Source organism: Mauremys reevesii, linkage group 2 (genome assembly GCF_016161935.1).
Source record: "Mauremys reevesii isolate NIE-2019 linkage group 2, ASM1616193v1, whole genome shotgun sequence".
Classification (NCBI taxonomy): Eukaryota; Metazoa; Chordata; order Testudines; family Geoemydidae; genus Mauremys; species Mauremys reevesii.
The window spans coordinates 139,631,275-139,703,363 of record NC_052624.1 but is presented as its reverse complement, the minus strand read 5'-3'; the positions used below and the strand labels follow the sequence as shown (position 1 = coordinate 139,703,363).

Here is a 72,089-nt window from a genome sequence, read left to right as displayed (position 1 = left end):
AGTTTTCTGACAGGCTTTTTACTAGTTCTGAAGAAAGCTTTGAACTTCTGAAATTGAGCTCTGAAAAGTGGAAATTGGAAAAAATCAACTTTAATAAAAGTTTAAAAGACAACTTCTACACTTGGAAGAACAGTTTTTCCATTCAAGTTTCTTAATGTGAGGAAGCTTATTTCTTATCTAAAGTGCTAAAAATATGGCTAAGAGTTTAAGTATTTCAGTTCAAATTCTATTAAAAACTCTTCCTTTAATGTGTAGTTACCATATATGAAAAAAGATGTGTTCCACTCCAAATCCATTCATTTTGAAATGGTAGACTTGACAGTTTCACAGAAGTCAGAAAAGTCTATGGCACTGTATGTAGCACTGGAAAAAAATAGAATTCCCTAATTTCTGGTAATATAACTTCCATCTCTGGAAAAATCCAATCTCTGGGAAAAGTGAAAGAGATGATCCTGTTGTACAGAAGTTGTTTAATAGTTTTCTAGAAAAAAGGGGAAAAACACAGAAATATGATATTTAAAAAGGTTAAACTCTGCTGGCACAACTCCACTAATATCAGATTTGGCACAAAATTCCCAAAAGGCTAATAAAATAATCCTGAAGTGTATTTCTAGAGAACACTGGTTTCTTTATTTAACAGAGAATAATGAATACTGCTTTGAACAGAGGAATAGGACACAGGAAACTCTGATTACTAGACCTATTTCTAATATTTTCTCTGTGGACTTAACTGGCTTGCCTCAGTTTTCCTGTCTTAAAAATGTGAATAATATGTAGGGGTGGAGGAATTCAGAGTTCACATTTTCATGAACCCATTTTTCAGGTATTTGGGATTTCCCAAGATGATCTGTTACCTGTATACTTATTTCTATTATTAAAAAAAATGATTTCTGTGAAATGCCCATGAACAAAAAAAATGAACAAACCTGCTTGCTCGATTTGTGCTTATTCAGGCTTGATTACTGCCTTGGACCTCTTTCTATTAAAAATAAAGCGAAACAAACAAAACCCCAAATGTATACAGGGCCTACTGAAGACCTCAGGTATTAATGCCGCCTAAGTAATTGTATTATAACCTTTTCCACACAAACAAAATACCTGTTATGTAAACAACTTGGCAGCTCAGTCTCAAACAATACTTTAAGATTTTTTTTGTTAATATGATGTATGCTGTGCTTAATCAGTGGTACTGAAATGTAAAATAAAATTGTCAATGGTTGTTACTCTGATTTCAGAGATAATTTAATATTGTTACTTTTTGTCAAAAAGCCCATATATTAGATTTGTAAAAGGCATAGTAAAGATATAGAAGGAAAAAAGTCAAATTATCTATCTAGTTGCGTAGAAACTTAGAAAAATGTGAAAACAAGTTAGACATACAATGTATACAAAAAAAGCCTGCTTGAGATCTTTCACTTGCTCATCCACATGACCTCAGAAACATAACTTTTTTATGTTTCACTCAGAAGAAGCTGATAGGATGCATGTAGGTGAATCCCAGTTGTCTACAGCATCTTAAACCGGACATATCCAACACCCACTGAAATCAATGGAAAGACAATCAGTGGGTCCTGGACTGGACTCAGAGTGCTTCAGGATTCCCTTAACAGAGGTGGGCAAAATTTCAGTCAAACAGTAAATTTGTCAAAAAGGGAGAACAAGACTATTTGTTAACCTGGGTCAAAGAGAAAAGAAACTAAAACAAACTTTTCATTGCTTTTCAAAAGGATTTGTTTAAAAAAATATTAAGTGTAAAAAGACCCCTGAAAATGTAATGAAACACACAAGTTATTTTGTTTGAGCCATTTTTTTCTTCATTTCAGCAAGAAAAAAAATCAGATTTGGTTTGAAACTGACCAATTTTTGTCTTCAGTTTTTTTTGGGTAAGCCACAAAAAATAGAATATATTCACTCAGTTCTACCTCTGGGTTCCAAGACAACCTAGGATTCCCACAAAATCATAGCTACTTTAGTAGTCTCAAGACTGTGCTCAGCAGAGCTCTGGGAACCTATATGCATGGCCGCTTGCTGCTTATGCTGAGCAAAGACCTGCCCCATGTCTCTGCACCTTCCTGCTCTCGCCATTTGAAGAACTGGGTGAGGGAAGGGGAAGGTCAAATAAGGTCACCTTGACCCTATTCAGCAACTTCCTCTTCCATTAAGGGGCAGCACAAGATGAGGGGAGAAAGATGGAAACAGAGAATGACAAAGTGACAGAAATAGAAATAAATAGAAAGAAACAATGGAGCAGGGATTGGCAACCTTTGGCACGTGGCCTGCCAGGGTAAGCCCCCTGGTGGGCCTGGCCACTTTGTTTACCTGCTGCATCCACAGGCTTGGCCAATCGCAGCTCCCACTGGCTGCGGTTCGCCACTCCAGGCCAATGGGGGCTGCAGGAAGCAGGGGCCAGCACATCCCTCTGCCAGGGGGCTTACCCTGGCAGACCACTTGCCAAAGGTTGCCGATCCCTGCAATGGAGTGTGTAAGAAAAAGGGGAATAATTATGAGCAAAAGCAACTGAGCCATACAAAGCTGAACATTAAAAAGGATTTGATGATTGGGAAAGTGTTATACATGTATACACAAACACACATATGTATGTTCTCACACAGTCACATTCAAACTGTGTGTTTGGGGTGAGAGTATGTTGTCCTTGCTTTTGGTCAGTCCAACCTTTTTGAGGGTACTATTATTCCCAGAAATAATATTTTTAAAACTTTGGATTGCACTAGATTGTTTTAAATCTGTCACCTTGGGTTCAGATTTAAAACAAAAACAGGGGGAGAATACTCCTGAAACCTCATCCTCAGGACTTCTCTCCCCCATAAGAAACTAGTTATCATTTTGTAAGCCCATCATAAGTGACTCTGGTAAAAAAAATCCAGCAAAACTGTTTTAAAACAAACCACAAACAAAATTCACACAGATAATTGGGTTTGACTAAATTAAACATTGTGTGAAAAGTGTGAAAAGTGTCTGCTTTCTGTGGAAAAGTTTTTCATTGAATGCCTGAAAAGTTTTTCATTGAATGCCTGAAAATCAAAGAATTCTCCTCCATGGGCCAGTCTCCCCAGTCAGACTAATCTCCCATGACACATTGGGTCCTCTCACCAAGAAAGAAACTGTAGTCTGACCAGTGAGCCTCGCCTAGTGAGGAGAATGGGTGCATGATGCATACCAATGACCATTCCCATGAATTGCTAGAGCAGCATCAACATTTCAGTTAGCCAAAATTTCAGATTTTTACTTTTCAAATTTTCCTGGCAGGGAAAATAATTCTGACCAGCTCTAGTCATAAGCTATTATTCAGAACAATGTCATCTTCTAGCAACTGGAGATCAGAAAGATGAAAGGTGAATATGGTGTGGGGGAGGGGTAGGGAGGATACATTGTATTGGTTTTAGTGTGCAGGTGCTGGGTGCTGTTGGTGTCCTGTGATGTACAAGAGGTCATACTAGATGATATGGTGGTTCCCTATGGCTTTAAATTCTATGACTAAGCAAGAGCACATCGCAGAGGAAAATAATATTAATGGGGCTCCAGGCTCAAGAAGTTTGAGGATAGTTAGTTAATTCTCATGGGGTGAAGTTAACTCCTACACAGAGAACCAGCCCAGGGTCTATACACCATTAAAGCTCTTGAAGTAGAACTTCAGTTGGATTTAAGTGATGTATCATCCTCATGTTGATGCGCCAATCAGAAAATTTCTTCACCCATACAAAGAGCTTTACATGCAAGTGTATTGTAGTTCATGGCTGAATCCTGCAGCATGGGCCCTTTAGTGTGATAATTAATTCCTCCTTCCCCTCTCTCCCCCGGTCTCCAACAGGAATCCCACTTATAATGTAGAGTTCTTCAAATATGCTTAACAAGCACATTTATGGCCCGGACTTGTTCCCATTGAACTTAATGGCCAATCTCCAATAGAAGTTGGATTGGACTATTGGTAGCTAGAATATATTTTCAGGGAAGAAATATTTATAGCAGATAATCATTATCCCCAGGCTGATCATTTCAAAAGTGTTTATTGGAAAAGAGTTTGGGCTAATGAAGGAGAAATGCATCAACAGATATGTACACTGCTCCCTGGTATTTTCTATCCATAAAATTTAGCTTTCCTATATCTATATCTGGGGATTATATGTCTTGCCTGCATCAGAGCACAATGGAAACATACTTACCTATGCCTCAAGGGAAAAAAAAACAGGCTAGCTACAAATGGTGGTTTAAAGGATTACAAAGTGATACCAGCTACAGGCTATTTAATAGTTATAAAACAATTTCCTGACTAACTTTGACTGCCTTTGTTCAAAAATGGAGCTTTTTATCCCTTTAGAAATCACTGCATTATTTAGCAGTATAAAAACATGGAATAGAAACTGCTTAATTTTTGCAGAAAGTTTGTTTCTCTATAAGAGAGTGTGGCTTGCATAATCAATGAGGAAGCACACTTATAGCATTTGAATTTAATCTAAAAATATTTTTCTAATGTTAAATTAGATACACAAACATGCAAATGAAATTCATGCAGTGACTGAAGACACTGATGCGTTAATGACTCAATTAGGGCTGCACTGCCTGGCTTTTAGAAAATACAAACCATAGGGAATATTGGCCTATTTGAGCCTAAAGTGAGCTTGCTTGCACCTCTCTGGAATTTTACACTTGGAAGCTTTTTATTTTATCTGACCCTCTGTTGAGGCAATGCAGTTATGTAAAGCTCAGGGTGGAAGCTGGAAGAAGTTCAAATGCCATTTTCTACATTAATAAAATAAGACTGTTCTCACAGGGTGAAACTCGAAAGGCTCCAGGAGACAGCCTGAATAAACATTGGAATATTCAGACACTTTTCTGAACTTTGAGACTTTTTCCACTGATTCCACCTACCTACCCAGGCCTCTTTGGCTTTCTTTCGCAGGTCACTCCACTTTCTCCTTCCCTTCTCCAAACAATCACCACTACTCTCTATCCCCAGGTACACATAATACAGATAATGTGCCTCATCAGTAATGAAAAAAACCGAAAACATTGTGCAAAAAAACAAACAAAAACAAACAAACAAAAAAACCCCAAGTACTTAGTGGCTGGAAGAGGAAATGTAGTCTAGCAGTTACCTGTTCCAAAATGGACACTAAGGTTGCAACTGCTTGCATTTGCCAAATTTAAAGGGCCAGCTCGGAAAAGTATGCTGGGGGAAAGGCTTGATCTCAATGGGAGTTAAGTGTCCAAATACATTTCAGGGTCTAGGCCAAAGTTCTGATGAAAGGGAAAGCCTGCATTAGGAGAGCTAGTAGAGAGCAGGAAATCATTAAAGCAGACAGTCCTTGGGAAGAGGCTTTTTTTTGATATTGTGCATATCACAAATCCAGTTTCTAATTTCCCAACCCACTTCAAGGCTTGTAATCTGGCACTTGTGTGCCTATTTCCTGCCTACCTGTTGTTCTTTCTTCCTATGATTTGTATAATCTCTGTGTCACCAACATTTAATAAAGTCTCAGTAGGCTTTCCAATGGAATGGGCAGGCAGCAAGCTTTACAATCTTCATGTTCTCTCAAAATCATAGAAATGGCTAGAAAGGACCTTGTTATGTCATCAAGTAAACCCCCACCATTGATGGTTTGGATAGAAGTTCTATCAACTGTTATGTCAGAACTGGTTTACCTAAACCTAGTTCAAAGACACACAATAATTAGTGAGCAATATCAGTGTAAAAATCAAGGGTATGACACTGCACGCACATGCTGCTGAACATATTGCTTACTAGCATGACCTGTGCAATAGAATTCACTGTGTCTCATTCTTGGTAGTAGTATGTTTGTAGGATCGGTGCCTCAACTGGAGTTTTTAAATTAGCTCAAATAAAAAAAAATTCTCATCCCGTCCATTCAGATTTATTAGAAAAAGTTAATAAAATAGTAGGTCATGTTTCAATCCACAAGTGAAATAATACTGCAAAATTCTCTCCGATGAATGATCCATATTCTGATTTCCACTGATATGATACCATGTTTAAGAACAGAACCATGTACAAAAAAGGTCACTCATCAATCCTGGATATAGTATTCTTATGCAACACTTTGTAAAATATAGTTATAGGTTTTCGCCAATTTATTTCTTCCCACCCCCCTTATACTTTGTTTTATGGTGTGTTGTTACTTGGAATTATGTACTGTTGCCCAAGGCATTAGAAGTAATGTATTGCCATTGCTTCCACCTCGTCATCTGATATTGTCATTCTTATTTTCTTTACATGATAATAACCAGAGGCCCTTATTTGTGATTTCCTATTCTTCATGGTGAATTTTCTTCTTGCTTTATTATTAAAAGGCCTTGAAAGCTACTTTCTCTCATTTTTTCCCTATTACATGTAGATTTTTTCCCCCATTTAGGTATGGTGACCATACATCCCTGTTTGGCTGCGACAGTCCCTTTTTTAAGCCCTGTCCCGGATGTCCCAACTTTTTTGGCAGAAGTGGCCATTTGTCTCATTTGCTCTTGCCAATTTGATCAGTTGGCAAGAGCAAATGGGACAAATGCCCACATTTGTCAAAAAAAAGTAGGATTGTGGAGGAATGTGCACGGGGGGCTCGGGCAGGGGGCACGCAGGGCTCGAGAGAGTAGTGATGCCAGCCCCAGCCTCACATGAAGGACAGGGTGGAATCCTTATGGCAGCCCTGCAGGAGTAGGGGCCTCAGGTGAACTGCCTGGGCCAGCCCCATGCAGGATGGGGGGGGAAGGGCTCAGGCTAGGTCTATGCAGGGGGGAGAGGGCAGGAAAACGGGGCTTGGGCTAGCCCCATGCAGTATCCCGTTTTCCCTTTCGGAAATATGGTCAACCTACATTTAGGGTCACAATTACACAGATAGGTGATTACATTGACCCAACACAATCTAGGTTTGAGCCAATTAAAAAAATCAATGGGGCCAGTGGAATGTCTTCCACTTTCTCGTATGGCTTATATGATTATCTTTCCCTCAGTATTACACCCAACTTTACTATCTTTTAAATGCTTGATGGCTGAGGAATTTCACAAATTTAGCAATGAAGTCTCTCTCTATTAATATCTGATCTCTGTGATTAAACATAATTAAGAATAGTTTTTACTTCAGATTCTTTGGCACCTTAGCAACCTCCTCCCCCCTCCTTTAAAATAAATAATAATAAAAAAACTATTGACAGGTCTCCTCATTTGGTCATTTTTCACTCTGATGTGCCAATTGTTTTTAAACAGCTTTGATCAGAACCAAGCTCTAAACTGGGTAAACAGCATGTGTGGAGGTCCACACTATCACTGCCTTTGCTATAGGCAGTATTATGGAGAAATAAGTCTTCTTTCTCCATCGATATCAAGTCAGCCCTGCATCATCAACAATAAATTCACGCCACATCCCCTACAATTCAGTTACTGTAATCAAACACTATACTGCATTTTACAAGTGTTGAATTACCTGACAGCCACCTGCTCTTCCATTTTTGTTCCCCAGTATAACTAGGTCTCTTCTTTCTTCCCCCTTCCCAACCAATAACTCACTCCTGCTCTTCAAAGTTCCTAATGCTTTCTATTTTTCCTTTAGCTTATGACTAATTCTGTCTGTAAAACATTTTGGGTGAAATCCATCCCAGCATGAAAGAGTTGTCTCCTCTTCCATTTGCCCCACATTATGCACATCTGAACATAGGGATTCTCCCACTCCCTCCTCTTTTCCTTTTTCTTTCTCTGAGGTGGATATAGTAGGCTAGGCTTGTTTAAGTATGTCTTGTGCAAGGAGACATGAACACTCCTTATGCCACCCCATCCATCCATTCTGGAGCTTCCACTTGGCTATGCTAGAAGGGGTTTCTAACTCCTCAGCCCACCCAACTTTTACTAATTAATGCCAGGACTGCAGCTGGACACATTTGCACTGTCCACAGTCTATCAGTCCACTAGAAATAGTTAGTTGTTCCATTGCTACCAAGCCTGGCAATGCCCTCCATCTGTCTCCCCGAGGCAGTTCTGTGACCCCCTCCACAACCCCAGACAATGCTTTACTTCTAGCAGTCCTTATGCACAAATTCTATCGCTTGTGCCTGCAGGTTTCAGACCTCTCCAAGAGCTAGGCTGCTCCTGCACATCTGCTCCCATCCCACCACAAATTCTATGACTATTCTTTTGATCTTTAACCTTGAACTTTGGGTGTGAGTTCCTAGCATCTAAAAGGTCAAGGAGAGAGAGCAATGGCCAGGTTCCATGTTGTCCACATCCCCTCAGTGCCAATTTGTCCAGGAGAGAGGCACTACCTGAGCAGAATGTTGGCTATAGCACAGAGTAAGTAACTAGTTAGGTCACTAATGAATCTTCCTCTAAAAGAAGATCTTCTGAGGGGAGTAGACTTGCCAGATCTTAGTCATACCTCTGCCAGTGTAGGGGACAATCTGGCAAGAACTGACTATCAATTGTATTGCTTATACCTTCCCCTTACTCCCTTTGCCTCAATTTAGGCAAATTTCTCCATTGGGTTAAAAAGCCTCTAGGGAATAGTGTTTTATATGCCACCTTTCCTTCCCATACCAAAAAGTAGAATTGAGTCAGGCTCTCACATCTTGCCTATTCATGCGGTGTGTAAAAAAACAACAAAAAATTCTGCAAGATGTCTGTGCCATGTTCAGTTTGAATGCTATATGTTTGCTGATAGCTCTATTGTGTTCTGTCTCTGCAGATCCTAGCAATGGGGAGGTGCTATATACTATCTTTTTCAGTTACTGAATGAGGTTTTATATTCCTTTTTCCTGTGGTCCCTTTGCTTTAAACCCCTCTATTACCACTTGCAGACTCTGGAAGTCTGTTTTCCTTACTATTGGATTTTGTTCCTCTTCATTGTATTTTGCTCTTTATACAGTCTGGTACAAGTGAAGTGTCTATTCCTGGAATGTTAAGCCCTTCACACCCAAGTGAGTACATGCAAAACACAGCATTTATAGCAGGCACTCCCAGGGATAAATGCTAAAATTAAGCTTTCAAGCTAACTAATCTTACCTCGCCTAAAGTTACTATCCTACACCTATATTTAGGCACCTACATATGCAGCCTCAGTTTCAGAAATGCTAAGCACTCAACAGTTCACAAAACACTAGTCCTTATGTCAAAATAGAAAAAAAAAGAAGTCTACAGTTTTTTAAGTAATAGAAACAAACTGTGATGGGATTGACCATGCTTTGGGAATGTCTTCAGTTCTCAAAAGACTAGGTGGGTGTTCATAATTTAACCATGAATATATATCTAGGAGAGAGTTCATGCAAAAACAAACAAACAAACAAACAAGATAAAGAATTAAACTAACTACCTTTAATAGGATATGAGATTCCAAACCTTTGGTGGATTTGCTACCTACACTTGCGAACAAGAGGAGGCAATTTGTTGAAGTTAATTTTTAATTCAAAGTAATTTGATTTCTGGAGTTGCTATTGGGATATATTTTTATAACTAATCCCCAACACTTTCAATGGACTATCCAGTTTGCTTATAGAGTGCACAGAACCTTCAACTTCCTTAAATTTTCTTGAGAACTTGTGTGTGTGCATGTGCATCTGTTTGTCTTGTTGTTTTGGTCTAACACCACTCTTTTATTTCTAAGATATTGTTTGGTGCCTTTTGCTTCTGTGGGACAATATCTACTTTTCTACTGGATCAGGTGCTCTCACTTTATTTATTTTTTTAAAGTGGTATATAAAATCCCCATAAAGGTACAACCCAACAACTTATTACCTCCTTATATACAGGTATCTGCTCTAAACTGTTCTTAGTTTAAAATCATGCTTTTCGTAAGAGAAAAACTTTCAGTTGGAAATACAATGCTTTTCTTTACAGAATCAATAATATTTCAAATATATTTTTTGTAATTATAAACAAGGTTTTTGTTTGTTTGTTTGTTTTTTAAAATGATATTGCTATCCCTTCAGATTTAAACCACTTTCACTCCAGTTTTACACTGGTATAATCCTGTTCCTTTCAATGGAGCAACTCAGTGGTGAATAAAACCCTTTGTGTTGTAAAGTACAGCAATGGAGGTACCTCACTTTACTTTCATTTACTTCCTATTACTTATAATATAGGAGGAGAAAGAAAGAAAGAAAGAAAGAAAGAAAGAAGTGAGATGAGAGAATGTTCTTTTTATTGACTGGGTCCCAAGAAGGGCCTCCCAAAAATGAAGCTGTGCACAGGGCCCCTATAACCCTAAATCTGCCACTGTAGTAATTAATATTCACAGTGTACTCATCTGGTATGATAAAACTGAGAAAAGTTTCATACAATTTGATGATAATTTCTGTTTATTAAGTGGGAGTATAACTGTTTGTAATGTACATTCTCTTTTATACCAATATAGTACTTCTTCAAAGAGAAGTGTCTGATTAGTTTTCCAACTGAAACAATATACTTTGTTTACCTTATTTACAGTATGTGACTGACTTCGAAATAAATGTAACAAACTTACAGCAATTTAACACACATTAGTCAACAAAATTTTAGTCTGTTCATTGAGTGAGATTGGTTGGAAACAGTAACTGAGTGGAGAGGAATGTATAAGACTTCACTGTAGTATTCAGTGCTGAAGGTGATTGCAAAATATCTTCTTTATTCTATATCTGATTCCAATTGACTCTGCAAAACATCAAAAAGGGCTTTTTAGTTCCTCACTTAGACTCTCTGGGAAGCTTAGCTCTAAAAGGCACAGTCCTCAACATCACACCATAGTCATTTTGGTTTGCGCTGTGATCCTGTCAGATTTCATAAATGAAGTAGTATCCAGTGAAGCCTGTATATGGATTAGATAATTTAGGTAATGCTGCAGGAAGTGTTGCTAGGTGATTCAGCAGGTGGCATTGTTCTCCCTCAGTATGTTTAAACCGCAATTTAAAAACCCTGTCTGGCCCATGCCAACTGACTTGGGCTCAGACTAAGGAGCTGTTTAATTTCAGTGTAGATGTCCAGACACGGGCTGGAGTCCAGGCTCTAGGGCCCTGTGAGGTGGAAAAGTCCCAGAACTCAGGCTGCAGCCCAAACCCACATTTCTACATGGCAATTAAATAGTCCCTTAGCCTAAGCCCTGAGAGCTCAACTCGGCTGGCATGGGCCAGCAGTGGGTTAATTGCAGTGTAGACATACCCACTGAATCTATTCTTATCAGTGCACTAGTGTGGTGCTGTTGGCAGTGCAGTGTTTCAGATAAAACATACAATCAAAAGCAGATATGGCTCTATAAACATGAGATTTTCCTATTTGAGTAGCCCCATTGATCTAAACTTATAGCAGTTACTTGTGCACATTATTGGTTCCAGGATTGGGCCCAAACTCCTGACCACTTATCATTAAGTATCCTTAACACCTTTCCTAAGATAATGTTAACCAAGAAATCCCAGACACATTCTAACAGACAGTTGCATTCTGAATACATATTGAAACACTGGATTGTAATGCAGTTACTATTTTAGCATGCCTTGTTTTTTAAGTATTAAAATTACAATTGTATCCAAAAGTCATGGTAACTTCATAGGCAGCAGATTAATAGTTCAATTGGTGCATAATCAGAATCCAAGATTAAGTGACCTTCTATAGAGTATCAGAATACTATTTGTCAAGTTATTTATATTTCATAGTTTAGAAAAGTCATAAAATAGGCACCAATACTGGTGAGTAAAATTCAATAAAATAATTTGTGATGATTCAATAGTTACTGCAGACCTACAGAAATTTTGAGGATAAAAAAATACAGATCACATACCTAGCCTTGTTAAGGAATAAGAACAAGCAATTTTTGTATTCAATGATGTTGGAGTAAGATTAAATATTTACTCAAATGTACTTAGATGAAAATCAAACAAAATAAAGATAACCAAGAGGAAGGCAGATCTGAATGTAGCTACAGACTTGGAACCCTACTGTGTTAATTTGCCAGTTCTGTGTTAGCATTGTACCTTTGGAAGTTTAGAGAAGGTATAATTGGTTACTGAGTATATTCTGCGGCCCTATTACAGTGCCAATGCTCGAAGAGAAGATAATCATGGATAAATTGTTTATTTTTAAGGCACAAACACCTGCTTAAAAGTCAGTTACTGGATCATCCCATAAATCAGTGCATATAGATAGGCAAGATGGCTCATTTCAAGAATTACCTGCAACCCTGTATGCAGTAAACAGAGAAAATGCAAGACTTCCCTCAGTTTTGAAGGGTATGTTTGACTCCATAACATCCAGGTTCAGTGAAAGATTGTTACTTGGGAAATACAGTTAGCCTATTGGCTAGGGTTGAGTACGCATTTCAGGTATAGGAAAATTAGTTTTTATTATGATGAATCACAAAACCTTAGAAAGACAGTTGTAATCTCCCCCCCCCCCCCCGCCCAATCAGCCTCAAACACTTAAGTCCTGCAATGCTGTTGAGGAATGGGAACCTGAGGCTGATGGAATTTGTCATGCATTCTCTCTCTAGCTTAATGAAATGAATATAAGCATTTGTACTGAGGTATAGAGTTTTAGTAATTCTCCTAGTCTTAGCTTTACTTGATTACACCATCGCACCATATTGAACATACTCCATTGCAGACCTAGTGAAGGGCCTTGATCAGGGAAACTGAGGCTGTTCCAGAAACTTGTAAGCCCTGTGGTGAAATCCTGCTCCACTGAAATCAAAGGCAGTTGTGTCATTGGATTTCAGTGGAATCAGGATTTCACCCACAACGTTAAAGCCAGAATTTTCTTGGGATTCCCTCCAACCCCTTTCTGACTCGGTTTACCCAGATCACCTTTTCCAGTCCTGGGAGGACACTTCATCCAGTTGTCTGGGATCCAAAACACTAAGATCACCTCCAGATTTCATCACTCAAGTTCCTTTATTTGGCATACAACAAAGCTACACTGAATTGATCAGACACAGCATAGCAGGTGGGTATTATTAGGTGTGTGGTACACCTTAAGTTACACAGAACCTCTTCTTTTATATATATTTACATATTGCATTGCATCACACGTTTCAAGATTGGTTAGGTTACTTTGCAGGAACCAATCCCTGGGCATCACGGTCTGTCCATGTTTGACCTTGTTTTTACCTCATCTCTGCATTTCTACCTTATCTTGTCCATTAGTAAATGATTCCCTGGGTATTCTCCCGCTGATCTTAGCTGGCTCAGACAACCTGAGGTTTTTTTTTAAAAGCCTACTGATCTATTTACTTATCTTGTTTAGCACAAACATCCAGGGCTCAGCTACAAATCTGAATGTAAAATGTCTCTCAACAAGTGCAATGAATCAAATGTGAAATTCAATATCACTATTATACTGATATTCTAGAGTACAAATGGAGCTGATTGAAGTTCCTAAAAATTTCAATTTTTCAAGAAAAAAAAACTTCAAAATTTGCCACTTACCCTCCTGAAAATTTGATTACAATTATTCAGAAAAATTTCTTTCACCCAGCTATAGAAATGGTTGCAATCTTTTCTTTATAGAAAATAGTACATTTTTTAAAAAATTACTAAAATATATCTTTAAAAAACTCTAAGTACATACAATATAGAAAAGCAACAGTGCTGAGCTATCTGGTTGCTACGCAGACTGACTGCACAACTCAGACTGGGTTTGGGGGAAGTGAGTGAGAATAAAGATGTACAAGCTCCCACTTCCACACACACACGTGAAAGAAAGAAAATGAACAAAATACCCCCTCCCACACACACACACACCAAATTATCAAGCAAGCCTGAATTTTCTTAATCTAGTTGATCAGGTTGAGGGTTAGATTCTGCTTGGCCCTTATGGAGGTGAGGGGAGTTGGGGAAATGAACAGGAGCCTGGTAACCCAAAGGGAAATTTACAGCACCCTGGCCTCTCTCCTTTCCCACACCCATACAAGTGGCTCTTCAGCACAGACAGGATTAAACAGCACCCTACAAGAGGAGAGTTGTAAGCAGGCTCATCATTCACACTGGAGACTTCAGACATTCTGGGATTTAAGACAAAATGACTACTGGCCTCTCCTACCCAAAGCAATGCAGCACAAAATGGGTGACATGGAGCTATTTTGCCACAATCTAGTCCTGGTATTTAAGGGAAGGGGCCATTCTTTGCTACACCATTATATATCGGTAGTATCTCAGGTCACTGCCTCTGCTGGTTTTATTGTGGTCTAGTAACTACTGTCTTTGTCTCTTCTGTTTTGTCTTTAGGCATCAAACAAACAGTTTACTTTTAAAATGATTTAGAAGTCAGAGCATGTTCCATTTGTGAGCATTATCACTAGCTGAGCTATTCTAGTTGCCTTTAGACACACAAATATACACAACATAATACTGAATTGTGCAGGATAGTGGAAAAACCAATTCTTCACACTAAAATAGCTGTAAGACTGTTTAGAAAGTTCTTAGTGTTTAACTTCTGTAACTTTCACACAAATTAAATGTGCAGAACCCTAGAGGTTTTGGCCACACTGCTCACAGCAGTGATCCTCCCAGCCTGGAGTGACTAACTCAGGCTTGCAGGCTCATGCTAGGGCTCTAAAATATCTGTGTTGACCAGTGTTTCGCAAACTGTGTTCTGTGGAGCATTGGTGTTCCGCACAATGTGAATAGGTGTTCTGTGAAAGAATCATAATTTAAAAAGTGTCTTTAATTTTTTTTATTTTAAATTTGGCATATTGGAAGCATAGTTTACAACTCTTTTTGAATTACTATAATTGTATAATTATAACTATAATGACTATACCCACATGCATCCGATGAAGTGGGTATTCACCCACGAAAGCTCATGCTCCAATACATCTGTTAGTCTATAAGGTGCCACAGGACTCTTTGCTGCATTTACAGATCCAGACTAACATGGATACCCTTCTGATACTATAATTTAACAAAACTCTTTTTCCAGTTATTGATAGATCTCGTATTGAATATCATGGCGTAAAGAGAACATGGCACGCAAGCATGTTGACGTCTACTCCTTTCGGGCACGTTTCAGTTAGTGATGCTGTACCGCTTCTCCTTGAGGCTGCACTAACTGCAGTGGTATGCACACACCATTCTCCTTATGCCATGTTGAATATAACATATAATATAATGTTATATTCACCATGTTGAATATAATATATTCAAACCTGTAGGTCTTTACTGTGTGTGTGATAAGCATAACTAAACTAGCTTCACTCGAAACAATATAAATATTTGTGACAAAGAAAATTTGACAAAAATCAGAAATAAATGAGCAAAATATTGTGACACTTCAAAAGGAGGATGAACTATCACAGTCTTTTGTTGCTGAAAAATCTGTTAGTACTAGTGAGTTATCCAAGGTGAAAGAATTTCCACTGAAGTATATCAAAAAACAAGAAGAAGCAGGTGCTAAAAGACTGAAATGAAAATATTATGAAAGTTATCTTTCGGTTTTACGTGTGTTGGAAATAAAGATGTTCCTGATCCGCAGTGCGTCATGTGCAACAAAATACCAGCAAACAGTTCATTGGCTCCTGCTAAACTTCGTAGGTATTTGGAAACCAAGCATGCTGAATACAAAGACAAAGATATAAGTTTTTTCAAGTGAAAGTGTGACTCACTTGGAAATTGTAAACGTTCGATGATTAACATTGCTAAAACAGGTAACAAAAGTGCAACAGAGGCATCTTATTGAATAAGTTACCATATAGCACTTGCCGGAGAAGCTCAGACTATTGTAGAAATGCTTATTAAGCCTTGTGCAAAAGATATTGTAACGTGCATGTTAAGCGAGCAGTCTGGTAAAAAAAATGATGCTGTACAGTTGTCAAATAATACTGTTGCACACCATATTAAAGATCTTGCCGATGACATAGAAAAAGAGCTAGTTTGCCAACTGAAAATTTGCCATGAGTATTCATTGCAGCTAGATGAGTCCACTGACATTTCAGGACTTGCTGTGCTACTAGTATTTGTCCGATATAGATTTAATAGTATTATTGAAGAGGACCTGCTCTTATGTGAATCTCTGCAAAGCAACACAACTGGAGAAGAAATATTCAACTGCATCAACAATTTTATCAGAAAGCATGAAATTATTTGGGGAAAATGTATTGATGTATGTACTGATGGTGCTCGGGCAATGATCGGGAAGATGAAGGGAGCTGTAACTCGAATCATAAGTATGGCAGAAGAAAGCACTAAGAGCCACTGTGTTCTACACAGACAAGCACTTGCAGTTAAAAAAAATACCAGCATATCTGAAAATTGTGCTCGATGTAGCAGTACAAATGATCAATTTTGTCAAATCTCAACCACTTCAGTCCAGGTTATTTAAAATTTTGTGTGAGGAAATGGGTAGTCAGCACAAAGTGCTTCTTTTACATACAGAAGTGAGGTGGCTATCCAGAGGAAAAGTGCTTGTGTGGCTTTTTGAGCTTTGTAGTGAACTACTGGTATTCTTCACTTCAGATAATTCAGGACGAAAATTTAATGACTGTCTGACAAATTCCTCATGGCTAATGAGACTTGCATATCTTACAGATATTTTTGCAAAATTAAATTAAATTAATCTGTTACTGCAAGGAAAGAATGTGACCATTTTTACTACAACAGATAAAATTTCATCATTAAAAAAGAAACTGGAATTCTGGGCATCTTCTGTAGAACAGAATAACTTCGACTGCTTCCCTACATTACATGAATTTCTGACTGAAATAAATTCTATAGTTCATGAAGAAGTTTCCAGCACCATTGTACAGCACTTATGTGAGTTGCAGGCCTTTATATTAGAATATTTTCCTACAACTACTGATGATAATGCTTGGGTTCAAAATCCATTAGTAATTACAGCCAAACCAGTCAGCTTTACTGTGCAAGATTATGGAAGCCTAATTGACTTAATTTCTGACTCTGATCTGAAACAAAAGTTTAAGGATCTTCCGCTGAATAATTTTTGGAGCAGCCTAATAGAAGAGTACCCTAATGTGGCTAAACGTGCAGTTCGAGTGCTCTTTCCTTTTGCTACAACTTATTTGTGTGAGATTTTCATATTATACTGCAACAAAAAACAAAATATAGGAATAGACTTGATGCTGCACCTCACATGAGGAGTCAACTTTCCAGCATTATTCCTAATATTAAGCGAATTTGTGATAGAAAAACGCAGAAACACCAATCCCATTAAATCCAAATTTGTATTTCTGTTTATAAAATAGATTTTCCTAGTAAAAATCTAATTTGTTTGGTGTTTGTGTATATATAAAAACGGGGGGGGGGGGAGCTAAGTAGAACATTGTTTTTAATTTTGACTCTTGCACTTGATTTTTGTACTACTTTATATGAGCTTTCCAGTTAGAAATTGTTAATTCAAGTAATTTTAAATTTGTATTTTTGCTTTGTTTTATAAAATAAAATATATTTGAGCATAAATAATGCATTTTTTTATTTGAAAAGCAAATGACTACAAAATAATATTATAAATGTTCCGTAATAGGCTAAAAAGTGTTCAGTGGCCAAAAAAGTTTGGGAAACACTGGTGTAGATGTTACAGCAGGCTATGAAGCCTGCGGGGGAGGGAGGGAGGGGATTAGGCCACTTCCCCACTGGGGAGACCAGGCCCACCCGCTACTCTGGGTCCCTACAAATAGCAGGGGCCCTACAAATAGCAGCCACATGCTGCTTTCTTTAGTAGTTGCTGGTGCTGCATTCCCTGGGCTGCTTCCCACTCTGTCCCATCATCTTCTTGATTTCTGTTACCCTGCTCAAACAGGTATGTCCCAGGCCTCCAGGCCTGGAGAGCTTTACAGTCTTATCCCTGCTTGAAAAGGGTTTCTCCCCAGTCTCTTTACCTGTGGAGTTTCACCAATGTCTTGTCCTTCTTCACCCTTATGGTCCCAGCTAGCAACTGATCTGCTCAGGCCCTGCAACTCCTTTTAACTGAGCATGCTGTGCTCTGTTAGGCTGCAGGGAAGCAGCCTTTCTAGGCAGGCCTGGAGGACCCACCTTCACAGCTCCTTTTCTGGGACAGGGTATGATAGGACCATGAGGCCACCAGCAGGGGAAGGGTCTGTAAGGGCCCAGTACATCCCATCATATCAAGATACAGAAAAGGGGGAAACAGCTGAAGCACTTTAAATAGGGAATTAAGTACCACTTTCATTTTAATAATATTTTTATTCCTGTTACTTGTAGCTGCCTGTTTGACAGGCCTGTAGATGCTATGAAAGATGGCAACAATCATCCTTTTTGGGGAAAGACAAAAAGTAGGCTGCAGCTGTTGTTGCTTCTGCTTCCTTTAAGACATATGCCCACTACAGGGGAGAGAAAACAAAAAAAAGCAAAGATAGAAAACAGCTGCTGACTCTACTTGCAACCTCACTGCTGGAGGAACACAGGCACAGCATATGGGGTTATTAGCCACTCTGAGACTTGGACAACTTGTTCTAGCATCAGGATGTAGCCTTTAGCTTCCTCTCTCATAATGGGATCTTAGTTTTGCAAAGGATAGAGTTGCCTTGGCAGGCTCAGTCAGAAGCAAAAGGAGAGAGAGTGGAGAGAAAGGAAATAAGATGGGGAAAGAAAAAGGACACTTGAAGGAGGGGGTGACAGCAGAAACCGAAGTATCACATTCCAGGTGTTGTTTAGGATTTAGCTGAAGTTGGTGATGTCATTGGTTCCCTCTCTCTAGCCCAACCTGTTAAATTGCTTTTCAGGATCGGGATGATGAAGGCTCAGTGGTGTTATGGTGGATTCTCAAGTCCCAGGAGACACTAGGAGTAGCAGCCATGGTGGTAAAGCTGAATCCTTCCCACCCACCCACTCACCCCCTGATTCCATTGAGCAACCCTGATAAATGATATCTAAGAAGGGTGGCAGCCTTATCCCATTAACATCAATCAAATGAGACATTTTAGTCATTTCATTTATAAACATCTCTTCCCATTTCTAGAATCTTTTAGCTCGTCGTATCAAGCAGTGAGTGACTTTATGATAGCTTTAGGCTAAGTCTACACTCTAATGAAAAAATAGAGTTCGAATTCAGGCTCAGGTCTAACCCCCTTCTGTCTATACACAAATTGCTCTAACCTCACATTCAGAATCAGGGTCCCAATATCCCATGGTGTATAAGCAGATTACTACCATCTCTACTCCCAGGGTATGTCTAATTCTTGGCTTTGACTAATCAAACATCTCTCCCACCTCTGGCTCAAGTGACCTCTTTTAAACCTAATTGGGATGAGCAGCCTAGGCACAGGTGCACCTGGCCTGGCTCCTTCTTGAAGGGCCAGTGTCAATCTATGACAGGCATGTTGTGATTTCTGATGATTACTGTACTACAAGGCAGCTGTCTGGCTGTTCTAACTTTTGCTTGGGAATTAACCCAAGGTTGGAGGAGCGCAAAGGTAGCTTTAAAAAATGCCCCCCACTCGGATAGTTATACTGTGATTCTTGCCTGTAGGCAAAGATCTGAGCCATATTTTGTTTCTCTGCTGACACTACTAACAAAGAATTCCAGAATGATTTTTTTCTTTTAAACAAAAATGTGTGATGTGGTTTACCGGTCCACTAGGAACTGGGTAGAGCCAACCTAGTCATTTCACATAAGTCATTTGCTTATTTCTTTACAAAAATCGTATATGTTTTTATCTTCAGAAAAAAGTCAAGAATTCATACAGGTTTGTTATTGTACAATTTCACTTAGATACATACAGTACTAGTCTTATTGTGCCTACTACAACATAGATTATAGGAGAAAGGCAGCCATTTGTTTGTATGAAATTTGCACTGACGACATATATTATCCATTGGCTAGAACCTGAGTACACTTCCTACACTCAAAACAAGAAAACCAAATTAGATTCTAATAATAATGACAGATACCATGTTTTGTCCCTATTATCTCTTCCTCTTCACATCTACCCTCATTGTGATAGATAGTATACTGAAAGAAAACATTTGTTAGGTAGAAATACAGACCAAAAAAAGCAGTTCAGCCAAATAGAAGCATATAGAAAAGTTGCTTCATTTGAAATAGTTAAGATTTCCTATGTAAATAGTGAGATACAAAGAACCACCAAGGACTTAATTTACTGAAAGACGCAACCTGGTACTAAACAAATATCACTGAATCCTGTGAGATTTAGCACCAGGTCATAATTAACTGAAAGGAAAATGGGATTTCTTGAACACTCTGGTCTGTGCTGAGGATTACTAATTAATCAGATTGAAATCAAAGCAAAAGCACCTCCACAAAGGACCCACACATACATACAGCAAAGCTTGTAATTTTTGACAACACAACATTTTAATACAGCACCTGGGAGCACAAATTTCTACACTACATATAACTGGTAGCAACTGATGGAGGGCGGGGGGGGGGGGAGGTGGAGAACAAGGTCATCTACTTGTTGGGTTGCTAAATTGCATGATTGACTATGGCTTGGACTCTGCACCTGCATGAACACATTTTTCACAATAAGCTTTGAATGCTTTTATGAGCAAGCTTGACAGCCAGTACTTTTTTTTTACAAATTCCAGAGGTACCATTACTTGGATGTGACTATCCAGCCTCTTCAAGCCTTATGTCCCTTAACTTTCTGTGTCTGTTCCTCTAGAGATCATATGTATTTATATATGCCAGGATGCTAATTGCATTGAATTTTAGGGTCCTGGTGGAAAACAATTAAAGTATCTGACACATTAAATGGCATAATCAGCTAATGCAGTAATGTTTTAAAAGATCTCTTGTTGGTTCTCGGTTGCATATTTTTCAGGTTTTATTTCATATTTAAAGAGATAGCAATAATAATTTATTCAACACTGTAGGAAATGTGTCAAGATTTTCTCATTCTGCTTACCCACCAGTTAGAAATCTGCAGGGGGAAATGCTATGTATTATAATTTATGAATGAGACAAAGGGGTGTATATTATTATTTATTAACATCTCCGTTTGCACACATAAATCTAAGTCTTGTACAAGGCTCTCATAATCCACCATTTCTTCAGTAATGGGCAAGACTGCTTCTGGGCCACCAACACTAAAGAAAAAAATGAAGGAAGGGAAATTATGAATAACTTCTTTTGAAATTAAAGGAAAAATTAGGCAGGTAAGATTCTATTAACACAGGCAACATTAAATGAAAATGTCTAATATTGCAAAAAGTGCCAAGAATTTTTTTTAGATCCCAAGTTGTCAGGGCCTTGGAACTTGTTGAAAGACAAAACAGGAACCTGTCTGTTCACAAGAGACTTCATCTGTGAAGTACATCTTCTATGCAGAGCTGCTAAGAAAAAGTGAATGTGTTTTCTTAGAATGGCCTCCAAACGAGTGAGTTTGCCCAATTACAGATTTGGAGGATACATCTTAAAAGCCACTTACTTATCTTCAAGACTTAGAAAACTGGACAGGAAGGAAACTGATCAACGACAGAGTAGTAGCTTTCCAAACTGACCTCTAGATGATGTGTTGGCTAGCTCAAATTATATGAAGAATACTGTTCACATGCTAATAGGGGTACTTAATAAAAATAAATAATGGGTAAAGAATTAATACAGTCCAATGCAATGCAACTTCCAACTTCCATTTATCACTGCAGATGTTCTGCCCTGAGACAGAATTAAGAAAAAAAACCCAGCTGCAATGTAGTTGTCCTGTGACACTGATTAGAGGTGACCAATAAATGGGCTTAATTTTGCCCTCAAATATGTATGCATGATTACTAGAGAATGCATGCACATCTGAAGGTCTAAAAGCAATGTGTAACAAAGGAAGCAAAAGTCATAAGAAATATAGAACATAGGAACTGACACACTGGATGAGACCCATAGTCTATCTAGTCCAGCATTCTATAACGACAGTGGCAGGCACCAGATGCCTCAGAAGAAGTTTCAGGAAGCCTTGAAAAAATAAAAAAAAAGTTTAATTTTGTTTTGACTTTTTTTTTATTTTTAATTAGGAATGGTGTTTCAGTTTCAGGTTTTGTTTTTTTCTTTTTTTTTAATTTAAGAAACACAAAAACCACCCCAAATTGCTGAATGAAAAGACTCTAAAAATCATTTTGAGTTGACCAATACATTTTGGTCAATATAAAATGAAGATTTTACAACTCAACTGAAAAAAACCAAAAAAACCCTTTTCCGGTTCCAATTAAATCTAACCAGACTTATCAGCTATTTTGGTTCAGCCCCCAAATCCAAAGATCCATTATTTGTTCAGGTCCAGTAAGAATGAAAAGTGTGAAATAGTATGTTTTAAGCCTCTGAAGTTCAGCATTCATCTAGAAAAATCTGCCACTGCACAGTCATGTACTTGAGTACATTGTGTCAGACAAGACACAAGACCAATTTTTATATAGAAATTAAGAATACTCATCATAAGAAAAATGTCTACTAAATGTGACCACAGCTGTCCAATGCTTAATTTGTGCCAGAGCTGAACGCCAGCACCTCTAGCCTTGACAGTTCATAGTCCTAGCACCTCTTGGATTGCTGCATCAGTTATGAATATAAAAAAAAAAATTGCTTGAGCTCTGGCACCTCATTGCTTGAGCCTTGGCATCTCTTTCATTACAAATTAAGCACTACAGATGTCTCCCTGAACAGTCCTCAGTGGTTAAAAAAAAAACCCACCAATAACAACAACAACAACAACAAACCTTGAAAAGTCTGAAAATAAAGAATAGTTAAAATAGATAAAAGCCTGTGACTAGATACACGGTTACTGCATGCCCCCAATTTTGCAATTAGTATTTGAATATAAAATACATTCTAGCTGACTTACAGTATTCTCTCCCATATCTTGTATATCCGCTGTTGGTTTTTTTATGCCACAGGAAGAGTTTCAAGCAATGAACTTTGAATAAGAGATTTAAAATGTTTCCTTCAAATATATTGCAATAACTTCCTATCATACAAGGAAGATGTTTTTACAACAGCCTAAATAATAATTCAGGATGAGAAACTCGGAAAGTTTGTGTTCCTTTAAGAGCTTATCTTTTGTGAAGTCTTTGCTCCCTGCCCCACACAGTTGTGTGCAATCCACCAAAATCCAGGCCCAAATTTTGCATTCTTGACTGGACTGTGAGCCTATGACCCGGCAATATCTGTTCTTCAAAGTGGCTCTCTTTCCTTCAGGATGTGATCTGATGCACCCTCTCACCCCTTCTGCTCTCTTTGCCATGTTGAAGCTGAGAACACTTGGAAGATGACAGAATCAAAATACCTTAATTCGAGAACATTGCAGACTTCATGCTTGCTTTTCACTGTGTCAAGGCTGAGCCAGGTTCCTTGGGCCAGCTTTGTGCTGCACTGGGTAGATCCATCTAGGGCAGATGTGCAGCTAAAATGCCTTCAGTTCTTGAAAGGTTTTCTGCCATCTGAAGCAACTCACTACTGCCATAAAGGAACCACAGTCAATACCAATGCTAGTGACACCTAACTCGAACATACATCAAGGTCGCATAGCCGGAAAATCATGTAGAGCGGAGATATCGTGAGTTGATACATGTCAAACGGTCATTTTAATACACTTTGCAGGTAGCTGGTTAAGAATTGAGTGAATACTGTGGAAAATTGTGTTTCTTGGTGCCAAAGAATAAAGAATAACATCTTTCAGCATTATAAATCCAAAATGTGAGTCTTTAAGCGTTATTAAGCCTTAGCGTTATTATCGGGCTGTATAATTATTAAATTTTCTTTGTTATAACTGGTTCACATCTACTAAATAAGGTCCACAAAAGAAAAGTAACAGTGTTAACGCTTAATAGACTATGAAAGTGATGATGTCACACTCCAAGCGGGTAACAGTGAGGAAGGGGATTACTTTCTGAACAACCAGTGTAGGGTTATAATGTTGAAAAAGGTAATTTTGTTTCCATGTAAACTGTTTTAATAGGAAAGGAAGTGTATGTTATTAATTACTGAACCTTTAAGCAGTGAAAAGATGTGTTCGGATGGCTGCAATGTGGTTTAAATCGCCAACCATGTGGTATGTCAGCCATCCTTAATGCTATAATTCTTGCAGTCAGGAGCACAGTACATAACAATATCCAAATGCCCCATGGAAGAAAGAGGAAAAATAAAACCCTCAGGAGCCAAGTATTGTAAACGAAAGGCTGAGGAGAACAAAGCAAAACAGCAGAGATCCTTCCTGAAATATCTTCTCTTTAATCCAAATAAAGATGGAAGCAGTTCACAGCATCCAGATGAAGGAATTTTACTTGGAGAGGAGGTTAGCTCACATCCACAAAAAAGCAGTTTGGAAACTCAAGATGATGAAAACTTACTTCTAGATGAAGGCAGCTCACAGCATCAGACTGATATGGAACTGGAGAAAATGTATTCACCTTCAGAGAGATATGCAGAAATTGAAGTAAATGAAGTAGAAGGAAGAAAGGATGAGGAAGTTACAAACAAGTGACAGTATGGGGACCCAGCTTCATGGCCCTGATGTGATGACAGCGTATCGCAAATTCTCGTGGAACATGGACCCGAACAAGTCATGAATTTCCCTTTCCTAAGGATGGAAATAAAAGAAAATTCTCTGCTCAGCATTACAAGAGGAAACTCATTAATGGGGAAGAAATTCATCAACACTGATTACAATATTCAGTGTCGAAAGACTCTGTATTTTGCTTTTGCTGGAAGTTGTTTAGAAATCAAGCAATTGGTACATCACTTCCTGAAAATGGTTCGAAGGACTGGAAAAAGAAATCTTCAATTCTATCTTCACATAAAAAAAGTACAGAACATTTGGAATGTTTTCAAAATTGGAAAGAACTTGAATCATGATTGAAAAAAGGAAAAACTATTGATGAAGAAAATGTACTTGTGATCAAGGAAAAGAAGAATATTGGCAATAAATATTAGAGTATCTGATTGCTTTAGTGAGAGTTCTCAATTGGCAATGGTTAGCATTCCATGGCCATGGTAGAAATGAAAAATTATACACTCCAGGTAATGGAAACTTTTTTTAAATTTGTTGAATACGTAGCTTTGTTTGATACAGTCATGAAGAAGCATCTACATAAAATAACTGACGTGAAGCACACGTTAATTACTTAGGAAAAATGCAGAATGAACTGATTCAAATCCTAGCAAATGCCACTAAAAAGAAAATTGTAGAAGCTGCCCATTCTGCAAAATACTTTTCAATAATACTGGACTGTAAACCAGATGTGAGTTATGTTGAACAAATGACGATGATCATTCGCTTTGTGAATATGGAAAAGTCTGCAGATGAAGATAATGTTGAAGTGCTCATAAAGGAACGTTTTTGGGGGTTTCGTACCACTGAAGGAGATAACAGGAGCATTTATGACTGAAACTATTCTACAAGAGCTGGAAACAATGTCATTATCTGTTGAAAACTTACCTGGCCAAGGCTATGATAATGGGAGTAATATGAAGGGTAAAGACAATGGTTTGCAAAGGAGAATGATGGAAATCAATCCTAGGGCCTTTTTCGTTCCTTGCAGTGCACATTCTCTGAATTTGGTTGTCAATGATGTTGCTAGGTGCTGTTTGGTGTCAAGTAGTTTCTTTGACCTGGTGCAACGTGTTTATGTGTTTTTCTCAGGCTCAACACGCCGTCTGGAGATGCTGACTAGCCATGTGAATTCTCTAACTGTGAAACCACTTAGTCAGACACTGTAGACGAGCGCTTCGTTGCTCGCGGTACAAGTTCGCTGGAGACCACTCTTTCACACACCAGTGCCCTTTTATTTCTCAGTATTTTACCACCACCATGTATATTCAGGTATATACAGTTCAATACCAGGCAGGTAGCCCCTCAGGGAACAGCTTGCTCTTACAGCAGCTGGGAGCAACAGGCCCTCACTCCTCACTTTCCTCTTCCACCCCCCCCCCCTTCCTTCCTGCTAGCTTTATAGGCCTTCCTCTCAGCAGGTTCACAGGTGATTGCTATCAGGCTCCTCTAATGAGCCACATCCTGCCAGCTCCAGCCAGTTCCCCTTGCTGGGAGCTATGCTAGCAGGTTCTGAGCAGGTTCTGGGCTGGTTCAGTGCCTCTTAAGCCAGCACCCTGGTACAGACATGATGATACTACCTTTACTGGATCATCTGGCAATATGGCATGTTCAGATGCAGAAGCTTTTGCAAATGGCCTTTCCAAGTTGAAATTTGTGACTTCACTCATTTTGTGGTATAATATCCTTTTCGAGATTAACCTCACTAGTAAGCAGCTTCAGGAAAAGAACTTGACCATACATTCTGCTATTCAAAAACTGCAGCAAACTAAAAATATTCCAGAGGAATTCAGAAGTGATGAAGGGTTCAAAAGAACACTGGTAGATTCTCTCGAGCTTGCTGAAGAAATAGACTTTCTGACAGAATTTGAACCAGAGCCAGTTCGCATTCAGCAAAAGATACAGCAGTTTTTGTATGAAGGATGAGACACACCCATTCAGAATCCTAAACAAAGGTTCAAAGTGAATTTCTGCTTTGCAGTCCTTGATAATGCTATTCACCTGGTTGAGGAAAGATGCAGCAGCTAGAGTCAGTATTTGGCTTTCTATATGATAGCCATAGCTTGCAAAAGAAAATAGCAAACACATAAGATAATTTTGTATAAAACTAGAGTCGGCATTGACTCATGAAAATTCAAAAGACTTTGATGCTACAGTTTTTTGTAATGAGCTTCAGGCTTTTTCAAGATGACTTAAGAAACATTCTACTCCTGACTCTTAGCCATCCCCGACATCCTCACAGACAGTTTTCCAAACATTTTTATAGCTCTATGCATTATTTAATGTTGCCAGTTTCCATAGCTAGTGGGGAACGTAGCTTCTCAAAGTTAACATTGATAAAAACATATCTGCGTTCAACAATGGTGCAAGAGAGACATGTGGGACTTGCCACAATGTCAGTAGATAATGAGATAGCTGGAAAATTGGATCTAAAAGACCTAGTGACTGAATTTTCAAAACTTAAAGCAAGAAAAGCCATGTTTTAAGAGCACAGAGTGTTTTTTTATTTGGAGTGTTTTGTAAATACAGGTTAAAGTTCATTGAGGAGTTTTCTTATTTCTTTCTATATTGTATGTGGTGGTAATGGCAGTTAAAGCTGCACAGTGTAATGGATGATTTTGGATTTGTAATAATAAAAATTATAATTAATATTTGTAATGCATTTTTATTTGAATTCGGACTGAAATATAATCTAGCTGCTGAGCACAAATCTATTGTGAAAATTTCATGTCTCTATTTTATATAATCTCAGAAACATTGGTTGGACAGATGGAAGGACAAACTGAATAATTAAGCCTCTGTTAAAAAAACAAACAACAAACAACAACAAAAACCTTAAAAAACATTAAAAGGAAAAAAGGGGCAAAATGTTTCCCAGTTTTCCAAAAACCTCAGCCTAGATCTGTTCTTGGGGTTTGGGGGTGAGGGTGCCGATTGCATGGTTTGCCTAGGGCACCAGTTGCTGGTAGCTAGTCTAGGGCCATCCCTCATCCAAGATGATCTAATGATGACAGAAGCAGCCTACCTGTTCCCCAGGACTGGGTAAGATCATTATGCTATATTGCTCAGTCTGCCTTTTACTTATGCTTGATCCAGGCGGTAGTATATTATCCTATTTTTTATTATTATTATTAAAGCTTTAAATTAGTTAAAATTATTAATTATTGTGGACAGTGTTTTTCACTCAACACATGAATGGTTTAAAGAACTGAAAAAAGCTCAGCTGCCAGAGAGCACTGGAGACTGCAACTGTGCAAAGTGAAATGTTGTGAAGAAAGGAAGTGACAAGTTGATATAAGGAAATCTCTAGTTTAGCAAGCAAGTTTCCTGCATATGCCTTTTACTTAGAAGGAAATAAGAGGGCATTGAATTTAAAATAGTATTAGAGCAGCATGAATGTTATATTAGGCATTTGAATGGCAGGAAAATTCTGAAATCAGGTTTGCTCAAGCAATGTTAACATGGCTGCATTGTACAATTTACACAACCTAACACAATACAATGTATACAAAATAAGAAAGCTTTAAGAATAATACAGTAATTGACAAGTAGAGTATTTTTACTTAAGTGTAGCCATAACAAGGTTCTTTACATGCTATATAGAACCTGCACTGATTTGTATCTCCCCCTATGTTCCCTTATCATTTAAAGGAAAGGATGCAGCTCTTTCCTCCTCCACCCAACAGAGGCTTTGGTTAGACTGCATATGAAAGGCTACTCTGGAAAAAGTTAGCCCTAGCCCAGTTCCTACTGAAGTAAACTTGTTTCAGGTTTTTAGCCATACCTTCAGCTTTTTTAATCTTCTGAAACAGAGATCTAGTATATCACTTATCTTTGGAGAAATAAAAATTACTTACCTACAATTATTGATCTGAGAAAGCATACTTACAATAAATTCACACTCATCCACCCCTTTCTCAGAGTTGTGAATCATGTTATGTTTGGAATTGCTACTGGGGGCTGGTTCATTCTTTCTGATTTTCAAATCAAATAATTATATGTCTCTGCTGAGATTTTTAGAATTTTTTACTTTTCTATACAGCTGTGCCAGTCTCACACTGAAAGAAGGAATTCAGGAGTGAACTATTCTAACTACACACCTCCAGAGAATAAGAATTACAATTAAGTAACTTTTTTCCTTGTTTCACTCTCTCTAGTACAGTTTTGACTATATTCTAAAAGTCTGCCATCACTATGACATCTCATTTTGCACTTGAAAACAAGACTGCAATAACTACACCTAGCAAAAGTGTGTTATGTCTCCATTAAGACACAATAGTCTATGTTTTAATGTTTGTTCCTCTTAGAGCTGGATATTTATTCTTGGAGGTGTACATTCAAAGACCATTCTGTCAACTGTGACTTTTAATGGTTTCATATCTCTGCACCTGTGATTGCATAAACCCCTCCCTGAAATTAATCCAAGTGAAGAAACGATGTCTACTAGAACAGAATTCCTTTCGCACTGACTGCTGTTTCATTCTGCATTCAGTGTCTTTAGGTTCTATTTTTGGTTGCTGAAAAAAAAAAAACAGAATGTGGGACCAAAAAAAAGGGGGAGTTGCACAGTGGAAGAAGACAATATTTCCATTCCTTTGAAACATGCCTGGAAGTTACTTTTAACAAAAAAAACACTGAGGTTTTTAAAACCCCCAAAGATGTGACCTTCATTCTTATATCATTAATATCATCCACATATCTCTCCATAGGTGAAATTCACATCGCTAGCCTCTCCTTCAATTATCAGTTTGACAATCATGGTAAAAAGCCCTTGATGTAGCACATTATAATGTGTAGTAACATAAGCAGCAAAGTCCTAGTGAGGCTCCTATGTCTAAATATAATTCCTCTTAGTTGACCTTAACCATGTCTATCATCTGAGAGAGCTTCGCCATGCTCAGAAAGATAAAGGAAGTTTGGCCTTAAACAAATTTATATTGATACTAGCTTCTCAATCAGATGGCCGTAGATTCCAAGGCCAGAAAGAACCAATGTGCTCATTTAGTCTCACCTCCTATATAATACATGACATAGAACTTTCCATGAATTAATTCCTTTTCAATGAGAACATTAAAAAAAACCAAAAACATCCAAACTTAAAAGTTTCTAGTGATGGAGAATCTACCACAACCGTGGACAAATTATTTCAATGGCTAACCACACTCACTGTTAAAAATGTATGCCTCATTTCCATTCTGAATTTGTCTAGCTTCAACTTCCAGTCATTGGATCTTGTTATAACATTGTCTGCTAGATTGAAGAATGTATTATCAAATATTCGTTCCCCATGTAGGTACTTACAGAAGGTGATTAAGTCATCTCTGAATTTTATGTTTAAAATAAACAGATTGAGCTCCTTGAGTCTTTCCTTGTATTTTCTAATCCTTTAATCATTTTTGTGGCACTTCTCTGAATCTTCTCCAATTTATCAAGATCCTTTTTTAATCGTGGAACTGGACACAGTATTTCAATAGTATTCACACCAGTGCCAAATACAGAGGTAAAATAGCCTCTCTTCTCCTACTTGAGATTCTCCTGTTTGTGAATTCAAGCCCTCCAGTTGAAAGGAGCTGATGAGCATTCCATGAGCTAGTTGCAAGAGAAAGAGTTCATTGGTGAATAGAGCTGCATTTTACTAACCAAAGATTTTTGATGAGAGGAACATCTGTTTTTGACTCCTCCTTTTTGTTTTTTTGTTATTTGGGGGTTTTTTTGCACTAAATCAATTACTATGCTCTTAGTGAACAGGGAATTACATTTGTAAATATCCTCCATTTCAGTAGGAAACCCAACACTTTGTTTCAAAGTTGAACATGTTATGTGTTTATTAACCTCTAGGTGATGCTGACTGAAATTTCTGATTGAATTGTAGTCCTTCAAATTGCCTAGATTTTAAAATATAGAAAGAGGAGGGCTGGATGGTTCAGGGGACTGGTTTCCCAGTTCCAACTCAGTACACATTGGAAGTTCTCTGAAGTCACTATGACCTGGTGGCTGTTTGGCACTCTCAGTTCAGTTGCTATTGAAGATCTTTACACAGCACTGAAGCTGCCACACAATTGGCATCTTTGTTGGCCCTGTAGGAGGCATCAATGAATGAGTGGAACATGGAGCAATGAACTATCCTTTTATACTTAGAGGTGGACTGTCCATTTCAAGGTGGTAATGCATTGGCAGGACAGTGAGTACATTTATAGGCCTTCATGAGTTTTGCACATATTTGGATTTCATTTTTCCAGACTAATATCTTTCGTGAGCATTACATTCACTTTAAGGAAGTGAAATTAAAACCATTGGGCTGGATTATCTGTGTAAGAATCTCCCCCATCTTGCTTGGAAGGGGTGGCAGCAGCCTCTGTGGCACCATTCCCTCGTGCTGATCGGGACATAGATTGTCCCTGTCCCCTACTCCTTTCCTTCTCACTAGTTTGAAATGGAATTCCCTATGATTAAAAATAGAGCTGGTTAGAAAACAGGATTTCCATTCTGTGGGAAATATCCTCTCCCACTTCCAAATTGGAACAAAACACCAGAGTTTTGAACTCTCGTGAAACTAACATTAAAAAGAAAAGAAAAAGAAAAAAAAACGCTACAAATAGAGGCCATCAAATTATTTCAATAATTCAAGAATGTTTTGGCTGGACTTTGTCATTTTGATTCATTTCATTCCAATTTGTGTATAGAATATTGATCATTAATATAATAGAATAAAGTATTTTAATTATAGAGAATATGTAATACAATTCAACAATAAATGAATTAAAATAAGTCAAAACAAAACTTTTCCACTTTCTCTTTGAAATCAACATATTCCTGTAAAACATCTTGACAAAACTGCATTTTTAACAGATTTTGTTTCTATCAAAAATGTTTCTACCAACTCTATTTAAAAACAAAACAAAACAGTTTTTAGCAAAAACAGATTAGGTCAATATACAGGTACTTTCTTGTATTGCTTCAAGCAGAATTGGGATTTTTTTTTTGAAAGGCAGTAGCCAAGTTTTCGCAGATGTAGCCCCATTTAAAATTCAAATACAAATCTTTGCTCTGATACACATGTTAACTCCTACCCAAACTCCTGATACAATATTTTTTTTTAGATCTTGACTAAAAACCAGTACTACACAAAATAAATATGGCACATATGATGTAAAACCTGAGTAAAAAACAGATTTTGAAATATAGCTGTTAATAGGAAATCATCAACAAATGGGTTTGTTTCTACAGGAGTCTCACAGGAATCAATTCTGGGTCCAGTGCCATTTAATATCTTTATCAATAGTCTGGAAGAAGAGATGAAATTATTGCTTATAAAATTTGCAGATGACATAAATTTACGGAGTGGTAATTAATAATTGTTGGTCAGTAACAGAGTGATCTGTAATGAGTTGTAAATTAGGCTTAGTTAAACATGCATTTTCATACAACTAAAGGCAAGCAGATCTTGGAATTAAAAGGGCGTACATAAGGCCTTGGAAGGGCCTGTATTTTGAAAAGCAGTGACTCAAAATGACTTAGGGGTCATGGTGTATAACCTACTGAACATGAGTTCCCAAGGTGAAGCAGTGGCTAAGAGCAAATGCAGCCCTTGACTGTATAAGGAGAATATTGATTAAAAGTAGGGAGGTGGTATTACTTCTGATAGAGCATTAGTGAGACCCTTTCTGGGATACTATGTTCACTTCTGAAGTCTGTACTCTAAGTCTATGTCTACACTATGAGGTAGGGGTGTTATTCCTCTGCCCATTTACACAGATGCTACCATAGTGAGAGCTAGCATGAGTGAATATAAATAGCACAGGTAGTGGTAGCAGAGACATGGCTGTCCTGTGCCGAGTACAAACTTGCCTCAGCTCACCCAGGCCTCTGCTAATGCTATCTGTGCTACTGCAGCTCCACTGCTGAAAGGTTAAAATCCATGTGCATTTTATATAACAATTTGGTATATGGATTGTGCCAGCTCTTTTCCAGACCCAAAGTCCAGAGTATGGTCAAGGGACCAGAGGCCTAGCAAATAGTGATCAGCTAAGAGAAAGCTGGGGTAAACAAGATAACATTGCCTTTGCTAAGATATGCTTGGTCAGTAATAAAAGGTAATAACTGGAGATATACCAGTCTCCTAGAACTGGAAGGGTCCTTGAAAGGTCATTGAGCCCAGCCCCCTGCCTTCACTAGCAGGACCAAGTACGGATTTTGCCCTAAGCGGCCCCCTCAAGGATTGAGCTCACAACCCTGGGTTTAGCAGGCCAATGCTCAAACCACTGAGCTATCCCTTATCTGAGCAGTCCTAAAAATGCCAGATGTTGAAGCAATAACTAAATAATTATGTTTCAGATTGAACAAAGGATCCCTGTTCCAATTGTGTCAGTTTCTTCTGTAGGGAACGTTCTTCCCACAGATCCAACCTTGAGTTTATGAAAATTGGCACATGTCAGTATAAGATATGGCATCCTTCCACCTCCCTTCCCAGGGACCAATGCCTGCCTTAAGATATGAAGGGGACAATCTTTATTGCCATATACTTTCACTGTTTCTTTGCTTTAACCCCTAGGAATGTACCTGTTGGACAATCAAAGGAGTTGCTCCATTCCAATGGACCCCAAATCATAATTCAACATATATATTTTATACTACTAACATTTTATCAAAGTATTAATTAAATGTTAACTTGCTAACTTGAGACCATGGGTAGAGACATTATGTAACCTTTTAACCATTGGCACAAAACCTATCCCGGGATGTGGAACTGCCTACCTCGTCACTTTCCCCCACCCATGGAAAATCTATATATTCTATTGTAATCAATTGATTGACAGTGTCTCTGAGCCTAATAAGCAAGGTGATACTCCACCAGTGCTGTGTGTAATAAATTCCTATGCTTGACCTCTACACTGTGTGGATTTATGTCCTTCACTGCTATTTATACTCATATTTCAATGAGAGTTCTGAGTATGCATACATGAACAGGGGACTCATACTCCTAAGCTCGGAATAGAATAAAAAGGATGCTGACAAACTGGAAAGGGTTCAGAGAAGAGCTCAAAGAATGATTTGGAGTCAGAAATTCCTATCTTATAGAGAGAGGCCAAAGCAGCTCAATCTATTAGCTTACCAAAGAGAAGTTTGATGTCATTGATCACAGTCTATAAGGATCTACATGAGGAGAAGATTTGACAGAGTGTGCTTTACCCCGTCACTAATTAACTCTTGGAAGAGCTTGCCTAGAGATGTGGATTCTCCCTCACCAGTACTTTAAGTCCATATTGCAGAGCTCTGTAAAACACATGCTCTAGCTCAGTCAGCAGGCATGGGCTTGATGCAGGAATCACTTGAAATTCTATAGCCTGTATTAAGCAAATGGTCAGATTATGAGATCCTAATGATCCCTTCTGGCTCATTATGAATCCCGCAAACTTGAGAAGAAGTTTACCCAGGAGATTTCTCGTGCTTCATATTTACAGTAAGTGGCACTGAATTAAATCAAAGCTACTTGTTTCATAAAGAGTTTGTTTAGAGCTTTAATATACTGTGCATGGGTCCTTTAATAAAAGGCTAAATTGGGAAGTCCTTGCTCAGGCAAGTCTCTAGTTTATCCCATTTAACCTAAGTATAAACTTGAAAACTGCTGTCATATGGTTATAGTAAAGAAATTGGAAAAAAATATTATCATAGGGATGATGCAGACCCATTTAAGGATGGTCCATTCAAGCATATGCAGATTTTTCCTTGAGGCATGGTCCTGAAAATGATTTTTGGCAAGTCGAGTCTTGTACATATTTTATCATACTCAGAAGGGGGAGTTGCTAGTGATTATATAAAGCTCTTGACTGTTTTGTTTTGTTTAAAAAGAAACCCCACAAAGTATATGGAATTAACTATAGAAAGTGTTCATTCAAAGCATCAGCATTGCCAACCACAAACATTAAAAATTATGAGTCAGGCCCCCCCAAATTTTGAGATTAGCCTAATAATTTTTTTAAAAAATCATTCTCAGAACCACTGGAAATGGGCCTACTTGTTCAGGTGCCTAAATATGGATTTGGAGGCATAATTAAAGGTGCTTCAGTTTGAAAATGTTAGCCTTAGTTCCTTTACCAAACACAAGTGTATATGAACGAGCCCAATAACTCAAAGTATGTGATTTTGCAAGAATATTGTCCAATTACTCAGTTGAGCTCCTGAATGGGGAAGTTGAGTGTCTCTTCATTCCCATCTGCACAACCCCCTTTCCCACCTTCAACTAGGGGATGTTCCCAGTTGTTAATATTTCCTGCTCTGAGAACTTTTTCTTGAATGTGAATGTCTGTGCTTGTCATACTAATAGAGTATGAAAGGTACTTAACTATCCTTAGTATTCTCTTTTCCCATGTCTCCAATTCACTGCAATAAGCTGCCTTATTGACCTTTTCCAGAAAGTTTGTACAGTCTTTCACAATGTAGCCCTAATCTCAGCTGGAGATACTAAATACTAAATACTAATACTAAAATACTAAATACTAAATACTAATACTAAAAATGAAATATTAACATATTTATTTCTATTTTCCCCTTATTTAAAGGGCTATATTGGAAAGTGCTGACAAAGAAACAGAAGCCAACTCCTTTGCCTATTATAATTGAGATTGACTTGTGAAGCAATCACTCCATGACAACTGCAATTATTAGATCCCAGCTCGGCGAACTGGTGCTAATTTATAGATTCTCAGTTGTGGCAATCAGCAACTAACAGGAGCCAAGACACTATCCCTACTGCTGCTGTACAAAACAGTAGTAACAGAGTTGCAGTAGGCTGCAGTTTACTTCAGGCTATTTGGCTCTCCAGGGATGCAGATCAGGCTGAAGCATAACTCCAATATAAGCTTCAGGAGCAAGGCATCATAATGAGTTTGGACTTTCCTCAAGAACAGAAGATGCGTCAAAAAACAAACAAAAACCACCTGCTTTGTTCTTTTAGTGTATCTGTTAAAAAATTATGTGGTTCTTCTGCATCTTAAGTTTGTCTGAGTCATCTTTGGAAGCCTACCCCTGCTACAGCTCAGCAACTGTAGTCAAGCATCTAATTTTTGCTACTTCAAAATCAAGCTACGCACTCTGTGAATCTCAAAATGCAACCAAATCAAAATTATTGTACTTCATCAACTCAGGCACTTCAAACGTTCCCATAGCCAACTAGGAGGAAGTGAATAGGATTGTTGATGTGTTTTATGTCTTAGAGAATTCCCACTTCCCTATCCATACGCTACTCATCTGCACAGAATAATACACTACACATTTATAAAACACTTTCCAGTAAGTAGGATCTGAACGTAGGCATACAAGAAAATGAATAGCAGAACTAAACAGGAATGCCTGAAATACTCGAGAGAACAAGAATGTCTTCAGCCTGCTTTTTAACAGACACACAAAAGTGCAGGGAATTCAATAGCCTCAAGCAAAACTGAAAAGCCATTTCTAGTCTGTATTTAGAAATTGTTACAAAACAGCACTCAAGGACCACAGGTTACAAGCAGAGCAAGAAAAAGTTTAGTTAACAAGCAAGGCCACGGACATGTAAATTCTTATGGGTTATAAAAGTTTAATTTTAAATTAAATTCAGAGTTACACGAGCAGCAAAGTGGCTGAAAAATGAGCTACATGATACAGTTCTGCACTGATGAATATCATTGCCATATCAGTGTCGCTGGGATTTCCTCTTGTTTGTTATGAGTTCACTCCTGTAAAGTGCTAAATGCCCTTGACTCCTATTAAAGTCAGTGGGATCTGAGGGACTCAGCACCTGACTCTATTGAGCTTTATGATTTACTTCTTTCAAGCTATTGAGCTCTGACCTAGATTAAGGCTGAACATTAGACCCTTAATTGCAGGTAAAGTTAATGCTCATTAAAATCAGGCACCATTGTGCTCATACAATTCTCTCAGAGTCTCTATAAATGAACCTAAACTTGCTATGCTAATTCTAGGACTTTCATGAACAGGACCGGTCAGTCACACCATATTCTGTAGTGGCTTTTTGATTTAGGTAAGTGTCAATTAAGCATTAGGGTGAAGCCTACAAATGTATTTTTATTTGTATTTTAAGTTTGGATTTAAACCCAGCTCTCTGGAACATACAGATTTATATATGGGTTACCCCACTGCCCTATCAAATGTGATATCCTGCCTCCAGCTGCAGCCAGTCCTTGGTATTTGAAAGCCCATTAACACACCTAGTCTTGTGTAGGAATAGAAATCAGTTTCTGACCACTAAGTGGCAATTGTTTCATTTCCTGAAACATGAGATACAGCATAGTTGGTCTTATCCAGGCATCAGAAGTGAGAATGTACTGCACCAGGGAAAGCTAGCAGACTCTCCATCTGACAAAAATGTAGAGTCATAAAACAACCTCCTGCAATGATCTGTTTTATTAACAAGGTTATTCCAAAATGAAACTATGTGCATCCCCCAACTTAGCCTTTGTTCCCAGCTTTTAGGGAGTGTCTATGCTGCAGTCAAACACTCCTGACTGCCTTAGGCTCTCGCTTGGGCTGTGGGGCTATGTAGTTCGAGTGGGGACATTTAGGCACAGGCTGAAGCCTGGGCTCTGGGACCTTGTGAGTGGGTGAGTTCCTGAGTCCAAACAACTACCCTGCAATTTTAGAGTCTAAGTCAGCTGAAATGGGCCAGCTGCAGGTGTTTTACTACAGCATGTAAATACTCTTACAGTCCCTTCTCTCATTACCTGAATTCTCTCAGATCTTTGTTGCCCAGGGGCTAGTTCCCCCTCCCTTATATTCAGAATGGAGTCTAACGAGCCACATCCCTCCCCAGTGAGTTAGCAGTAATGACGCTGCATCTCCTTCAGGATTCCATCAGAGGCAGCAAACGATATCTGCTATTGTGTTTCAGCTAGTTAATTTAATAGTTTTAGATTTATGGGAGATCACCATCTTGCCAGATTTATCTTAGTATATCTCAATAGTTTCCTTGCCATTGTGGGAGCCTCAGGCCCAGTGCACCTCAATCCCACTCATTCTCTGTCTGTGCCACCTAATAGTTTAGTCTCCAGCCGGCTGAAACACTTTGGTCTCCTTTCAGTTGTTGGGTTTAGTGTGCAGATGCTGGATGGTATTGGTGGCCTATGATTTATACAGGAGGTCAGACTAAATAATCCGATGGCCCTTTCTGGCCAAGTCATGAATCATATCTAACATGAAGGTAAAATAAATTAATTGTAAATGTGAGTGGCAAAGGAGACATCACACAATCAGGCTTAATACGGTGATGGGCTGGCTTTGTTTTTATAAAGGGCTCTGACAAAAAGTTTCCCCATCCTCTGCTAGGGACTTCAAGAATCCAGCATAATTAGGAAAAGGATCAAGTGAAGAAAGGAGGAACAGGTGAATCTATGCATTTGTTTTCCAATTTAAGCTAATGTTCTCTGATTAACAATAACAAAGGAAGAAAGGCTCACACCTTAGAGTTGCTTAACACACTCTGGCCCCAGTCCAGCAAAGTGTGTAGTTTTCAGAACAAGTAGTCCAACTGAAGTCTATGGAACTACTCACTTTCCTAATTATGAGCAAGTGCTCAGCTGGATTGTGGCCATATAACCTACCAGGTTTGTATCCAGAGGCAGCTCCTCTTGGTAATGAAACTCATTCAGTGAATCTGGTTCAAAGCATTATACTTTGTTCCTGAAAAATATACCACCTCAATTGCTCAATTTATATAAAATTGTCACAGTGGGAATAGGAGGTAGTGAAGAACTTGTATTGGTTCAGGGATGTCCTCCACAAGCATTATTTCTTTTTATAAAAAAAATACTAATTTGGGCAATTAGTTTACTTCTGAAAGATAAAAAAAATCCTTCACAAAGTATTGATATGAGAACCAATAAATCATTGCTGGAAAGGGTAATTTAGTAATATACCCAGGGAGCCTATGAATGTTATCAGTGAGAGAAATCACTCCAACAACACTCATTGTAATTTGACAGCAGCATTTTAAGGAGGAGCTCCCAGAGGCCATGAAGAGTACAGCCGTGTTCCAACAGCACTGGGCCAAACAAGCAGGCCCTGTAGCAATAGTTGCTTCAAACTTAGCACCCCACCCACACATAAAAGTTTGTAGGAGGGAGAGAGTATCAATTAGGGACAGGAATCGAGAAATGTCTAACTTTTGCAGAAATCCTTGTCAGATTTATAAACTGTGCAGAAGTCCTGCTCTATTTCTGCTCTTTCTGCTTTTAAAGGTCCCCCATTCAGGAAAGCACTTAAGTACGTGCTTACCTTTAAAACATGTTTCAGTCACATTGATTTTGATGGGACTAAACCATGAACTTAAATTTAAGCATGTGCTTAAATCCAACCTGAATGGAGATGCTTTCCTGATACAGGGCCTAAATGTGTATATCTCCTCCATGCAGAAATTCTCCCCTCTCCCACATGCACTTTTTAACAAATAACTGCTCACTTATCCCTGCAAAAAATTTCAATGTTTCCCTAGGCAATAGCTCTCCTGGAGACACCTAAAACAAGTTCTGAATTCAAGCTGTTTAAGGAAAACAAACAAACAAAACAGTTCCTAAACTGAAACGGAGAGGGTTGGGGCGGGGGAGCTTTGTTTTTTAAAGTCACATATCTCATAAATGATCTGTGCTATCCCTTTCAAAATGTCTCCTCTGGCAGGGCTCAATTACACAAAATATCAGATAAAGAGAACTTTTTCATGTAGAACTTAGATGAAAGATACAAGATAAAAATATAAAAATGGACTCATAATAGGAAGTGTCTTGCAACCTTAAACATGGGGGTGCTGTTAGGCCTCCAAAATTAAGGAACATACAAATAAGGGAATTATCATAAGACTAGAGTGCCATGTCTGGGAATAGAAACACCCTGGGTATGCAATTAGGTGATAATTGGATTATTGGTTGTGAATAAAAGGAAGCATAGAAGACTCCTGTAAAGCTCCTCTTATAGTCAGCATTCTGGAGTTGTGTAAGTACACACCTTCTTGAATGGAAATAAAGAAGTAATGAACTTTAAGATGTGCTGCTGTCATCTCTAATAACTGTGGATTATATCAAATCCTATGCTGAATTATTTTCAGTTTTGATGTGCACAAATTTCTCAGACTTCTGGTAGGAATGGAGTGAGGTGGCTCTATTTGAAGCACCAAGCCCATTGCAGAGGAAGATTATTGCTACATATTAACAAACTAGAGAAGATGTGTTATGTGCAAGAGGTGTAAATAATTTTCAAAAATCTGGGGCCATTCTGGCTACACTAATACAGGTCCAAGCACTTCTATGATAAATAAATATTGTAAATGTATCATTGTGTGAATCTATAATAAGCTGCACAAATAACTGATTGACAGCAATTAAAAAAATAGTTTGGGACAGACCAAATATAAAATATTTCAAAATGTTCAGCTGATCAAAAAGCTGAAAAAAAATTAGTGTCGGGTCAAGCCAAACAGTTTCGGTTTTAAAAATTTAAAATATATTTTTTGAATTAAAAAAAAAGGACTTTTAAAAAAAATCATTTTGAACAGAAACTGAAATATTTTGTTATTTAAAAAGTCAAAATGAAACATTTTTGCTTTTTTGGAATTTGTTCACCTCCCCTCCCCCACAAAATTTGGCAAAACTGATTTAGTGAAATGTTGTGTCACTAAATCTACATAGTTTGCTGAAAACAGTTTTGTCTAAAAAATTTCACCCAACTCTAATCTGTTATCTGAGTTTAAGGGGTGAAAACAAAATTTGAAGCTGTGTTCAAATAGTGTGTGATCAAGGCAAAGTGAGCATGGAACAATTAGATGATCTCTGGAAATCCTTGCCATGTACATGAAGCAACATATTACAGAAAACCGCCCCCATCAGCAGTGAGAATGAATTTGGGATAGTTTCCATTGATTTTAAAAATATGTGTTCAATGTTTATTTGCTACAGTCAATATTCAGCAATAGGAAGAATATTTGTGAGCTATTTCTCTCAGCCTGTTTAATAAGGAGTTCCATGGCTTTTATTTTATAGTCTCATACATAATGGGACTAATAAGCCAAAGGAAAGATAAAAATTCAAATCTAGCATTAAACTGTTTCTCTCAAGCATTAACTTTGAAATATTAGAGGAAAGGAAGTTGTACAACAATCCCTTATTCATAGTCCTGGGCATGCAGGAAGAGTGACAACATGCAATGGATATTGTTTAATTAGGCTGCACTTTTATTAACTCATCTGAGAGCTGTTCAGTGGCAACAGAATCATAGGGTTAGAAAGGATTGCAAGGGTCTAGTCTAATCCCCTGCCAAGAAACAGCATTTGTTGTGTCTAAACCTTCCAAAAGCTATCCAGCTTCCTTTTGAAAACCTCCTGTGAAGAAGCTCCCACAACCTCCCAAAGCAGTCTGTTGTATTGTCCTATGTTTTCCCCTGAGATTTCATCTAAATCTGCTTTGCTGTAGTTTGAACCCATTGCATCTTATCCTGCCCTCTGTGACAGAAGAGAACATCTTTTTTTTATGGCAGCCTTTCAAGTATCTGAAGACTGCTATCATACCCTCCCTTAATCTCCACTATTTCCAAATTAAACATACCCAGTTCCTTCAAGCCATTGCTCATATGGCTTGCAATCCATCCTTTTCATCATCTTTAGAGCCCTGTGCAGATATAAAATTTGTATTGGCATCTGATCCACTCCGCAAACATGGTCCGCAGGTATCTGCGTCTGCACCTGTGGATATCCGCAGATTTGTGTAGCTCTAATAATTTCTGTTGCTTGCCTCTAAATCCTTTCCAGTTTCTCTCCATCCTTTCTATACATTGGTGACCAAAATTGGATACAATACTCCAGCTGAGGCCCAACTAGGGCCGAGTAGAGTGGTATCATCACCTTCCATGACTTCCATGCTATGCCACTGTTAATACAACCTGAAATTGCATTTGTTTTTGTTTTTTTGGTAACAGTATTGCATTGCTGATTCATGTTGAGGTTGTGATCCACCACAACTCCCAAATCCTTCTCAGTAGTGGTGTTGCCAAGTCAATTTTCCCCCATTCTGTATTTGTGCATTTGTAAGTGCAGCACCTTACGTTTGTCTTTGCTGAATTTCATTTTGTTCTTTATAGCCCCGTTCTCCAATTTATGAAGATTCCTCTGAACTTTAGTGTTTGCAACCCCCTTTGATTTGTGTCCTCTGCAAACTTGATCAGTATGCTCTCTATACCTACATCTGGGCCATTAATAAAGAATTAAAAAACACTGGGCCCAGAACATATTCCTGTGGAACCCCACTTGATATCTTCCTCCAATCTGACATAATTTCATGAATGGTTATTCTTTCTTTGTTGTTGTTTAAACAATTATGTATCCCCTTAATGGTAGTTCTGTCAAGCCTGCATGTCTCCAGGTTACCTATCAGAATGTTATGTAGGATTGTGCCAAAATAGCTCATACACTGCAGGTTATAATCCCTCCCTCACTTATTTCCATCAATTTGGGAAGGGTTGCCATTAACCATTCCGTCCCCACGCCTACCTCAATCTATCCAAAGCTGGTCCCAGCCTATTGTTGGCACCCCACTGGCCTTCCCCATAGGAGAGTTAAGGGGCTGGAAGAAGGGGGTTGCCCCCAGCTTACCAGACATTATGAGCCCCAATCACATTCCTCAGCTTCTTTTTGGGATGCCTTCACCTAAATCAATTTCCAACTCTGGGAGCCCAACCCATATGGAACAAGTACTAGTACTGTAAACCTGTCTCCTGCTAAGTATCTCCTGATCTACCCGCACTGGGTTCATGAGCTGCTCTGCAAAAAACCCACTGTGCCCCAGCCAATCTGACAGTGAAGAAAAAAAAAACCTTACTAGTCTCAATGCCCACAATTGACCAAAAACCTTGTCCTAATGGTAATCTAAGCAAGAGAGACGGCTCCATCCAGCAGGGCCAGCTCTATCATTTATGACACTTGAAGCAAAAAAAAAAAAAAAAAAGCCGCCCGGCCTGTGCCGCCCCAAGAATGGACGGAATGCCGCCCCTTAGCATGTGCTTCCTCCGCTGGCGCCTGGAGCTGGCCCTGCCATCCAGACAAGACAGAGTAGGTATATATTATATTTGCCCACACACAGGGAATCAGGGAGCCAGTGGCTTACCTGAGCCTCTCTAGCAAGCCATCAATTCAGGAGATACATCCTTTTTCCTGCACCCAACAGTTAGATTCAACGGGGAACTCTTAGACTATCCATAACCCCTTTGTTCTCTCTTGACCACACCAAGGCCACTCGCCCACCCTGCCAACATCAAGGCTGCTGGGGTTACAATGTGTTAACTACAAGATGATAAGAATAGTAGAGGACAGCTTTGCACTGGACAGGAAATTTGGTTTCCAATTTTAGGGCTTATCTAGAAAACTGCACCAACATTAACAAACAAGGACCAGCAATCATATATAAGGCTCAACAGCTACAATTCCCAGGTTTTTTTTTCCTTTCATATATCTCTTGTTGCATGATAAGAACAATGAGTGAGAGACAGTAAGCATTACCCCTGATAGCAAGTATTGGAAAACTGGTCCTTTATTTACTAAATTGACTATTTTAAAAAAAATCCTCATTATATATCAGAGTGTTTATGTACACTATATTCTTTATGTGCATAAATGAAGTTCTTTGAAGTATTTTGTATTTATTAAGCAATATTTTTCCATTTCCTGCCACCACAACTTTGTTGCATTCAGAAATTTTGATTTCTAATCCTAGCCATTAGCACTAGGATTAGTTGTGCTTCTGCCCTTTTGATTTCCTTCTACAGTGTCCCTCTGGTCTTATGCTCCAATACATCTGTTAGTCTTTAAGGTGCCACAGGACTCTCTATTGCTTTCCTCTGGTCACAGTTCCTCCTCTGACCCTCTCATGGATGCCTTGAGTGCACCTTCACTTTCATCTCAGGTCTCTGTCTATTATCTTTCACAGGGCAGAGTCCCACAACTCTTTCCCTGTAGACCTAGGCCTTAAACTGAAGACTCTTCAAATTCACTGTGATTATCTCAGGAGGTCTGACTTTATTCTGGCACCTAGAGTCCTGTTCTCTCAGAGGCAATGGCAGGGTTACCCAGTGACCAGCCAGCTCCTATCTATTCAGAACAAAAACATTACAAAAGGAAACATATTGTTAAAACAATAAACAGCTTATTTGCACGTCTAGCTTACTAGGCAGTTACCATCTTCCACATGGGATCCCAGATGCAATTAAAGTATTTAAGGCTCTTAGTCACAGTTTCATATCAATTCTTGGATTGAGTGAGATCCTTGTCCCAGATCAGGGATGTCTCTTTATACAGTTTTTTTGTTTTTGTTCTTTGTTTTCCATGTTTCATCAGTATATACTGTTTCCCAGGGGGTGAAATACCTGCATTAGGGATGTTCATCAGTTACTGGGGTCTGGGAGGGGAGAGGAGAGTGAGAATGTGACTATATTCCCTACAGAAAACATTTTAGCTCACCCATTGAGTCAGGAATACAATCACTAGCCAGCCCATAAAGATACATGTAACATTTATAAAGTTGATATAGAGTCTTTGAATATTTCATGCTTCCAAAGCAATGCATCTATCATCCTGCACCCCCACCCTCTTCATTTTTAGCACAGAGATCCTTGCTCTCCTGAGGGGGTACAAAGTACCAGAACATTCAGAGATCCTTTACGAAATGATGTAGTCTTTGTTTCTGCAAAAAGAGTCTTGCCTGCTGGAGCCCACTTCTAACACACTTCATTCATTCTCATAGCACATAGGCCAGAATGATATCATCTTTCATATTAGTGTCTGACATTTTGCAGTTTCAGTTAGCTCACCCAGAAAGCCACTGTTTTTTTTTATTAATACAAGATGTCATGTACAGAACAAATCCATAGATATACTACCACTACCATAACCCACTGTTGCAAACTTGGATATCACTGCTGATGGGAGTTTATATATATTAACATTGTGTATTTGTTTCTGATTCTACCCACAACATCCTATGTTTTTTTCCAAGCTTAAAAGGCACAGTCTTTGCATTGAAGCGCTAATAAAAAGGGTGGGCATTAATAGAAGACTCCCCATCCCAGGGTGCCTCCTCACAGTAATGCCCAATGTTGCAGCACTTCTACTTTAGCTTCCCCACCATGCTCTTTGGCCTACTCCAGTCACAGATATGACTTGCTGCAGTGACTTGGACCTCTGGCTAAATCATTAACAATAGTCCATCCTTTCTGGGAAATTCAAGCACAAAAACCAGACAAAATACAAGGCCTTTGTCCCAGTTTCAAACTGGGCCTAGTCTTTCCTTTCTAAGAGATCTGTCATCTCTTCTCTAATTCCAGCTACTCTTTTCTGCCATCTCTGGTCTCATATTTCCCTCTTTTCAGGTTTTTTTCTATTTCTTTCAGTCCACCCTGGGCTCCTTTGGGTTGCTCTCTGCTTTTTCCAGAACAACTTCTCCCTGTCTTGTACTCTCCTCTGGCTCCTCACAGACTTCTACCCTCCTTTCCAATCAATTTCATACTTCTGGGTCTCCTTCTTTTTAAGTCCAACATCCAGTGCTGGTGTAGCAGTGCATGGTTAACCAAACAGGGCTAACTGGCCCAACAGCTTCTCCATTCATTCATTAGTGCATTCATCTGTGAATATAGTGAAAAGACCCTTATGGTCCTTTGTCTCTGATTTTTGCCAGTTAGGACAAGACTAAAAACCAAGAGATACTGTTTATATGGGTGCTCAAAATATCACTAGCTGAGAACTCATTTTTTCTATCAGAGTATTAGAAATTTTCTGTCAGAATATTACAATTCTCTGCAGTTTGAGGTCTTCAAACCACAATTTGAGAACTTCAGTAACTCAGACATAGGTTAGGGGTTTGTTACAGGAGTGGGTGGGTGAGATTCTGTGACCTGCATTGTGCAGGAGGTCAGACTAGATGATCATAATAGTCCCTTCTGACCTTAAAGTCTATGAGTCTATACCTATGGTTCAAAATGTCAGAACCACAAAAGTATAATGTATAATAGACACCTACAAAATGTGCTGTATCCATTATGCCAACTTTAAAATTGGGGGATATAATGGTTACTGTAGCAGGGTGATCCCCTGCTCCTGCCCTGAAGGGGTAAAAACAGCCCTGGGAGGGGGCTGTGGCTGGAGAAAGCAGCTTTAGGCTGGGCAAGGTAAAACTCTGGCTGATTGGGGGAAGTGGCTGCAGCTGGGGCCACACCCCAAACAGACTCAGCTGGCCCTGTAAAGGCAGAGAAGCCCAGGGTAGACAGAGTCTCTCTCTAGCTGCAGAGTGAAATGGGCTTAGCTGCAGGGAGTTGGACACAGGGTACCTAAGTGAAGCAGGGCCCGGGAGAGGCTGGGGAGCTCCAGCCTGGAAAGCCTCAGGCTGCAGCCTAGCATTAGGCCAAGAGGTACTGGGGGTTGCAGAGGGCAACCAGGGGTAGGCCAAGGCAGCAGGTCCAAACCCAAGCTTGCCAGTGATGAGTAGGCTGATACTGCTGTCTGCCCCAGGGTGTGGGGCTAGTGGTAGTAGCCATACACTGAGGAGAGGTGGGAATAGAGGATGGGGGTGTTTCCCAGGGAGGGGAGACCCTGAGAGAAAGGGGTTACTACCAAGGGAGTAGCACCCCAGATAAAAGGGCACTGGGTCCAAGGAGGGACACAGGGGCCAGAGGATAGGCAGAACACTAGCCTGCAGAGGGTGCTTCAGAGCTGAATTGAGCTAATTCCCAGTAGAGACCAGCAGGAGGCGCTGCAGGGGTGAGTCTGCACGTCTACAGTTACCAATGGACTAATTTTGCCCCAAATGTTAGAAAGACAAAGATTACACACACACACACACACACACACACACACACACACACACACACACACACACACACACACACACACACACACACACACACACACACACACGTTTCCCAGCATTTGCTTTGGTTCTGGTTGTCCTACTTTAGCTTTCTTTGGTCTCTAGATCACCTGTTGTGCTTGGCTGACTTTGGTTGAGTCTTTGAACTGAGATGATTAAATACCACGTTAAAATCTAATGTCCTAAGATCTAATATTTCCTGATTCTATTTTTCTTGCCATAGGTATACTGTACTATAAGATATACAACAGAGATAAGTAAGTGTGGCTTTCTGAATTTATTGAGTCCACATATATTTTCATTAACTTTTTGGGGGGAAAATATCCTTTTATAGGAAAATAACTCTACAACTGGTATTTAAGCGAAAAACATTGACAGATGGTTTGTAATAACCATGATAATATGGCAGAGATTCATTAAGTTTTCACATACAGATTGCTTGTGCAAGTGGCATTACTGGTATATGACAAAAAACAATGTAGTACAAAGAAGTAACTCCTGGAAAAGAAATACAAATCTGCTTAAGATAACTGTTAACGAAGGTGCCCATAGCTGCAGAACAGAGGGGATATAGCCTAGAGGTTAAAGAATAAGATGAGGAGTCAAGTCACTTAGGGCTAGATCCACAAAGGAACTTGGGTGTGGTGATGCTGAGCATTGCCATGCTGAATTGCTAGGCACCTACAACATCACTTGCATTCACAAACCCAAGTTCAGTGTGTAGGCTCCCGGTGCAGTGAATGGGGACAGACAGGTGCCTAAGAATGGGAGTCACAAAAGCCAGCACATTCAGTTGCTTCATGCCTCCACTGGCCAATAGGAGATACTGAGGAGAGAGGTGTGTACCATACCCTACCTGTCTCAGAGTGTTTGGCATCTAAATCTAGTTCTTCAGGGAAGTGACTCCCTCTGCTTGGTATTCTCAGCTTCACACCGTCTCTTTGTGTTTTGCAAGCAGCTAGGGAGGGAGAAGAAGGTCCTCCCTCAGAATTTTTAGCCCAATGGTTAGGGTACTCATCTGGAATATGGAAAACCTTCCAATTCAAGTCACCCATGTGCCCAAGGGAGAGAAGGGATTTGAGCAGGGACCTGCCACCTCTCTCATGATGAGCACCCCAACTAACCACCAAGCTATGGGACTTTCTGATGTGGGACTCTCTCAATCTCTCCTGTTGAAACCGATACAGTGGAGCTAAATAACAAAAGAACCATTGGAACAGGGGGGACTGGATCCTAGGCGAGTACTCTGAGCATGAGGATACATAGTCATTCTCATGCTTGTGTGCCTTCTCTCGATTGATGAATATTTACCCACAGAGGAACATCTTCAACAGGAGGAACTGAGGGCCCCTCCCACTCCTCACACATCAAACTATTCCAAGGATTGGCAACCTTTGGCACACGGCCCACCAGGGTAAGCACACTGGCAGGCCGGGCAAGTTTGTTTACCTGCCACATCCACAGGTTTGGCCATGGCTCCCACTGGCCGCGGTTTGCCTCTCCAGGCCAGTGGGGGCTGCGGGAAGCGGTGCCTGCCAAGGGATGTGCTGGACACCTGCTCCCATTGGCCTGGAGCAGTGAACCTCGGCCAGTGGGAGCCGCGATAGGCTAAACCTGTGGACACGGCAAGAAAACAAACAAGCCTGGCCCACCAGGGTGCTTACCCTGTCGGGCTATATGCCAAAGGTTGCCAACCCTTGAACTATCTTATAGCCCAGTGGTTTCAACCCTCTCCTGAAAGATAGGCAATTCCTATTCAAATTGTTTCTTCCCCTCAGGTGGAGAAGAGACTTGAACTGGGTCTCTCTCACATTCCTGGTGAGTTTCCTAACCACTGAGCTATAAATTTGACAGAGGGTGCACTTTTCTCTTACCTCCCCTTGGCTGTTTTGTGTAAGCTTGCGTGAGGACCCCAATCCAGTAGGCAAGCACTGAGTACTGTTACCAGTTGGGCCCTGCAGGCAAGTTAGGTGAAGGAATGCCAGTCTTCTCATGATTGCTGTATCACAGTGGGGCTTAAGCATCTGGACACCTGAAGAGGAGCAACAGTGCACATGTGCAGAAGCAGAAACATTGGTGCCCCAGGAACTTTTGATGCTAAAGTTTTTAAGCACCAAATGAGTTCAGGAGCCTACAATTTTCAGCCGAAGCTGAGGAGGAGTTTTGTGAATCCCAGTGGGACCTGATTTTGGGATTTAGGCACCTAAGTATTTTTGTGAATCTAGCACTTTCCGTTCTCTGGTCTGTCAATGATTCATTATGTATCTATTTATTTAGCACTTCTTCAAGTGAGTTTATCCATCATTAAAATGAATACACCATTATTTAGTGCCATTACAAGGGTGTGTTCCAAGACTTACTTATTTACAGAGTCACACATAATGTTCTTAGGCTTTACATGAGTGAAGAGTATTAATACTACTCTTTTGTTTTTTATATATATTCTTGAAGAAATCCTGGGTCATGATTGGCTCAAATCATAGAAAGTCAATCTTATTACTGATGATCTCTTCAGAGATCATTAATGCTAAGACCTGAAGCAATGTTAACAAATAAGATTGCATACCCAAGTATATTTCCTGTATAGTTTCACTGAACTTACAGCAGACAACTGGTTATATCTGAAGGGGTGAACAATTGTGTGTTTGTGTACCTCTAATCTATTTTTTTTCTTTTATACTTTTAGTTTAAGAGGGAAAAACTTGCTAGTGATTTATGTACTTAAAAGGAATTGTACTCTATCCATTTGATTGCAGTATCAAACCATACATGTATTGACACTTTATTCTGGTGAACATTAAGAATCATTGGTTTTCAAGGAAGATATTGACCTCATTTTCACATCAGTTAATATGTACTTAAGCAGTCAGTATATCTTGAACTTCACCTCAAAAGCCTTGGATAGCAATATAAACATATCTGCGGCCTGATCCTGTAACTATGTATGTAGATCAGTGAGACTACTCGGGGTAAAGATTATTTACTGTATGATATTTTAAGAATTGGACCTATAATACTTGTCTCAAGTATTAAGTACAAATACAGCATGTGTTCTATTCCCAGATACTTAGTATACCCATTAAAATGGAAGACCATTTAGTAGATTGAAACCAATTTAACTTTTGTAAGGGAAGTTGTGATATTCTAACTATTGCTTGAAAATCAATTTAACCTCTATATGGAGAATTGTAATATTTTGGCTGTTGCTTGAAACTAAGATCTATCAAAAGTGATCTTACATGTAAGTTAAGAAAACACATTATATTTCCCGGGTGGCCTAATATAGAGTTTTTTTTAATCACCCAGAAAAGAAGGGAACTACTAGTAAGATAATCACTCTGTAAATTAATTTCATAGCATCTCTCTGGGTAAATTCCCCTTAGTTATACTTTACATGAAAACTTGGACCTTAAGGAATACTTTAATTAGACAATAAGAGACTCAGAAGTTCAATAGTAGCTAATTAGTTTATTAGCTACCACTAAGGCATTAAAAGTACCACTCACATTTTAGTTCAATACTTCAGATTCAGCAATTCAATTTCAGTAAACCTCATCTGCATCTCTCAGGAATGAGTGAAAACTTTCAAAGATCTTAGCTATTCATACACAGCAACAAAAAAGGTGTTAACATGGAGCTGATGTTGCCAATAATAATAATTAATAAATCTTGGGAAGATTGTAGCTTTTTCAAAAAAATCTGAAAATTCTAATGTTTTGCTTTAAAAAAAAAAATCCAACACTTTTTTTGTTTTGCTTTTTTGCCTTGAGTTTAATTTAGGATTTTAAAGATGTCTAAGAATTCTTCAGTGACAAGAGTCCTTGTAAACACTGCAAGCTGAATAAGAACCTAGGCAGCCATTTAAGCTGTAAAGAAACTCTAGTAGTACTAGCAATTCACTTAGGGACCCTGGCTTACCTTACAAACTGTGTGGGAATGGACCACATTCCTTCCCAGAAATGCTCCCATGTAGATTCTTCATTTTCCTTTCCACATAGCTGACCTTTTGCTTTTCATTGAAGTATTTTAGTTCTGGTCCTTCCAGCCTAGAACTACTGTCAGCCTGGGGTTTCTGGCAGCAAGGGTTAAGTAGAAGGAACAGAGATGAAGGCAGCACCCTGTGCTCCACTAAAAGAAAGTGACCATCCCCCCTCTTCTCTTATTCTTCAGTTTGTAGAAGTTTTCCTTCAGTGCCATCTCCTCCTTCACTTGTTAGTCAAATGAGAATTTCTCAGGCAGATGGAAGATCTTAAGGGCCTCCATGCTTTTCAGTAGTGGGTGGAGAGGCACCAGCACCTGACTGGAAAATAATCTGGGAGTTCCCTAGCTGCCATTCTTTCTTCTACACTCCTTCTGATGACTCCTCCACCCCTCCTTGGGGGCAGACAGAGAAAGAAAGCATGCCATCTCCAACTCTGTCAACGTGAAGGAAAAAGGGACACTTTCCCCTGCCTACTCAAAATCCAGGTGAAACAGAATGACCTTGTCAGTTCCCTCACTCATTCTGGCAGGGTAGAGGTGAAGAGGGTGATTGGGGATAAAAAGAATATTACCATACCCAGCTGCACATACTTTGTTCCCACACCCCTGCAACACCACACTCCCCCACACCTCTTCAATACGCACTTGTTTGGCTATTTGTTGGACTTCTCTGGGACATCTACTCCTTTCAGATTATGTTATATATATATTGACCTGTCCCCACCCTGTTCCATGTGCTGTGTCCCATTATTAAAAAAAAGATGCAGTATTACTTCCCCATGTGATGTTTACAACCATGACTACATATGAACACCAAAAATCGAGCGTTCCTATTTTGACTTACTTTCACCTTTGCCTAACAGCCACTCTCCTCCATGGAAACCTGCATATAGGCCATGCATGCTTCACAAAGCAAATGCTGAGATAGGCATTATTGTTCCACCAATTCTTTTGTTGTGTGTGGGTTGGGCTACATTTCTGGGTAGTTGCTTTTTTTTTTTTTTTGCCTGGTATATTTTGTACAAACAGCTGACATGCCCAAAGCCTGGGACAGGCATCCATTTTCTTGTATTAAATCAAGATAATATGTTTCAATTTCTTTAAGCCAGTTTATTGTATTTGGTAAATGTTCTATGGAAATAACTCTCTCTTTTTTTTTTATGAGATGGCAGTGCCTATAAAATATAGGATACCTCCAAGGAAGCAACAGTTTATAGTGTAAAGCCTTATTTTGATGGGAGGGGGGAGGCGAGGGAAGGTCTTCAGGAAATAAAGCATCGTTTGGATGTTATATGTCTAGCTGGCTGCATTTCTGAAATTAAAATCTCCAGTACAATACTAGATAATCATAATTTATAAAATGTATACTTAGTCTTCATTAGAATGTAGACTGGTAAAAGAGTACACTCACTGATAATATTCATGTCCTTTAGGAGTTTCTATATATGGATACATATGTGTGTAAAAATAAGGCAATATTTCATTGCAGTAAAAAAAAAAAAGTTTGTATTAAACCAAGGAATGTATTTGAAAAGGTCTGGACAGTTCAATGGGAAAAGTGAAGCCCAATGAAATTACATTTCTACTTCTGTTTGTACATGGAAAAGTAAAAATGTCACTTTGGCTAAGTTAAATATGGTCCCTTTTTTGTAGAAATGTTATCAAACCAGCAGAATAAAAAAGGTCAAGTTCATGACTGGATGCTTCACAGCATCTGTTTCCACATGGACTTGCCATTTTATTGAAAATATCAGGAACATAGATCAAGGCGCCATAGAAGTGAATTACTTGAGCTGATAAGAAAATCCCATCTTAAATGAGTTTGAGAGTTGTTACAGCACAGGTTAATTGTTTCGTTACCAATAAAAAGGGCAGAAACAAACATTTGCTCCTGGGAAAAAAAGTGTTATCGACAGCACAGAAACAAAAAGGTGACTGGGAAGCCGTTTGTGGGAGTGGAGGAAGCACTGAAAAAAAAACAATCATAAAGCAGAGCTAAAGGCTGTTTATAAAATCATCCCCCTTTGGCTTGTGAAGTTTAATTAGTGTGTTCAGACCTCATTAATTTTGCCACTTTACCTCTTTTCCTGAGGTGGTTCATAGAGTCAAAGTGAATTAAGGACATTCAGCACCTAACAGGATTGGGGCATAGTTATATTCCACTGCGATAACAGTTACTTCAGCTCTAAACAACTAGAACAGGGGAGAAGGAGGAACATATTTCCCTTGATTATACTGCCATTTGACTTCATAAAAAGTGGTTTGTGGGTATGCCCAAAGTCAGCCATTTACTTTAGCATTTATGGATGCATATATATTTGCTACAGGCTGTATCAGAACTACAGTTAGAGATAAGACTGAAAAATGGTAATTGTTTGTCTAGGGGTATGGCACACACTATGACTCAAGCTATGCAAATGCGTGAAAATAATGAAATTTTCATAAGAGTTGCACCTTATTTATGCATTATTGTTTTTATTGGGTTGTTTGAGGATAATAGCATTTGTTTCTATTATGAACTACAGCTAGTTATCATATACCACACATTGTGGGCACTGACATAACTGCATATATTAGAATAGCAAAAGGCTGTTTATATTTTTTTTTTCAGAACTCACTAGTTCTTACAAATAGTGCAGAACTCACACTAGACAACTTGTTTGGCCCATCAATGATATTACCGTATCAGCTACTATGTTAATATTTTTATCTGTCTATATTCAGCTACAAGGTCTATGGATTTTTTTTTAAAGTATACCTTTTAGTTTATTATGATAGTTAAATATTAACATGAAATGTTTAAACTACAAATTATGTACATATAATTAAGATTATTTTAAATATATTTTACTTGGTAAAAATGCTAAAGATATTTGTCTGACCTGAAGCATCTGTTATTTCTATGATAACAACATTCTTGAATATTCACAATAAATAAGATCCCAATGTAGCAAAGGACTTAGGGCCTGATTTTAAAAGTATTTAGGCACCAAAAGTGCCATTAGGTACTTACGTGCAATTGTAAGTGCCTAAATATCTTTAAAAATCTGGCCCTTATGGATTTGCTTAAAGTTAACTAATCTACTTTAGGAGAGGATAAAGACTGGATGTCTTTTTTAAAAGGCATGCTGTAGTCTGCCACAAGTTAGTGGGGCTTGATGCAGAAATTAATGGGTAAAAGTCTATGTCCTTTTATGAAGGAGGTTAAACAAGACTAGTGGTTCTCAAACTAGGGCCGCCGCTTATTCAAGGCATCCACAGGTTTGGCCTATTGTGGCTCCCACTGGCCACATTCACTGCTCCAGGCCAATGGGGGCTGTGGGAAGGGCAGCCAGCACATCCCTCGGCCCGTGCCGCTTCCTGCAGCCCTGATTGGCATGGAGCGGTGAACCGCACCCAGTGGGAGCTGCAATTGGCCAAACCTGCGGATGCGGCAAGTAAACAAACTGACCTGTCCCACCAGGGGCTTTCCCTGAACAAGTGGTGGCCCCAGTTTAAGAACCACTGGACTAGACTATAGTGGTGGTCCCTTATAACTTTAAAAATCTATGAATCTTTTATTTAGCCATAAGAGGAGTAGTAGTGCTTAATGTATAATGAGCATTTTGTTAAACTTTCATAACTGACACAGCAAGCTCAGAGGTGCCGGGGCTATGAACTATCATGCCTAAAGGTCCTGGGGCTCAGCCCTGCCGCAAATTAAGCACTGGGGAGTTCATATAGCTAGCAGCCCTGGAAGCAAAAATAGCCAGGACTGTTCATATCACCTGCACCTGGAAAGAAGGATAAATTCTCTTTCAGATATGGACTTTGCTACGATCATCCATAACTCTTTCACCTTGAGGTTAGGCTACATTAGTGTTGTACTGGCAGAATCAATGTGATTTACAGAGTGCTCTGAAGGTTAACTCTGCAACATGCACCAGGGCTTCATTTGCTGGGGTAAAGGGCACTTGCTTGGTTTAACCCCTGACTTTTCATAGGTCAATATGTTCCACTCCCTGTCCCCCCCCACTCCCTCCAGACTTTGCAGAATATACATACAATGTTCTACATGCTGATACAACTTTGCCCCCCACTCCAGAATTATTTGAAGTGATGCCCCTGACTTGCACTCTTGCTGAACCAAGAATGAGAGCCTCAGAGCAGATGGACACCTATAGAGAACATGCTGCCTTTTAACTCCCAATCAGATGCATAATTTTACTGTGGTGGAGATGAGATTGTCTTCACACACATCTCATTGAGAAGCGGACCCAGGCCAAGCTCATGGGAAAGGATAGGGGACCTGAAAGGGGGTAGGCAGGGGCATTGAAGGGAGGTGAACTCACAATAATTAGTTTGAGGGTAGGGTGGAGAGAAGAACTGAAGTTACAGAGGGGAGGGGAACGCACAGAATGGAAGGGCCAGAAAGAACTGATTGGGATGGGAGGGTAGGTGAAGCTTGTTTTGGGCCCTAGTGGTAGAAGCAGTAGCCACGGGGAATGGGGAGAAGGAAAATCTCAGAGGGATCCCAAATTACAGCAGGAGAAGCAGGTGAACTATTCAAGGGAGGCATGATGCAAGCACCAGACATGATGGCATAAGGTGATTGAGAGCCTCTCCCTCCTTTTATCACTGGGTTTTAACCTCTAGTGCCATAATTGGTTTAAAATTCATTTATGAAAGACTGCCTCTCCCCTGCTCCAAACCTCCATAGTTATGATCCAGTGAGAGGTTTGAGCTGGAGCTCCCCAATGTAAAAATCAGGGGCAATTGGCAGACTTTTTTTTTTTTATAAACAAAGGGACTTTAACTCTGAAACTGGCTTTGCCATTGGTTTACCAGAGCCCAGACTATCTTTCCAGTCATGATTTTGTAACCAACTTTTTTTGTCCTGAGGATTCCTGAGCCCATGTGAGTACAAATGGGCTAGATTAGTGCAGATGCTCTTGACAGCCACACCACTAGGGCTGGGAGGGGAATAATTTTCCTATCCCATGAGAATTTTTGATGTTTCCCAAACCAAATCCTGCTGAAAAGTCAAAATCTTGAAAATTTGCACAAACTAAACTATCAAACAATTTTTGTATCAGGACAACTGAAGCATTTTTTTCTCCTTAAACAAAACAAAACACAACAAAAACAAAAAAGGAAAGAAAAGAAATCTTGCTGTTTTGCATACAGTTTCAATTTCAATGAACTGGCGTTTTCTCCTCAAAAGGTGAATGGATTCCTTTCCAGTTGCCCAACAGGGTGGGGGTGGACTCTAAGGTGAATGCAGTCCTTCCATATGGCAGGTTCCATTGCAGGCAATGGGTTAGAAAGTTTCCAAATGAGATCCCTAAAACATAGTGGCCTGTCTGGGCATTTTTCATGAGCACAGCAGTGAATGGTGAGTGGGTTGCCTCTGTCCTTCATAGGTTGATAGCCCCTCTCACCTCATTTTTCCTACCTCTGTCATGATCATGAAGGAGGGACGAGGGTCAGGTGTCTGGCTTCTGGAACAAAGGGTTTATAGTCTAAGCATTGTATTGGTACCAGTTGAACTCTGCACTGGAACTTGCCCGATAGGTAGTTTGGGGTGGTTATAGTTTTCAACAGGGGCGGCTCCAGGCCCCAGCACTCCAAGCGCATGCTTGGGGCGGCATGCCGCGGGGGGCGCTCTGCCGTTCGCCGGGAGGGTGGCAGGCGGCTCTGGTGGACCTCCTGCAGGCGTGCCTGTGGAGGGTCCGCTGGTCCCGCGGCTCCGGAGCCGCCTGCCACCCTCCCGGCAACCGTGCTTGGGGCGGCGAAATTGCTAGAGCCTCCCCTGGTTTTCAGTGAAGTTTCAGCAACTGTATTTAACCAAACTATGGTGTCTGTGACACACTTTCTATATCCACATCAATGGCCCTTTTAATATTCATTACAGTATATAAAGTCCATCTTTTTTCTTGTGCAGTTAGCGGCGAGTTGATCTATGAAATATTGAGTATAGAAATGGTGCTTTTGCATATTACCATTCTGTTGGGTAGTTTTTATTTGAAGTTGTAAGGAAAGTTTGTTACACACATGATGTCTGCTCTTTAATGTCTCCAGACTAATGTTTTTCACTTTATAGATCCTTTCTAATCCACTCATAGGTTGTTAATAACTGCATAAATGTACAACTTGAAATAAATATTTTTATAGGAATAAAAAAACCATTGCACTCTGGTACCAACTATCATGAAATATAAAGCTTGATAATTAGGGAAAAAGGAAGATTAAATATCTGATCTTTCTGAAACAGACTATTCCATAAAAATATTATGAAAAGAAACTGCTCTATATTATATTCCATGATGTAAACTGTGGATTCTGAAGATATAAAATGTGATATTTTATAGTGAAGTGTCCTGTCTGTCATGTCATGATTTCACACTCACTCCCAAATTACATACATATTACTGGATTATAGTAACTACACCTACATTGTCTAATTCTAAAGAGAATTACATAGTGATTTCTAGAATAAAGCTTATTTTTCCTATGCCTGATTTTTTCCCCTCTTTTCATAATGGGTGTAATAACATGGAAGAGAGCCTAAAATAGGGTCCATGAGGCCACAGTGCAATTTACTTAGGCCTGGTCTACACTAGGAGTTTATGTCGAATTTAGCAGCGTTAATTCGATTTAACCGTGCAACCGTCCACACCAGGAAGCTAATTAGTTCGACCTAGAGGGCTCTTTAGTTCAAATTCGGTACTCCACCCCGACGAGGGTAGTAGCGCTAAATTCGACATGGCTATGTCGAGTTAGCCTATGTGTGGACGGAAATCGACCTTAGTAGCTCCGGGAGCTATCCCACAGTGCTCCACTGTGTTGACGCTCTGGACAGCAGTCCGCGCTCAGATGTTCTGATCAGCCATACAGGAAAAGCCCCGGGAAAATTTGAATTCCTTTTCCTGTCTGGCCAGTTTGAATCTCATTTCCTGTGTGGACGTCGTGGCGAGCTCAGCAGCACTGGCAGCGATGCAGAGCTCTCCAGCAGAGGAGTCCATGCAATCTCAGAGTAGAAAGAGGGCCCCAGCATGGACTGACCGGGAAGTCTTGGATCTGATCGCTGTGTGGGGCGATGAGTCTGTGCTTTCGGAGCTGCGCTCCAAAAAACGGAATGCAAAGACCTACGAGAAGGTCTCCAAAGCCATGGCACTCAGAGGATACAGCCGGGATGCAACGCAGTGCTGCGTGAAAATCAAGGACCTGAGACAAGGCTACCAAAAAATCAAAGCGGCAAACGGACGCTCCGGAGCCCAGCCCCAGACATGCCGCTTCTACGAGGCACTGCATGCCATTCTCGGTGGGTCTGCCACCACTGCCCCACCAGTGACCGTGGACTCTGAGGATGGGATAGTGTCGACGGGCAGTTTCTCGGCGATGTTCGTGGATGGGGAAGATGAGGAAGGGTTTGTGGAGGACGAGGCAGGCGACAGCGCTTACAATACTGCTTTCCCCGACAGCCAGGATCTCTTCATCAGCCTCACAGAGATCCCCTACCAACCCTCCCCGGCCGTTAACCTGGACTCTGAATCAGGGGAAGGATCAGTCGGTAAGTGCTATAAACATGTAAACATTTATTTTTTTTAAAAACAGGAATAAAAACTATATGAAAAGAAGGTCAATACATATAGGGATAGAACAGAAATCCTCTTGGGAGAGTTCCACGAAGCTCTCGTAGAGGTACTTGAAAAGCCTCCGCAGAAGGTTCCTGGGGAGAGGTGCCTTATTGGGTGCTCCGTGGAAGCACACTCTTCCGCGCCAGGCCATCCTGAGGTACAGTGGGAGCATTGCCTCGACGAGCATGGCAGCATAGGGCCCTGGTCTGTGCAGGGATTCACGCAGCATGCGCTCTCTGTCTCTCCTAGTGACCCACCTCAGGGTGATCTCGCTCGGCGACTGCTGCATCTAATTAGGGGAATTAGTGTAATGTTACTATTGGGAATGCTTGACTTTTCCTTTGCATAACAATGACCATCGTTTAATAGCCATGTGGTGGAGGCTGCAGAGGAAAAGCATACAGGGATCTTTCCCGGGGACAGCCGCGAGAGGCTGGAACAGGGTCAGACTTTATGCTTTCCAGATTGCCTGCAGCAGGAGGGCACTGCTATCCATTAACTGTTAAGCAGCCTAAAGTTTACGGCTTACCAGGCCTGGCTGCTACACGGATTCTGCTGTCCTGCCCCGCTTGTCCGATCTCCAGTGCAAGACCCCAGGCAATGAAAGCGAATGCCGAAAATTCGAACTTGTCCTGAGAGCACATGAGATAGGTGTCCTGTATGGTCTTGTTCACAGAAACTGAGTAGACTGTGTTCAGTGTTCGCAAACATGTATCTTTGCAAGGAAATCACTTCCTTTTTCCCATCACACAGCTGCGGTACTTTCCCGAACTGCCCCGGCATCCCCCTCACAGAGGCTGGCGCACATTAGGTGGCGAAAGAAAAAGACTCGGGACGAGATGTTCGCTGAACTGATGGCCTGCTCCAGAGCCGAGGCGGCCCAGCAGAGCCAGTGGAGGGAGACCCTCTCTCAGCAGCAGTGCTCACACAGCGAACGGGAGGACAGGTGGCGGCAGGAAGACCAGCAGGCGACTCAAACGCTGCTTGGACTAATGAGGGAGCAAACGGACACGCTCTGGCGCCTTGTGGATGTTCTGCAGGACCGCAGGCAGGAGCAGAGAGCCCCCCTGAACTGTATCTGCAACCGCCCTCCCCCGCCACAAAGTCCTGTCCCCCCCTCACCCAAAATCACAAGAAAGAGGGGTGCTAGAGGCCGTGAAAACTGTCACTCCACCCCAGCAGAGCGCTCATGTACCAAACAGCTCTCATTCCCTAAAGTATGAGAATTGCTTCCCTTCCTCGCTCACCCAATCCAAAATCCCAGTTTCATCCCCCAAGTTGAGTATTAAAAATAGTTTGCTGTTCATTACTGTTTCCGTCATGTTTCTTTGCAGAAGACTTTGTGTGAAGGGGAGATAGGGGTTTGTTAATTGCATAGGACAGCCACCATTACCAGGGTACAGACATGGGGGCAGGATCAACAGCAGGTCACACACAGAGTGCAGTCACTAGGCACCCGGGTCACTCTGGGAGGTGTCTGCTGCCCCAGGTCAGACTGGGAGGTGTATGCTGCCCCAGGGTCCGAGCGCCTGGCATCCACAAATGGCAAGGCAGGCTGCCCTTACCATGCCCTTCCACCCTAGCCATGAGCCTCTCCGATGCCATGAGCCCCAGCCAGAGCCATCATCCCCCTACACCTACTCACCCTTCCCACACACCCCTCACCCCTTCCTGCAAACCCACCCCTTCCTGCAAACCCTCCTGTAACCGTCCTCCCCCCAGAGACCGCTGTAGGAGCAGGAGCCTGTCAGTCCTCGAGTGTAGAAGCGGTCTGTACATCACTGCACACCGTACCCACCACAGTCTACGTCCGTGTTTGAACCCTTTAACGCGAATTCGTCAGTAAAGAAAATGTTCCAATAACTTTATTTTTAAACGTCTGTTGGAAGGGGGGAAACCTGGTGAACAGGGTATGTAACCGCTGAAAAAAGTCAATAGTAACTGAAACAGGGGCAGGTTCAGCTTCTCTGTAAAGAGACAGGACAGTCATAGGTTACCCTGCTCTCTGAGGAACCTAGCTTTCAAAGCCTCCCGGATGCACAGCGTTTCCCGCTGGCTCTTCTAATCGCACGGGTGTCTGGCTGAGCGTAATCAGCAGCCAGGCGATTTGCCTCAACCTCCCATCCCGCCATAAAGGTCTCCCCCTTGCTCTCACAGAGATTGTGGAGCACACAGCAAGCTGCAATAACAATGGGGATATTGGTTTCGCTGAGATCCGAGCGAGTCAGTAAGCTCCTCCATCTCCCCTTGAGATGGCCGAAAGCACACTCCACCACCATTCTGCACTTGCTCAGCCGGTAGTTGAAGAGCTCCTTGTCACTGTCCAGGGCGCCTGTATAGGGCTTCCTGAGCCAGGGCATTAGTTTGTAGGCTGGGTCCCCGAGGATCACTATAGGCATCTCCACATCCCCAACACTTATTTTGTGGTCCGGGAAGAAACTACCTTCCTGCAGGCATCTAAACAGACAAGAGTTCCTGAAAACACGCGCATCATGAACCTTGCCCGGCCACCCGACGTAGATGTTGGTAAAACGTCCCCTATGGTCCACCAGTGCTTGCAGCACCCTTGAAAAGTAGCCCTTTCGGTTAATATACTGGCTGGCCTGGTGGGCCAGTCCCAGGATAGGGATGTGAGTGCCATCTATAGCGCCACCGCAGTTTGGGAATCCCATCGCGGCAAAGCCATCTCTGACGACCTGGACGTTTCCCAGGGTCACTACCTTTCAGAGCAGTAGGTAAACTATTGTGTGGGCTACTTGCATCACAGCAACCCCCACGGTAGATTTGCCCATGCCAAAGTGGTTCGCTACTGACCGGTAGCTGTCTGGCGTGGCAAGTTTCCAGAGGGCTATGGCCACTCGCTTCTGCACACTCAGGGCTGCTCGCATCCGGGTGTCCTGGTGCTTCAGGGCAGGGGCCAGCAAGTCACACAGTTCAAGGAAAGTACCCTTACGCATCCTGAAGTTTCGCAGCCACTGTGATTCATCCCAGACCTGCAACACTATGCGGTCCCACCAGTCTGTGCTTGTTTCCCGGGCCCAGAATCGCCGTCCCATAGCATGAACGTGACCCATTGCCACCATGATCTCCGCGGCGCGGGATCCCGTGCTTTGTGAGAGGTCTGTGCCACTCTGACACTTCATGTCCTCACCGCGCTGCCGGAGCCTCCTCGCCCGATTTCTCAGCAGCTGACTGTGGAAGAGGTGGACGATAAGGTGCGAGGAGTTGACAACGGCCATAAGTGCAGCGATGATCGCAGTGGGCTCCATCCTCGCAGTGCTGTGGCGTCCGTGCTGTCACTGACCAGAAAAGTGCGGTAACAGATTTCCCGCCGGCGCTTTCAGGGAGAGAGGGCGGGAGTGACGGTTGAATGACGACAGTTACCCAAAACCACCCTCGACACATTTTTCCCCCAGCAGGCATTGGGGGCTCTACCCAGCATTCCAATGGGAAGCGGGGACTGCGGGAACTGTGGGATAGCTGCCCAGAATGCACCGCTTCCAATGTCGACGCTTGCCCCGTTAGTGTGGACTCACAAAGTTGAATTAGTGTCCTTAGTGTGGATACACAAATTCGAATTCATCAGGTCGAATCCACAAATTCGACCTACGTTAAATCGAACTACTCTTGTAGTGTAGACATACCCTTAGTAACATAAATGGGAATAGAATTCAGTAGTCCTGACTCCCAGTTCCTATGCAACCACCATACATCCTGTCTATTGGGAGAAAAAAATTTGCACTATCCAGACTGGTTAACAGGAATCAAGAGCTTGATCCTATCAAGTGCAGAGCGCCTTTTGACACTCGCACCTTGCAGAATCACCGCCTTACGCAAATGCATGAATATTATGCCAAAAAAAATATAGAAACTATATATAATGAAATCAATAGAGTAGTGTTTGTTTAGGAACATATTATACATTCAGTCTGAACATAATTTAATATTTTTAATAATACTCATCACATTTTGGATTCTTTATTGCAGTTCCTTTCCATTAATATGAAAACTGAGAATCAATGTGTTTGACCTCAACAAAACAAAGGAGCAGCTAATTGTTCCCTCAGTTAGTCTGGACAGAATCAGTTGTCCTATCCAACAGTTTCAATGAGGTGATGTGATTGCTCAGCTCCCAGTGTGATGATGGTAGCTCAGGTGCCAACTCATGCCGAGACCCCTAGGCCTCACTGAACACTGACAAATGCTTAGTCAGGTTTATATGTGTGTTAGCATTGCTAAAATAGATGTTAAGTAGATAAGAATGTGTTTAGACCTGATGAAATGTTTGTAGGATGCTGCATGTATTGATCTAACTTATAACATCTGTAGCCCATGATATAAAGTTATACTGAGTGTTTGGATTGAATAACATCACAGTCAGTGGAGATAAGGCAAACCTTTTTCTTATTGCAGCTATTGTAAACCACTGCAGAGGGGGGATGATGGTAGAGCTAGATTTTATTTATTTATTAACATTTATTATTTAATGCTGTTATACTGGGTGTCAAGCTGTCTACAATAGATCACTAATGTGAGTACCAACCTCAGGGCAGACTGTTACAAGTATAAACCCCAAAATGGTTGAGAGTTCTATATTTAGATTTCACCAACCAAGTATCAGTTGTGAGTTCCTCAGGCACTTTAATAGCTTTAACATGGAGTCAGAGACAGTCCCTTTGTGCTCTCCAGTCTATCTTGCCATCCAGGCCAGCCTGCTTTTGTGATAGATGACCCCTTACATCAAAAATCATAATATTCAGGTTACTACCTGTCTCAAAGGACCAGTCACTTACCCCACATCAATTGCACCTTAGTCCTCACATTAAAGGCAACATGGGTAGCCAATCCTGTAATAAATTAAAGATTTATTAACTAAAAAAGAAATAACAGCATTATTTAACAAGGTTAAAGCAGGTAAATCTACAAACACAAATGAGTTACAGTCTTAGGTTCCAAAAAGAAGTAGAAGCTGCTGTGATATGGAAGCTTTGTATTTCCTTTAGAGCTAACCCATGCTAAGCAGCTTGGGGATCCCTTGCTTATGCTTACAAATCCAAAGCAGCATAATGGTACAGTTCCTTCTGGTCAGGAAGTTGTATTCCATTCCCTCAGAGCAAACTAATGGGACAAGTGTTTGTGACTGTCTCCTCTTCATGGAGTCATGGATGAGAGGGGACAATCAACAGTGTCTTAGTTCTTTGATGTTTCACAATGGCTTGTTTGGTTTCAGTGAGCCTTTTTGTGTGCAGGGCCAGCATTTTTACATTCATTAATTAATGCTTCTTTCCTGTTTGAGTTACACAGTTACAGAGATTTTGAATCCAAACACTCAATATAACTTGGGAGATAGGATTGCTTTCATAGATACATCAGAGGGACAAACAGCAGGGAGGGAGAGGACTTATTTAAGTAAAGCACTAATGTTGGTACAAGAGCAATGGACATAAACTGGCCATCAACAAATTTAAACTTGAAAATAGATAACGCTTTCTAACTATCAGAGAAGAGAAGTTCTGGAACACTCTTCCAGCAGGTATAGTTGGGGTAAAAAATCTAACTTGTTTCAAGACTGATCTTGATAAATTTATCATGGAGGTGATTGTATGATGAGAGTGCCTACAATAGCGTATGGCCTATCCACAAATACTATTAGCAAATATCTCCAAGGGCCAGAGATGGGACATTAGAGGGGGAGGAAAGCTGAGTTACTACAGAGAATTCTTTCCCAGGTGTGTTTGGTGGGTTTTGCCACATGCTCAGGGCCTAACTGATCACCATAATTGGGGAGAGGAAGGAACTTTCCCTCAGGTCAGATTGAAAGAGATCCTTAGTAGTTTTTCTTCTTCTGGAGCATGGGACATACGTCACTTGATGATTTGAACGAAAGTACATGGTTGATTATCTGTAACTTGAAGTCTTTAAATCAAGATTTGAGGATTTCAGTAACTCAGCCAGAGGTTATGGGCCTGTAACCAGGAGTAGGTGGGTAAGTGTAAGAACTTCCAGGACTAGAACCTGGGACCATAGGGGGGGTCTGGGCTGCCGATGTTGCTTAGGATGCTTAGGCTGGAGTTCCATGGGAGGAACCTGTGAAACCAGGCATTGCAGGAAGTACTGGCCAGGAGTGATGGCTCCTCTCAGCCCATGGATTGGCTCATGCTGATATATAAACCAGGAAGCCATCATGAGATGTTATCTAAGCAATGATGCAGACAGTCTGTTTGCTTCTGTTCCAGCCCTTGTCTTGCTGTGGACTCTAGACTCCAGCTTCTGATCCTGGTTTGTCCCCAAATCCACTATTTGCCTGCTGTCTGTAATTTGGTACCTGACTCTGACTTCCTGATGCAGCTTGACCCTTGACTCCACTACTCATCTCCTGATTGAAATTTGGTAACTGACCTGTGCACAGACGCTACCCCGTGGCCCAACCCTGACGATGAGGTTCTGTGATTTGCAAAGTTTTAATAAAAATGAATTTTCACTTAGAAAAATAGCTCGACAATATATGAATGCACAATGAATATTTAAATTAAGTATAATTATTGTAGTTAAAATATTCTATTTTGTTGTGATGACACCACTAAAAGGTACATAACAATTTCACATAACAATGAAGGTTAGGCTAATATTAAACATTTTGAAAACCATCACAAAATAGAGGCATAATGCAAGAATAAGATCTGAGGTCACTGATAAATGCGCATCACATAGACATATCTTTGCAGTATTGGTAGAAATTACTGGAACAACTTAATGTATACAAGTGGATTTTAAGCATCAAAGATATTAATGGGGTTTTTCTTTTTCTTTTCTTTTTTAAGAAAAATAATTTTAAAAATCACTAATCTGATCCTTCAAATGTAGAACTTTTTGAGAGCTCCATGCTATGCAGAAGTTTCAGTATTAATCAAAGAGTGACTAATGACCATAGAAGTTTCCTGGTGAAACTTATATTAGAGTTAAATCACATTAGCTATTGATCTCACAACTCAGAACAATTATTTGTTTTAATAGGTTTCCTATTGAACTGATTATAAAGAGAACTTTGTGATTCTCCATACCAATATTGGAACAGATTCTTATGGTTGTTAAGAGCTTCTAAAATTACCTAACTGAAGCCCTGTAATGCTAGAAAGAAAATATACGATGAGAAAAGTGAAATCTGAGGTTGTTAATCCAGTTATTGGGCTAACTGCCATTTCTTACTTTCTCAAGTGATCGGCTATGAAATCTTCATCTCTGATTCTTCAGAATACTGGACATACATTGTACTGTGAGGAGTGAAGTAGTTAGAAAGAGAGAGAATTATGTTATCAGTATAAACTATCTTGCCAACACACAGCAGATCAAACAGATTTCAGTGAGAAGCCTAGTAACTCTCAAGAATAAGAACACTGCAGGCAGCGGCAATTCAAACTTCCTCTGCACTTCCCAGGCACAGACCCTGATTCTGAACTCACTTATACTAGTATAAATCAGGCGTAACTCCACTACAGGCAATGGAGTTACAGCACTGTGAGATCAGAGTCAAGCCTAATGTGACTACATCCTGACCTGGCGTGACCACATTGGGATTAGAGAGGGTAATTCATTCTCCAGGTCCATTCAGTCCTTGGCTTCTTTATCAGCAATTTTGAACCAGTTGCCTGCCCCTTGAGAGCACCCTTACAACCACAAACACATTAATCTTTTGTGAGAAAAATTGGAGTGGTGTGTGCATGATTCAGATAGAAAAATGCCAGGCTCATAGCAGGATTCATCAAAACGATAATGAGTACAAATGTTTTATTTATAAAGTATCGGTATAAATAACCCAATATTCATTATTTCTCTGCTTTTGAATTTTAACAAATGTCTTTAGTGATAATTACTAGTTTTCTATATTTGTAGACAAATTATTCTTTATAAATATTGAATTTTACTATCATCGACATACTACATGTATAATTTCTCCATAATATATATACAGAAAATTGGTAATTATCACTAGAACTAGTCATTAAAAATTCAAAAGTAGAAAAATGAATAGGAATGGCATTTATGCATTAAAACTCAATGGCATACATTTACCCTTTATTGCTTTCATGCATCTTGCATTTGTGTGGACTTGTCAAAACAGTGGGGAAGGGGTTAATTCACTGTGCTATAAACTGGGAAATCAAATCTGGTAATTGGGAAAACACCTTTGCTTATACATACCTTGATCATATGGTCTACAGATATACTAATCTATTAAACGCTATCTGTTGCCTTCTTCCAGAGCCGTGACAAAACAGAGATACAAGAAATACTCTGGTACATAGCACATGTTATAGGGACTCATGGCTAGATTTTAAAAAGTACTAATTACTTATTGTAGGGCAAAAAAAGATCATTCTTGGAGGGGATAATTGCCCCCCTTCTAGTATGGCTTTGTTACCCTTCCCCATTCCCCACCTACTTGAAGGCCAATCATCCACTCCCCATTTAGTAGCTAATGGGAACTTTCTGGGGATACAGACTGGAGTCTGCAGCATTAGTAGTTTTGGTAAATACACCAATAACCCTAAGCCTACACCTGGGTCACTGTGAACTGTCTAAGCAGGTCACTGTACTAATTTTTTTTTAATTATTTTATATCTAACTGGTGTGCTGGCTTTGGGTGTGTTGGGTGACAAAAGTTAAAAAGTAGTCTGAGTCATTTCAATCCTTCTTTACTGATGGGGATGTTATTCCCAATGGCTCATTTGAAGAACTCCTCCACAACTCTACATGGGCCATTACATTGGCATCCTTGAAAGGATGGCCAACACCCTCTTAATAAAGGTTTTGGATTCATATTGTAGCAATCCATGACTGCAGTATCTTATAGAATAATTTATGGTTTACCTTGAGAAAAGGAGAATGGTTCAACAGCATGGGCCTGACAATATATGCTTGGATGGCTGTGCATGTACAGTGGCATTACTACAAGATAAGCTTATTTCCTCTCTTGCTTCCAATTAGAATGGTTCAGGCCATAGGCAATTCCTTGCCATGCAGCACAAATAACTATGATGGTTCCATGAACAAGGCCTGGCTCAATTTTACTGGGTCCTCTGACCTGGTTACCATACACTCCAGTTATTGAGCACAGGTTGACAGGGCACTTGGCCTAGGTCTCAGGGTCATAGATATGTTCTCCCCACCTTTATTCTTGGCCCAATGCTATTTAACATTTTTATCAATAACCTGGAAGAAAACAAAATCATTACTGACAACATTTACAGATCACACAAAGATTAGGAGAGTGGTAAACAGTGAAGAGGACAGACCACCAATACAGAGCAATCTGGATTGCTTGGCAAGTTGGGGACAAGGAAACCATATACATTTTAATGCATCCAACTGTATAGTTATACACCCAGGAACAAAAAATATAGGCTGGGGGACTGTATCCTGGGCAGCAGTGACTCAAAGTCTGTGTCTACACTGCAATAAAAGACATGCAACTGGCTCAGTTCAGCTGACCTGAGTTCTAATGCCAGGTTCCGTGAGTTTTTTAATTGCAGTGTAGACATACTCGGGGACCTTGAGGATCATTGTGGAGAATCAGGTGAACATGAGCCCCCAATGTGACTCTGCAGCCAAAAGGCTAATGTGATCATGAGATGTATAAATAGGATTGATCACAGTTTATAAATACCTACATGGGGGGGGGAAATCACAATGAGCTATTCAATCTAGTAGACAAAAGCATAACAAGATACATTGGCTGGAAATTAAAGCTGGATAAATTTAGATTGGAAATAAGGTGCACATTTTTAACAGTGAACTTAATTAGCCATTGGAACAACTTACCACCCATTGTGGTGGATTCTCCATCACTCGTCATTTTTAAATCAGGATTGGATGTTTTTCTAAAGGATGTAAATGCTTTAGTTCAAACAGGATGAATTCAGGGAAGTCCTATAGCTTCTGTTAGATAAAAAGTCAGACTAGATGATCACAGTGATCCCTTCTGCCCTTAAAATCTGTGCATCCCACTGCAGTATGGTATAATGGCGGTATTTGTCAGGGTAAATGTTTTTCGACACCCAAAATGAGCCATATGAGGCTAAGACGAGATTGCAAAAGAGAGGTCTGGGGTAGCCCCAGCTGAGTACCCTCCTGAGGCATAAATGACAATTCAGTTTGAGTCTAATCTTTATGCCACCCGTGTGTACAAAAGGAACATGATTATACGTGCTCCATGCTGAGTTCCCTGTGAATTGGCCTATATGGCAACCCCCATGCCAGTTTCTCACCTTTCCCTTGTCTTACCTCCATGAGTGAGACCATATCTTATGCAAATGAAATTTTCACACTTACTGCCTTTCCGCGCCCCCCCCCCCCCGCCAAACACCCAGACCCATTTCCATTTATGTAGAAGAATCTTGAGAAAGTGAGGCCTAGACATTGGTAACAATGCCTTCGGTATTCTTTTGGCTAGGAGATAAGTGTCTTGAAGCTAAACCTGACCTCTTAAAGCCTTTACCTACATGTTCCTCCTTTCCTACCCCTCCTATTCTGCATTTGCTGTGCCACTGATCCTATTGCTCCATCACAGTTCTGCTTTTTTTTTTTTTCAGTAGGTTTGCAGGATGAGTGGAGAATGGTACTAAAGAGCCTCTCTCTCTCATTCAGGATGCTTCTACATCACAAATTGAGGAGTGACTGTAGCATGGATAGGCATAACCATGATAGTTTTAATCTAGCTAGTAGAGGTATCTATAATAGTGAAGATGTGGAACCCTGGACTTAAGCGCTGGCTACTGTCCCAGTACACAACAGCAAGGGACCTTGGGTATGTACTTGGGTTGCTACACACTAGGAAGAGAACAGAAAGAGCCAATGGTTCCTTTCTCAGTGCTTGGTTCATCAGTCCCTCTAGTCCAGGGGAGTTGACCACCCTCCAAATCCAGGCCCTTCAGGCATCGAAGTCTGCAGACAAGAAGCCCATGTATTTTTTCACCATTGCATATGGAAATGGCATCATGGAAGACCCAGTTTGAAGAAGGAAAGAGACTCAAAAGAAGCCTGTATGTGCTGGATTTTAACAGATATGTGGGAGATCTGGCCAAATCTGATCAAATGCTGACATGTTATAATGCCACCAGGAACACCTTTTCCTGGCACAAAAACTGGTCCTGCACATGGCACAGTGGATCCCAACACTTATATCATCTGCTTCCAAACAACTAAATGCATTCCTCCAACCTTCCTCAAGTTCTGCTTCTTGCTCATATCAAGCCAGATGGCAGCTCCACCTGAGGTAGAAGAAGGAAACATTGAGATTGCAGAACAGCTCACCCAGTACAATTTCATCTGAAAAATATCACTGACACAACACAAGCAGAACACCCAGAAGAGAGGGACACATGGTATATGGCCTTCAATGCCAACAAAGCCAGTGCTTTTCAAGGAAATGCATTTGAATGGTACCACACTTCCACTGAATATTGAAATAAATGCTAATAACTTTACCACATACCCAGCTCTAGACTCATTACAGGGATGCAGGAGGCCTGGGAATTGGTGATAAGTGGAAGGGTCCCCCAGGAACTCATGGAAGGAAGTGCCTTCTACCACACAGCAAAGACATCTTCCCCAACTGCTGGTAGGTTCTATTCTGGTGAGGCACTGGGAAAGTATACAAAAGCTTGTGTTAAGAGCTGACTTTCAATGGATCACAGCGAAGTAGGTGGTCTGCTATGCACAAAACCCTGGCACAGAAAGAGATTGCCTATGTATGATTTAACATCATGTTCCCCATGAAGTGCACAAGAAGTGAGAGATGGCCCCTTTCTGTCTGTCCTTTGGACCCAAGATGAATGGCTCTCTGTGCCAGGTCTTATGCCTGGGGGGCATAAGGGAAAGAGGGCCAGCCACCTATCATGAAAAACAGAATTTACATCCATTTAAAGCCAACATCCATATACCACCTAGCCCATCTGGGACCTGCTTTGAGATTTCATGCCAAGGAGTCTGCAAACTAGACAGCGGGATTCTTTCTTCGTTGTTTTTTGCTTTCTGTTTTTTTTTTAAAAGCTAAAGAGTTATCTACCACCTGGCTGGTAGGATTCCTTAGAAGACTTTTTCATGTGGGGTTATTTAAAACACCTCCTCCAGTTCTGGGAGAACTCTTTATCCAGTTCTCTGGAATCTAAATAATCAGTTTGAATTGGGACTCGTCATGGAGGTTTTTTTAATGGGACTTCATAAAGTTATACCTGAGGTGACTAGGCTCAGAGGTAGGTGGTTAGGGTGCACCACAACTCCAAAGCACATAATTATAAATTAGATTATACAGATATTATAAAACACATGCACATTACATTCTACATTGTCTTGCACACTGTCAGGGCTTAAATTGTCACAGAAAATTCCCCAGAGCCCCAGGGCTTCAGCCCCACAAGAGGCACTGGGACTTATGTCACTGGGAGGTGCCGGGGCTTCTGCAGGTTTGAAAATATTTACCGGAGCTCAACTCCAGATGGTTCCAGCTTAATTTAAGCCGTGCACATTGTATTACTAATTTTGTGCAGCAATCTCTATTTATATCATAACTTTTGCATGAGCTGCAAAGAGTGCTCATAAGCAAAGTTGCAGCTGTAAATGTATCACATATTACTACTCTTACTATTTCTATATTTACTAGCTACACATTATTTACATAGCCACTTGTGAATTCCTCTGGTTCCTAGCTTCTGGTTTCTTTCATTGTCCATGCAAGGCCTTTCCTGGACATCCTTCAAATTTGAACCCCATTAAAAGTGTTTTTATTATTATTTGTCGGGACAAATTGCCTAAAATGTAATAGTCATCCACTGGAAGACATCCAAGCTGTCTCAAGCAGGATTTTTATAATTAGATAAAGTAATAGTGTATGTGCAATAGTGGACTATCCTGGATCAGTATGGGGATTGAGAGAATGTCCTGTCTACTTTATTGGTGGAAAGAATAAATTGCCAAATTAATATGTGGTGTAAGTCTGCTGTAAGTGTTACACTTACAGATACAAAAAGAACAGGGGTACTTGTGGCACCTTAGAGACTAACAAATTTATTTGAGCATAAGCTTTTGTGGGCTAAAACCCACTTCACGGCTACCATTCTGTAACTTACAGATATGTTGATTGTAGTCCTATAAGCATATAGGATTTAATGCATGGTGACATGACATCAAACCAAGAGCCCAATAAGTCAGAGTCTGAGATTCGATAAACAGTATCTGAGATTATAGTCTATCAGTATTCTACTCTTAAATCTTCTAATTTCATTTCAGCATAACTAGAACAATATTTGATTTGTGACTAGGATGGCTCCATGCAGATATTTCTTTTCTTCGTTTACTTCTCTCCCCCTGGTTTCAAGTTTAATAAATGAGTCATATTCAAATTGCATTTACAATAGGCAGGATTTGTAGCAAAACAGAGAGGGAGAAGCGAATCATCTGCATTTTAAAATAAAGTATTTTCTATATTTGGAAAGAGCATCAAAGTACAACTTCTCTCCCCAGGAACAAGGGATAAAGCACTGATTTGTTCTTTTGAAGCAGCTTGCAGTGTAATGAGATGGACTACAAGGGAGAGGAAAATGAGTGCATCATAAAATGACTTCTAATCGTTATATTCCTCTGTCAATTTTTTGCTTCATATCAAGTCCTACTCTTCCAAGAAACTGCTGCTTTACAGCGAAATATAGACAAGAGATGTTTTTGCTGATGGCATTAGATCATAGGCTACCAAGAGCTAAGAGATAATGGGAGGGTTGTCCCATTTTATAATCCAGTTTTTGAGTACTAATTCATTTCTTGAACATCTAAAACTAACTGGCTGCAGGCTGAGTGGTTTTCACTGACATGGAACTACAGACTAGGTGGCTCAACTTCTCTTGCAATGAAAGTAAAATTACCAATACAGATTCCACAATTTTTCCCTAACCCCTCCTTGCTTTAAAATATTATAGCTCTCCATCATGTTTGTTTCATCCACTTCTTCATCCTGTGGGAGGGGAACACAAAGTTTGTGGGGAGAAGATGCTGGAAGTCAGGTATCTTCATAGAAGCACTGTTAGGTTGTATTCTGGGGTATGTGGTCTTTGTAGATTTTTATATTAGCAAAGTCTATATCTGTGGATAGAGGGACAGAAGAAATGCACTGT

The 72,089-nt window shown here is 40.2% G+C and overlaps 1 long non-coding RNA gene and 1 pseudogene across 1 annotated transcript; both read left to right on the top strand.

Moving 5' to 3' along the window:
• The first annotated feature begins 15,386 nt into the window (after nt 1–15,386).
• LOC120396734 lies at nt 15,387–17,140 on the top strand (annotated as a pseudogene).
• A 19,229-nt stretch (nt 17,141–36,369) lies between these two features.
• LOC120396924 lies at nt 36,370–64,362 on the top strand. The gene is made up of 3 exons (XR_005593540.1): nt 36,370–36,459; nt 37,761–37,817; nt 64,164–64,362. It is a non-coding gene; the product is annotated as an uncharacterized LOC120396924 (long non-coding RNA).
• Nucleotides 64,363–72,089: the final 7,727 nt, after the last annotated feature.